The sequence below is a fragment of the Thalia democratica genome, chromosome 5 (genome assembly GCF_965202585.1).
Source record: "Thalia democratica chromosome 5, ktThaDemo2.hap1.1, whole genome shotgun sequence".
NCBI classification, from domain to species: Eukaryota; Metazoa; Chordata; class Thaliacea; order Salpida; family Salpidae; genus Thalia; species Thalia democratica.
This window is the reverse complement of record NC_139169.1, coordinates 76,843,129-76,915,217: the sequence shown is the minus strand read 5'-3', so window position 1 is coordinate 76,915,217 and position 72,089 is coordinate 76,843,129. Positions and strand designations below refer to the sequence as shown.

The following is a 72,089-nucleotide window of genomic DNA, read 5'->3' as shown; positions in this document are numbered from 1 at the left end:
TTTTTCACATGTTTCTGATAAGTTTTCAATTCTTTATTTTTATCAGTTCTTTATAAAGGTTTTGCATAAGTTGTACGAACTAATATGATAAAAACTATTTCGTCTATAATCATTTTAGTTACACACTTGTGCTATCTTTACAAATAAATTGTTCTGTTGGAGTTGCTCCTTTGATCTTTTATTTTTTAAGTACAATGACTAAAACTAATAAAAAAATAGCTACATGTTTTGTAGCATTGTTTGATAAATGACATTTTTTTAAACTTAACTTCACTTTGAGTTGATCGAAAATGTTTGAAACTTTGCGAGTTGAATTTAAATAAATAAGTGTTTTCATTAAATGTAGTAATTTTACGATAATCTTTCACGAGAAAAGTAAGTTAAAATAACGACTTTAAACTTAGAATCAAAAAGTGTAAAAATAAGCAATGCAGTTACAGCAAAAGTAAACTAGTGACTGTTAGTATAGTTTTTAGTCTAATAATTTCCAACTTAAAATAGTTACTATCCCTTTATATGAGTTTGAAAATAAATACTGTTCCAAATAATTTACAAAATTTTTTTTGGCCCAAAAACTTGTTTGCTTATTAGAAACTTTAGTAATTCCTGGTCAGTGAAAAAATGTGTCTTAGGAACTCTTTTTTTTAAACTTTACTTTAGTCTTTTATATTCGAAATAAAAAAACTAACAGTTAATAGTAATAGTTTTTGTCCATAAGTTATTTGTAAGTAAACGTTCGTTATTAATACTTACTTTTTCCGTTTTTAGAAGTCATATTATGATAGACCTAAAAAAGATAAAACTAAATAAGCGGTTTTTATAAATTTTAGAATTCTAAAACTTACTGAAGTGCAAAACAAAACAAACTTAAATTTCATGAGGTTTTAAGAAATCTAAAATGTACCTTTTGTTCAAAATAGTTAAATTTAAATTGTTTTGCAAAAATAAGTTTATAGTTAAACTATTTTGTTTAGAAACTAATAACTTTAGCTTTAAAGAGAGTTACTTTCTTGATTTAATTGGTAATAATAGCTAATTAAGTATTTTAATTTGTATTTAAACTTGATTTATAAACACAAAACTTTCTTAATTTTACAACCAAAAACTTTTAATAAAATTAGTTAAATTATGTTTTTATGAACACTTTTAAGTGTTTTAAAACATTTCAAACTACATAAATAGAAGAAAAACTTAGTTTTACTACTGCTTAAGTAAAATAGATGTTCACAATTTTTTTATTTTATTAACTAATTTCTTAGCAAAACATTTAAATTACGTATACAGTAATACTTCAAAGCGCCTATAAAAATTTTAACCAGCAAAAACAAAGAAACTTGCAAAATTTTTATTACTAAATTTAAGTGCCTCATCTTAAAATAAAATTACGTGTTCAGGAACACTTTAAAGCGCTTCGAGACGATTCAAGCGACAAAAATAACAAGTTGCTACTGCAACCACTAGATGACGCACGATCACAGGAGCATACCGAAAGTGGTCAGGCTGACGGGAGACCGGGGCACGTTCAAGGTGTACGTCAGAGAGAAGGACGTGGTCGACGTGGAGCGGCGCGCCCAGCTGTGGTTCCCCAAGCTCACCGGCAAGGACAGAAAGAGGAGCAACCCGTACAAGTTCATCTACCCGGAGAGGGTCGCGGACGCAGACGAACGAAAGGTTTTGGAGCACCTGCTGGGAAACGAGAGGTTTTGGGCGTTTAACAACAGGACCAGGTTGTGGTACAGCTGGGGTGTGAGCGACCTTAAAGGTGTTGAAAAACAGCTGAAGAGCAAAGGTTGGGCGGACGCGATCGGAAGCAAAAGTTCGAAGGGCGAGCTTTTTGAAAGAGAGGTTTACTTGGAGTGCTTGGAAAAAGTGAAACTGAACTGGCTGATGAAGTCTGTTAACGAGACGGATGACTATTATGACGTCAAATCTTGCGCTAAAGTGGACTTTTATGATTCCACGGACGAACTCACGGAAATTTGCGTCAAGGGTACGCAAGTTGCGGAAATGACGAAAAAAGCTTTTTAAAAATATTCGAAGACGAAAAGTGCAGTTACAAGTGAACTGTTTAAAAATATTCTAAGATCTCTCGACAACCATGACGTATCGTTTGTCAACTTTACGTTCGACTTGGAGAAAAACGAAATACAGATGAAGGTTTACTACAACAACAACCCCGACAAAAAGGAACTGAGAAAAAAGTTTTTTGAAGAAGACAGTTCGAACAAAAAACCTTCCAAAGGCATTTTGAAAGATCCCCAAAGAAGGGCGTCAGTGTTTTCCGCAGACAACAACTACACCTACGCCACGGACTTGATGGACCACTTGAACGAAAACGGTGAAGTTCTCGAACTTTTAGGTCTGGACGAGGACGGTCTGAGGAGGTTGTTGGGAAACCCGAAGCGTGTTGAGGAGCTGTTCGGAGTGATTGAGGAGTACGAAACGGAGAAGTACGACGCGGAGACGATAACGGATTTCATGGAGGAAACGATCAGGTTGTATGAAAGAGCAAGACCCTCTTGGGAGGACTGAGCTTCACGTCAGTTTTTGAAGCACTGTAAAAACTGATCAAAATTATGATTAATTGTTTTTAATTTGATTTATAACGTTAAAACTTGGTCCTGCTTTCAAACATAAACAATGTTTTTTTTCAAGACTTTAATGTAAAATTTGTTTCCAATTATGAAATAACTTTGCACAGTTAATGAGCGAAAACAAAAATATTGGTCACAAAAAACCATAATAAAAATTATATTTATTTATTCACAATTACTTTTCTATGCTTGACAAAAAACAAATAAGTTTTTATTTTAACTATTATTTAAAAGTTGCAATTCGTTTCTTAACAAAGACAAAAAATATAAACTTTAATATTGATTGAATTTATACCATTTTTTTTACCGCCTTAATTATTATTCTTTGTTTTTGTTATTTGTTTAACACAAGTAAATTCTGTAAATATATTAAAAAAGTTGTAAAAGTATTAAAATGTTCATGTATTAAAACTTACTTATGCCTTGAGTTATATTTGTAAATATTTTTAACACAATGAATCAAGCCCCCAAAGAAGGGCGTCAGTGTTTTCTGCAGACAACAACTACACCTACGCCACGGACTTAATGGACCACTTGAACGAAAACAGTGAAGTTCTCGAACTTTTAGGTCTGGACGAGGACCGGTCTGAGGAAGTTGTTAAGCAGAAGAAGGGCAGCTCCGAGAGGACCGTCACCATCAAGTTTGTTGTTTACTTAATATTTGTAGAAAATTTTTATTTACACAATTTTTGTCGAAAATAGCCAGTAAAAAGTTATATAAGTAGAATTAAGTGCTTTAACTCAAACAGAGGCACCCAGAAAGCGTGGGTAAATAAAAATAGCTATAAAAAATAGATAACTTTTTAATAAAGTTGTAATAAATAAATTCGTAAATTTCTCGCAGAGGCACCCCGGAAGCGCAAGCTTACGCGCAGCGCCTGGTCAGCAAGATAATCTCCATGGACGGCGTCAACATGGACCAGGACATCAACCAACTCATCGACTCAATGAAGAACGATTTGAGGACCTCAGTGACGTCACACAGGCCCGCCAGCAGCAGCGCTACGTCGCAGAACGGGGCGAGCGGCGCGGGAAGCAGCGGCAGGAGCTGGAAGGTGAAGGCGGCGCCACCGCCGTCCAAACCCGCCTGGAAGACCTTTCCCAAGCCCGCTGTTAGTAAACATTAGTATTTTTTTTTTATAAAACACATTTGTTATGTCATTTGCGCCAGGGAAAATAGATATTGTTCCCAAGCCGGTTAAAGTTAAATTTGTAGTAAAATTTTTGAATGTTATTCCCAACATTCTTAAAACAGTTACAAAAATAGTACAGACTTAAAAGTGTGTTAACGGTAAATTAATTCAGAAAATTTAATTAGTGTAAAACTTTTTGAAATTTATAATTTTTGTTAAAATTTGAATTAATAAAATTCTGGAACAAGCGCCCGCCTTTAACATTTTGTAGAAATACAACCTCAGAAAAACCTGTGGAGAAAAAGGTAATTTTTATTTCCCATTGCAGCCCATTCAGAACGCGCCGTGGGATAGATCTGTGGAAGTTCTGCCCGAAAACAGAACTTCGACTCAGCAGAAAGTGGAACGACCTCCGACAACGTCGGTGGTGTACACCAACAGCTCCATCAAGTACGACCTTCCCATCCGTGAGTTTGATTTGTGGTTATTTCACTAACTAAAAAGTAAACCAGAAATGTGAACTTTTAAAAACTTGGGAGGAAATTTTGAAAACCTGAAGAAAATTTGCCAAAAACATTTGCTTTATGCATACATCTTGTAAACGTCTTATCTTGTATAATAAACATTAGTTTTAAAAATGTCACAAATTCTCAGTAGCTGATATGAATTTTAATGTTTAGATTTATTCAAGCAAACTCAAACTTTTGCTGCAAATTATGTAATTTTACATTAAGATAAAAGTAAATATTTATGCACACACTTCAACAAATAGTTATTCAATACTAATTTTCGTCACAGCAAAAACTTCCCCTCTCCTGTCGGACGGCCCCGCGAGACCCAAGCCGACCGCCGTCAAAAGCAAGCCGGCATCCTCCTCGGCCGAACTGAAGAAGGATGTGAAAGCCGTGAACGAAACGGACAAGGCCATCGAAAACGAGATAGCCTCGGTCAAGGCCGTGGTTTCGTCGCTGCAGAAACTCGCTGTTGAGAGCCCACCTCGTTAGTAATTTACGTTTTAGTGTTAATGATTTAATTGTTATAAATATTCCAAGTTGAGGAAATGCGTTTGAATATGTTTAATACATGTTTTTAATTTTCTAATACTAGTTAAAGAGATTTATAAATTTGTATTTAATATAATTAATAAATAATTAAATCGGTAGTTTTAAGTATCTTTGTTATTTCAAGTATTTACTAATCTGTAACACACTTAAAGTTATTAATTATATTTTTTAAACAGCAGCAAAACCGGTTGAGGCACCGAAGCCAACTTCAATCTCCCCACCTTCCGCCTCCAAGCCCGCTGCGAAGGCGCAGAAACCCGCGGAGCAGCCGAAGAAGTCGCCCACCCTAGTCGCCAAGACGCCGGTGAAGGCGCAGCCAAAACTTCAAGCGGCGCAGAAGGAAGAGGAACCGAAGAAGGTCGAGGCGAAGAAGGAAGCTGAAAAGAAGAAGGCCGAAGCGAAGACCCCACAAGCTGGTAGCGTCAAGCAACCCGTTGCCATGACTCCAGCCAAGAAGGTCGAGCCCGTTCCTAAGCCTGAACCCGCGGCCCCTCTTGCGTTCAACCCTGCCGTGACCAGGCCCAGCGCGAAGCCCCAACAGTTGCCGGAAGCAGCCAGCAAGCTGCAGGGCCCCTTCGCCCTGTCGCCGGCCCCCGCCAACAAGCCCGCGGCGACCAGCGGCGTTGCCATGCCGATGAGCTTGCCCGCTGAAGGCAGGCAGCTTGAGTACAGCTCTGCGTTCAGCTCGCAAACCGACATCGGAATGGTGAACTCGGTGGCTCAGTAGCCCCAGGAGAGTCCGTTTGTATTACCCAAGAACCCCATGATGCCTGGCAACGATCTTTCCGAGATGCTGACCCCCAAACACTCTCAGTTTCCAGGTTTCTTCTTGGGAGCTGTAGGTGATTCCAAGCCGAAGAGCTCGATTCACGAGTCGAGTATGGCCAACGAAGCGAGCCAAGTGGCCGACTTGCAGCGCAAGAACCCCAAACCAATTGGAAGCGTTAGTTTGCATTAATCTTTCTTAAAAATCTACCTTATAATATTTCAGCACAATAATACTTGTAACTAAAAATAATAAAGTTCACATTAGTCAAAATAAATACAAAATTTCAGGGAAGGAAAGGCAAATCCACGTCTTCTTCAATAATGTCCTCCGCCGAGAGCGCCCCCTCCCAGCAGATCATCAGAAACCCCCAGAACATGCTGCAGGACTCCGCCCAACAACAGAGCACTGCCAAAATGTGGAGTTCCAGCAACTTGATGACCAACCTCAGCTCCAGGATGAGCGAAATCAACCGTTTCGTTAGTTGACTTTACAACTCGTTAAGTGATTAGCTGAAAGTGATGAGTAAAAAAGTTAAAAATTATCTAGATTTCAAATATAGTTGTTAAATTTTTTTTAAGTCAAAAATAAATCAATTTTATGTCGTTATCAATTAACCACTTCTTTATAATCACCTGACTCTTATAAATATTTAGTATGTAAGACGGCTGCTGATTTTTACCTGTCTAAGTCAAATAGGTGGTATAAAATATAAACAGAATAATCAATATATTTTTTATAATTTTTATTTTACACCCATAGTAAGTAAGTTTTAATACGAAATAAAGTTTTCTTGTCATTGCTTCCTAATTCATATTGCATCTGTTTTACACAGGGCTTCCCCCAGCAAGACCCGCCCCAGCGACCCGCCGCAACCTCCGTCGCCATGGACGACCCGCAGGCCCAGCCGCCCGTTGGCGACACCTCCCGCGGGGGCCAGTACAGCTTCCTCCAGCCCCACCGCAACCTTTCCGGAATGGACGCGATGAACCAGAACGGAACGGCGCTGTGGCAGAAGAACCTGATGCCCAGCAACGAGCAGCAGATGTTCGGCGGCGGGGACGGTAACATGAGGAGCTACAGTCATTCTATGGTGATTTTTTAATTATTAATTTATTACATTATTTGTTTTATTGTATCCAAATGTATATTTAATTACAAAGAAAAAATGAGAAGTTACAGTCATTCTATGGTGATTTTTTTTAGCTTTATTATTTTAAGATTTTTTTAGAAGAGTTCGTTAAATTAATAATACATAAATATAAAATTAAGTTATCAGTTATTTCATTTTTTAAAAGAAAAAAAAAAAGATTTTAGAAATATTTATTATTTATTTATAAAAAAGTACTTTAATATGTTTCTCCGAGTTTAAATCATGATGTATACTAAAGTTGGCATGATAATATTTTGTTCAAGTGTTTAAAAAATAAACTAACCTTAACCCTCATCAGGGCCGCCCACAGCAACCATCGGGTCGGGACATGACCGACTTCAACCGGCCGCCCAACAACCACGGTTTCTACGGCAACCAACCCTCTAACTTCCACGACAACCAGCCGCACGGTTACGACGACAACCACCCCATGGGAGGCTACTTCGGCGGGCAGCGGCAGGTCGCGAAGAGGTTCGCCGGGCCCCAGCAGAAGTTCATGGGGATCATGGACGAGCCGGACAACGGGACGAGCCACTGGATGAACTCGAGGTTCAACGGACAGGGTGCGGGAGCATGCAGTCCCTGGCAACATGGGTAGCAACGGTGGGTGTTTTTCTTTGTTTATTTTTAACAACAAGGGTTATTTACTTATTTATATATTACTTGGTGAGAATATGGAGTTTGCTGGAAATGGTATTTAAAGTAATTATTGTTTTAATTTCATTTTAACAAACAGGGAAATATGTAGAATTGTGTTATTAAATAAACAGTTTTATATTTTAACATTGGTTAAAGTATTTATTTTTGTTTTGATTTTTTGTTCAACATTTTTCTTAGCAAGACTCCTGTTTATTTTAATTTCATAAAATTTTGTGACGTATTACACTTGTTCCGGGTTTAAATATCAGCTGTGGTTTGATAAATCTCAAATAATCTTTTTTTTTTCAGACCCACCAATGAGCAACGGAGTACCGGCAAATTATTCTGGCGGGTTCAACAAGCCAGACGGCGATGTTATTTTTTAATGTTTATATTTTATATGCACAGAAGTCTCAGTTTTAGATAAAGTTGAGCTTTAAAATCCAAACGATATTTAGAAAAAAAATTTCAAGTAAAAAGTAAATAAAAAATGTAAATTCATTGTAAAAGTAAAATATATTTAAATATATTAATTTATTTAGATATAAAACTAAATTGTATCAACTAATCACAACTTTTTTTCATCACAGCACCGTCGGTATGTAAGTCGGTGTGTCTTCAGAAATTTTATTTGGTTAAAATTTAGAATTTTTTATTTACAAATATTTAATGTGTGCATATAGTTTGATAAACTTGTAACAACAAAGTTTGAAGTAAACTAAACAGAGCTTAAAAATACATTTTTAAGTAAATATAATTTTATGTTGCACGGATTACACAATAGAAAACAAGTTCCTTAGTAATGAACAAATATTTAAGAAAACTTTACAATTAGTTATAATTGTTTACATGTACTTCAATAAGAAAAAAAAGTGTCTTAAAAGTGTCCAAGGGTTATAATGCTTAAAAAATTTTAAGGTAGTTAATGACTATGTGTTTTACGGTGTTTCAAATTACAAAAAACAATGGAGCTAAAGTTTTCAAAAAATTTTAAACATCTGCTATTTTGATTTTGCGAATTTTATCTGTTAATACAGGTGACAATACAAACCATCTAAAAAGGGACACGTTCAAAATCCACCCAGTCAAATTCAAGAACCGCTTACCGATTGAGGGTTAGGGGTGATAGTGATAAATATAAGTAAAAAATGCAAGGAATATATATATAAAAAAATTTGGGTGGATTTTGATAGTATACCATTTAAATTAAGGGATCAAATCTAAAAAAAATAAATTGAGAAAAATGTAATGAAAATATAGTAAATAAGATCAAGGTGGTAGATAAAAATCAAAGAAATTAGCTTCTTAAAAAGATGGTTCTCATTTACTCAAAGTCATCACAACTTGAAATTTTAAGCATAAGTTAAATTACAATAATTGGATTCTAACGACGTAGTAGATTAAGATGCGATGTTTTTGGGTTTATTTTTACAGTTTTACTCGAATAAATTATGCAAATAGTTTGTTCTTAGATAATACCAGCATAAGGTTAGATAATACCACTTCGATCATCAGACCTTTGGTAAACTGAAAAAGGTTTCGTCCTAATTAGGTCTCGGTCCACCGAAGACTTGTGGTCTGATGACCGAATTGGTATAATCAAACTTGAGCTTGTCAAACGGCGTATGAAAGTCCAGGTTTCGGCTCTGTAGACCTTTGCTGATGTTTTCGTTGATCAGAATAAAGTAAACAACAAAAGCTGGTAAGTCACAACGCTTAGGCATATGCATTTGTGTAGAAATAACAGCCACTTGTTATTTTTGCAACAAATCACTAACATTATCGATAAAAGTAAACTGTCAATTTTATATGCCTGAATGGCCAGTTAGCCTGGTGTTTGATTGTTTTGAAAAATAAAATTCTGGAATTTTATTTTTACATGAGATTTGAAGAAATTTCAATAAGTTAAGAGACAATTGATATACGGAAAAAGTGTGTTTATTAATCAGAATTAATTTTTTTTAAGTAGATTTAAACTATGGATACAATTTAAAAAATTTACTAAAAACAGACGAAAAAAGTTATACTTCCAAGAAATTGGAAGAAAATTAGAATACCTTAAAAAATCTTTTAAAAGTCAAAGACTACCTTAAGTTGCTTACAATTTTTTGTTGAAAAAGATAAAAAAAAGTTTAGTGAAAAATAATTAAGACAATACGATGAAAATTTTTCGTTTATTTTAAAATCCGATATAGTTTGAACTTTTTCATCAGGGTTCTACTATTAGAGAAGCAATAGTAATACTACTGGCTTGTATTTAAATAAAACAAAAACTAGTAAATTACAATACAAAAAAAAAGTATTTGACTAAATTTTTACGGTTTTTGCCCTCATTTAAAACTAGAAAAAAAAATTGAACGAAAAACAGTCACCTGAAAATTAAGGTAATAAAATGATGGACAGTAGAAATCTAAAACTTACTTATTAGATGTTGAAACTAGATAAAGCCTCAAAATTTTGTATCCCCGAATGCATTTAAGTGTAAAGAATATAAAAGTAATTGTTGGTAATGAACACTGCAAAAAGATTATAGTGCTGTTGTTTATTAAACGACAAAAAAAAAACGCTCAAAATGTTCAGTCCTAAGACCTGGTGCAAGAAAAAACCTTTCGGTTATTGAGTCGCAACCACGAATACCTTTTAAAGTCTTGTCTAGCACATACTATAAAACGCCAAGCACATGCTTGTTAGTCCTAACTGTGTAAATATTGTGAAAATGTACTAAGTTTGAAGTAAACAACAACTTCAAATACATTTATTCAGATAAAAGGTAGCCATATAGATTCACTTTTGTAGGCAATTCGACATAATAAAAAAACTTTGTACATCATATTAGAATATCATAATAAATAATATTATAAATTAGTACTGTTACTTTTGTTAATTTTTAGTGTATACTAAGAATTAAATTCGTTTAACTTGGTACTAATTTAGTTACTAACTACCAGGGGCGTCGCGTGGGGTGTTGCACTGCCGCAACTGCACCACTTTGAAATTTTCTAAGAAAAAAATAAATATCTATAACGTTTTCGTTATTTTTTTAAACGAAATCTCTTTTAAAACTTCAATTTTGAAAACGACCATTTTGCCCACTTCACTGCCGCAAACTCTTAGCTGACTGCCGCAAATGAACTCAAAAAAGCAAAATTTCTTCAAGAATTACCGCAAAATCAATATCTTGCGGTAAGTAAGCTAAGTTGAAAATTCTCTAAAACAGGACTTGCTTAAGTATCATCTACAAGCTATTGTAAACATAAAATAAAAACAAAGCAAGCTACTGCAAAGGATTAAACTTGAGTTTATGTACCCACATGATTTTTTAAATTTAACAGATCACTTCTATTAAAAGATTTGTCATAAATTGCGTATTTTGAAAAAAAAGATAAAAACCCTAAATCACCAAAGTCTTAAAAATTTGATTTTTTATTTTAATCTGCATACATAAACTTAACTATAACTGATTATTGTTATCATAAAGTTAATAAAATAAATAATAAAACTCAAGTTCTTAAAAAAAGAATTAAGAAGTTTATTATAAACTTCTAGTTCACTCTTACAGAAAAATATTTTAGATTTATATTAAATAAAAAATAGTATTATTGAAACAACACATATTTAAATAAAGTATTTAGCCTTAATTTAGAAACTTTGATTACTTAGAGTAGTTTAACATTTTAGGAAAATTTAGTCTACCTCTACTTTATATAACTTTTGGTTTAATTTTTTCATAAACAAAGCAAAAGTTTTAGATAAAATTGTTGAAACATGGTTGCCTTGCCTCATAATCAGGATAACTTAGAAATGTTAAAAACTCAGATTAACCCAAGATAAATTAAAACAGACCAAATTAGAAAAATATTCAGACTGACTAAAGCAGTTTTAATTTTTACTCTGAAAAAAACAAGGTTATTTAAAATTAAAAAATAAGTGTTTTACCCCTATGGCCACATGAAAACTAACTAACCAAACTTTTATTTCTATAATGGTTACACATTTATAAATTATCTTTAAAATTCTTGAAAAGTTCAACAGCCTCACAACTAAACTTAAAAAAGTTGAGCTCCTGAGAAAAATACTGTCATCAAAATGAAAAACAAATAAATATTAAATAAAGAAAAGATACCCTTAAAAAACTATTGAATTTTAAACCTCCAACAAAAAACATTAAAATTAGAAAAAAAAATAATAAAAATGTTAATGTTTGTAAAAAAAAATGTGCAATTAGTGAGGAGTAAGGGGGGAGGGTGTATAGGCACTTTTTTACATGTTGTTCTTATTTTAACTTTTTCAGAAAGCTAATAGTTACACTTTAATAAACTTGAAATTTCCAATTAAACATTTAGTTACAACCAGTCAAAGCCAGAGAGTACAATGGTTTATTATACAAGGAGCAAACCAAAACAGCAAAAAGTACAATTTTACTGAAAACCTATATTCTCCATCATTTTTAAAACAATTTTTTATTAAATTTTTTCATCCTAATTTTTTAAAACTTTATACTTTTGTTGAAGAGAAGTTTTCAATTTTTAAGTATCAATATATATTTTTATATATACAAAAAAAAAACGTTTGTTATAACTTTTTTTTTCTTGGTGTTTTAAATATCTAATTTAGCAATTTTTTTTTGTTTTATAAAAGAAACATCTAAAGATTTTGAGGCCAACTTATAAAAAAAAGATATGATTTTAGTGATTTGATTTATTTTTTGTTTGGGTTTATATTATAAAAATAAGGATTCATTTGTACCTCTGACTGTGAATTACCATATCTCAAAAATTTTAAGAACTTTTTATATTGATAAAAGATGACTTGTAGTTAAATTAAAACTGTATAAAGTAATTTCAGTTAAAAAATTCTAAAGTAGATGTTAAGGGCATAAAGGGGGGGGTAAAACATTTTTTTATACGCTGTTTTAGTTTGTGCCTCCCATTATGAACCTTTTGTTGCCTTTGACTTTGACCGGCTATGTCTTAAAACATATACTGAATTTTTAAAATCTGTAAAAAGCATCTTGTAGCTTAGTAAAAACTACATATAATAAGATCAAATTGTTTCATCCCCCATATGCCCTTTAAAGCAAAGCTTATCTTCAGGTGTAGCAAAAGTTCAGTTGTTTTCAAACTTGACAGTAAAAACATATTTTTATTAAAATAATTGATATTTTTTTAAATTCTGCACCACCTAAAAAAAATACCACGCGACGCCACTGCTAACTACCATTTGAAGCAAATAACTTTTTAGTTTATGTTTTGTATACAAAAACCCGGAAAAAATGCGAAGTTCGCAATAGCAACATATAGTTTTCGGGTTTTGCTTCAACTTATTTTAAAATTCTACATACTTTTGGATAAGGCTTACAACATATGGTTTACAATATAAAAACTAACAATTTTTTTGATGAAACTTCTATTTAATTTTTTTCTTACTCCAAACCGGTAAATTGGTACATTGTTATCGTAAAACTGATGAGTTTTATTCATGAATATTTAAAAAAATGTTAATCAGCGAAGTTTTATACACATAATACGAGTAAAAGTATTGCTTCTTTGTTCGATGTCTCCTTTATACAATATATTTATCTACAAAATACTACTTTATAAATTTAATTATAGAAAACCACACTACTGGATAAATTAAGTTTTTGGTAATAATAACTAAGTTTGTTAAACTTTTTAAACCAATATTTTAACTGCTATTATTTATATTCATAAATTTTAAGAAGTTTCTGCACAATAAAAACGTTTGTGAACAAAACCGAAAAATTAAGTTCTGTTTTTGGTATAAAGTTTATTGTCAATTTCTTCCCTTATCCTTTTAAGTTAAACCAGAATTTTTCAAAATTTGGCGACTTTTAGGCGGTTTCAACAGCTCAGTGTCTTTTTTTTACCAAAATATAAACTGAACAAATGAAGTATAGATAAATTACAATGATTATTACGCTTGTTTTAGGGTTATAACGATAATTACTGCTCGGGATAGCTTTTTAATAGAATTAATTTAATAGCTAGGAATAAACGGTGCTTTCAATTACATATCTTCAACACAAAAGTTTGTAAACAATATACCATTATCTTTTAACGATTAATAATACTTTTTTTGAAATAGTTAAAATAACGTTTAACTAAACACTGCCAAGCACTGTTAAATACAAATGTCTAAAGGGGAAGTCCAACATTTTTTTAACAAAAATAATATTAGTCCTTATTTGAAAGTCTGGAATGTATTATTATAAAATACTTTTTATAAAAAAAAATTCAATTAATTATTTATGTACACTCAGATTTAAAAAAAAGTGTACTTTAACTTTTTATAATCAAAGGCCGTAGGGGAATTAACTTTTGTTTTTACTTAAATTATTCACTTTATATTAAACTATATTTATGTTATTCTTTTGAGATATTGTAAGTTTTTAAGAAATATTAAACCAAACGTTGTTATCTATAGTAGTATTTGATAATACAAGTGCTTGTGTTCAAAAATTGTTTTAAATAGAAAATAAGTTATAAAAACTGCAAGCAGCCTGATTTATACTGATATTTACCTATCTAACTAAAAATCTACAGCAACCTTAGTTAAATATTAATTCAAATAAAACTTTAGTACTAAATATATTTGCTTTTTTATGATTTAAAGTTTTTTGAGCTTCAACTCCATCGAAAGTATTAAACTTATTGAAAAAACTAAAAATAAAATGTTAATTTAGTAAACTGTATGTCGTAAATATGTGCAAGCGTTTATTCAAATTAAAAACAGTATCATACAAAAATAAATTCAAAAAAAATAAATACCATCGTCAAAAAAAAGAAACTTGTGTTAAAAATGTAAAGTAATTATAAAACTTAATTACCTTAATAATCTTAAATAAAACAGTCATAAAATAACATTTTTTCTAAATAAAACAAGAAAAAGTGTCGAAATCAGCAGTTAAAATGTGAGACTTATAAGCACTTCATTAACACAAGCCACTGTTTATAATGTTACTATTTCTAACTAAATATGTTATTTTATTGCAAAAAAAATATTATAAAAAAAAGTGAAGTAATTATACAACTTAATTACCTTAATGAGCTTTAAGTTAAAACAGTCATAAAATAATATTTTTTCAAAATAAAACAAGAAAATGTGTCAAAATCAGCATTTAAAATGTGAGACTTATAAGCACTTCATTAACACAAGCCACTGTTTCTAATTAAATATGTTGTTTTATTGCAAAAAAGATATTATGAAAAAGTTATAATATAAACGTAAAAAAGACATTAAAGAATAAATATTTACATTTAAACACATTTTAACTAAAGCTTTAATAAAATTTAAAACATTATCAATAACGTAATTTTTAAAGATTTTTATTCTATTCATAGTCTTCAAAATGTAACTGCTGTAAAAAACTGTAACTGTAAAAATAAACAATGTTATCATTATATTTTTCTAGAAAGAATTCAAATTAAAAAAACCCAGTGAACACTTTCAATTACATGCAAAACAAAGTTTAAAAAAAAAAATTAACTAAAAAAGTAATTCACTTATTTTTAATGTAATTGAACTGGTTCTTTTAAGTACAAAACAGTTAATTGTACATTTTAAGTGGTAAAAGTTTTGAAAAAAGAATTATTAATTTTTATTAAACTTTTATCGCGTTTTAGAATAAAAGAAAATTGTTTCTAAGTAACTACAACGCTTTCAGAGCTTAAAGTATTTGGTTTTTATTCTAAGAAGTTTTGAACTTTTGTTATTTGATTTATATACGTAAACATTTCTGATTTGTTTTGATTCAATTGTAAAATACTTAACAAAAAACTTTAAGCAAATGCATAAACTAATGTTAAACTTTTTAAAACATTGAAAAATGTGTATAGTGGGTTGAGTTGACCGTAAAATCAAATGGTTTAGTTATATCTATTTTTATTCTAGTTAAATAAACATTGTTAATTTTTTTCCTATAAATTTCAATTAATATTTAGTTAAAATACTGCTTTTAAAACCTATCAAAATAAAATCAAAATAACTAAACATTGCCAAACGCTCTTCAAAACATATGTCTAAAGGAGAGGTCCAACATTTTTTTTACAAAAATGATATTGATCCTTATTTGGAAGTTATTATTATAAGGTACTTTTTATAGAACAAAAAAAAGTTTAATTAATAGTATTTTATTGCAAACTTTAGTTCAAGAATTTTCATCGCTAAGCAAAAAGTATAGCAGTTTAAAAATCATATGTTTTAAATTAACTTAAAGGTTTTTACAACTTTAAAAATATTTTTTTGTTAAGTTTTTTCTAAAAAGTGTTTGTATTTTGTTATTTGTTTTATATAAAAAGTAATACTACTGATTCGTTCATGTTGGATCGTAAAACTATTAGCTTATAATTTCAAAACAACGCATAAACTTTTGTTATTTTTTGTTAATAATAGCTTAAAACAATAGTTTACGTTTAATAAAAATGGCAAATGTTAGAACAGTTTCACGTTTAAGTAATATAAATAGTTTATTTAATACTTAACCATAGTATCATGTATTTTTGCAATTACTTATATGCTTTAGTAAGCTTATGTTGTTGTGATATTTTAATATTTTTAAAAGTTAAACTAGAATATATTTTCATATATAGTTCTTTTTATGTTGTTTTTAATGACAATTTTTAGCATTGCGATAAATAAAAGCTTCGCTTAATTTTATATGATTTTTTTACGACTTAAAGTATTTTGAGCTTTTAATTAAAGTATTAAACTTATTGAAAAAACTAAAAATTAAATGTTTATTTAGTAAACTGAATGTCATAAATATGTGCAAGCTTTTAGTTAAATTAAAAACAGTATCATACAAAAAGAAATACAAAAGAAAGAAATATCAGACGTCAAAAAAAAACTTGTGTAAAAAAAAGTAAAGTAATTATAAAACTTAATTACCTTAATGAGCTTATAGTTAAAACAGTCATAAAATAACATTTTTTCAAAATAAAACAAGAAAATGTGTCAAAATCAGCATTTAAAATGTGAGGCTTATAAGCACTTCATTAACACAAGCCACTGTTTATAATGTTACTATTTCTAACTAAATATGTTGTTTTATTGCAAAAAAAAATATTATAAAAAAAAGTGAAGTAATTATACAACTTAATTACCTTAATGAGCTTTAAGTTAAAACAGCATTAAATAACATTTTTTCAAAATAAAACGAGAAAATATGTCGAAATCAGAAGTTAAAATGTGAGACTAATAAGCACTTCATTAACACAAGCCACTGCTTATAATGTTACTGTTTCTAATTAAATATGTTGTTTTATTGCAAAAAAAAATATTATAAAAAAGTTGTAATATAAACGTAAAAAAGCCACTAGAAAACAAATATTTACATTTAAATACATTTTAACTAAAGCATTAATAAAGTTAAAAAATATTTTCAATAAAGTAATTTTGAAAAATATTATTTCCTAAATATTCATCAAAATACAACTAGCAGCATAACAAATCTTTAAAATGTTATCATTGCACTTTTCTAGAAAGAATTAAAAATAAAAAAACTCCAGTGAATAGTTTCAATTACATAAAAAATAAAGTACAAGTTTAAAGAAAAAGTTAACTCAAAAAAAAATTCACTTATTTTTTTTAATTTTGTTGAACTTTTTCTTTAAAGTACAAAACAGTTAATTGAGCTGTTTAAGTGATAAAAGTTTTGAAAAAGAAATTATTAGTTTCTAGTAAACTTTTATCACTTTTTAGCATATAATACTTTAAAAAATCGAAATTAAAAAAAAACCCTTGGTTAAATGTTTAAAGAGTTTTCATAAACTAGTATACAACTATGAATTAATTATAAACTATTTATTTTTTGCAACACTTAATCCAGTACAGATACGACTAGTGTTGATATGAAAATAAAAAATATCTATTTCTTAAAGTTCATGATGTAATCTAACTTGATAGCAAAAATTTTATTTTTAAAATATTATTTACTTTTTATTTTTTATTGTTTCACATTGAATTACAACATTTTCATATGTGGGTTCAAAGTTTGAATTATTATGTAATTTTATGTATCTCAAAAGTTCATAGAATTTTTAAACATGTTTAACATCTTATAGTATGTATTTTTAGGTTGAATTTAATGGAATTAATATTTTTTAATGAAATGTTACGTAAACTTGTTTATAAAGTCTAAACTAATAGTAGAATTTCTGTTTTAATAAATAAAATCTCACTTTAAATAAATATGTCTATTTCATAATATACTTTTTAGTTTTAAGAAAAAGTTCACTTTCAATTATAAAAATTCAACACAAAAGTTTTTAAACAATTTACCATTATGTTTTAACACTTGATAATAGTTTTTTGAAATAGTTAAAATAACGTTTAACTAAACACTGTCAAGCACTGTTAAATACAAATGTCTAAAGGAAAAGTCCAACATTTTTTTAAAAAAATGATATTAGCCCTTATTTGAAAGTTTGGAGTGTATTATTATAAAATACTTTTTATAGAACATAAAAAAGTTCAACTAGTTTTTTATGTACACTCAAATTTGTAAAAAAAATGTACTTTCATTTTTTTATAATCAAAGGCCATAGGGGAGTTAACTTTTGTTTTTACAAAAACTAACAATTCTATAAATATAATCATGTTATACTTCTAAGATATTGTCACTTTTAGATGAAAAGTTCTTTTTACAGTTGTTGTTGATAAAACAGAATGCTTGTGTTCAAACGTTGTTTTAGATAAAAAACAAAGTTATAAAACTACAAGCAGCCTGAGTTATCCTGATATTTACCTATCTAATCAAAAATTTACAACAACCTGAGTTAAATATTAATTCAAATTAAGTTTTACCTGAGCTAAGTATTTTAAAGAGCTGAACTGTTATTTCACCCATCAAACTGAAGATCATAATATTTATTTACTTGTTTTAAAATATATCTAAAAAATTTAAAACTTTGAACATAAAAAAGCACCTGTAGATAAACATTAGATTTAAAACCTTATATCATATATAAAGTATTATATTTTATATAAACTATACGTAAACCTGTGCAAGTGTTTATTAAAAGTTAAAACAGTATCATGCAAATAGAAATACACACGTGAAAAAAAACTTGTGTAAAAAAGGAAAAGTAATCTAAATAATTACCTTAATGAGCTTTAAATGTAAAACTGTGAGAAAAGAATCTTGCTCCAAACAAAAAGAGAAAGAGTTAAAAATATTTTACAGCTACTTGCAAAATCTACAAAAAAAAAAATTAAAACGTTTTAGTCTACAAATTTTTAAAAAATAATTTTAGTAAACAGAAAAACCAGCTAAAAATTTGTTTATTTATAAATGTTAATATAATTACTTTCCTTTAAATAATAAAATAAATTGAAAGCGAGCAACGTTGAAAAACACGTTGCCATAAAATTTTTGATTTATTTTAAAACCTAAATTTTGGTAAATATGAAACGCCGCTGCGTTGTAACTCGTCGTCGACAAACAATACATAAAATTATTTTTATTTACAAAAATGTCGATTTCGTTAAATATCTTCTTAAAAATATTTCGTCCTCTATGTTCTTGCTTGACGAAGACGCGCTAAAACAATTTTATCAATTTTTACTGACAATTTTTGGGTTTAATATAAAAGTAAAGGATAATTATGAAAACCCTATAAACAAAAGTATAAGGTTTTCAATTAAGTTTGCAACTGCAAGTTATAAATAAAACTGTTATTTAGTAAAGCATAAACAAGAACTTACTGTTAGTTCAACTATGTTTTCTTTGTTTGTGTTCGTGTTCAGTTTTTTCAGTGTAAATGCGGTAGGTTTCCGGACTGCAGCGCAGCCAACGACTTTTCCGTCGCAGATTGCCACATACATCTTTCCATGTTTTCCCCCGTAAACTCTGGTAAGCTTCTTCCATGATTGAATGTCTTCAGAGTACTTTTTCTTCTCCGTTTGCTCCATTATAAGCCTCACTTTGAAGTTTTTGTTTAAATCACTACAAGTTCCAAACTTTGCGATGTTTTTGCTTGAATTTTTGACTTAAGCAAACGTAAATAACTTTGAAATACTACTTTTTTAAATAAATAATTACTTACAAATGTAATGTTGATAAAAATTATACTTTTACTTAAATAACTTAAAAAAAAGGAGAACTAACATATATAATATACAGCTATGTTGGCTGTAATATTAACTAGCAAGCCAGTTAACCACTCTGTTGTAATCAAACTACAACTGATTAATTGTATCGTCAGAATTACTACCTGCGTTATTATATTTAAAAGCTAGTAGAAACTTTTCTTATTTTAGAGGAAAAATTTAAAAACTGATCGGTATACATAACTTAAAACAGGTTTTAACTTACAAAAAATTAAATTCTATGTTTTGGTGAATATTTTATACTTTTTCAATATAAACCTTCAATAGTTATTAAACTTTCTTTTTAATTTAATTAAACGTACTATAAAAAAAAGTAAATGATCACTGACTTGTACTTTAATGGACAATTGATCTATGTAAAAATCTCTGTAGTAAGTCATCTTGGCGTTTAAACTCATGCGGTAGACATCAGAAAAGTCTTCTTTTCTGATACTACGCACACTAACTGAAGAGGTACTCATTTTTCTGTAATTAGAGTATAGAATTTTAATTTGGCTGTACTTAAAATTTTTTGAAAGAATCTTTTAAAGATCCTTTTTAAAGATACGATAGAACACCTGTTACTAAGAAACTAGAATTTTTCGTATTAAAAAAAATTTTTTAAACCAAAATTTCTTTAACATTTTGCTTTATCGTTTCTATTTAATTTTTTTAGATTGTAGTCATTTTTTATTAGTTCTCTTTTTTCTGTAATATTTCGATGAAACTGTTCGCTTTTTTGGTATTTATGTCCAAGTTTTTGCTAAAATTATAGCTTAGATCCCCGAAGCTAAAATTTTTAAAAACCTTGGTAAGGTTGTTTCACAAGCTTGGTAAGAAGATAGAAAACAAAATTTTATTCTATCAAATAAAACAATCGAAACTGAATTAGTTTTTTTTTCATGTTTTACATCTTTTAGAATCTTTAGACGTAAAACTTATCTACATTACTGACAAAATCAACTCGAAAATTCGTATATTTTGCTGGATAAAGTATATTGTTTCTAAGAAGTTTAAAAACTTTGCAAATATCTAGCTAATTTGTTTTTATTTATATTTTACTTTTTTTTTATTTATTACGAGATCACAAAAACATAAAAACAAAATAAAATTTTGTTAGTAACAATAACAGTTATCAGACAAAATTAAAATAAAATGCTAAAATTTCGATAAACCTTTTTTTACAGTTTAGTCTTAGGCTTCGTATTGTAGTATGATTTTTTTGTGGAGTATACTGTGATAGAGTTTAAATTTTTAAAGTAACTATTGAATATTTACATAAAGAAAATATCTAGTAACTTTAATAACTTCAAAAATTTAGGTTTCTAATATTAAAGCATAATTTATAAAAACTTGATTTAAAACGTTTAGTATCACATAACTTAGTCTTGTATATTTAAAGCTACGTATTAAATTTATTTCGTCTAAAATACTCTAAAAAAAATTTTATAACCTATAAACTACCGTATTTTAATAATTTTAACTACACAACATAGTAAATTTAGTTGTTTACAAGACTGGTTGAAAAGAGTAAACCGAAAAATTTCTCAGTTAATAAAAATAGATATGCAACAATTTTTTTTTTTACTTTTTTTTTAATTTGTACCTAAAATTTTTATTTGATTGTTTTACGCATTGACCTTAATTTTAGGCAAAATATTTTTAATATTTATGAATTGCACTTTGTTTTTGAATTTTATTTTTAACGCCTTTTTACTTTTAGGCTAAGCTCTTTTTCAAACTACTGTTACAAAGTTGTTAAAAATATGATGACTTATCAAAATTTTTACTGTAGCTTTGAAAATATTTTGTATTTTTTTGTAATTTTCCCCTCTCTCATATTGCACATAAAACTATTGCATTACACAAAAACACGTCAAAAAAAATTTAACACTTATAAAATTATTATAATTTTGATTTGTCTCTGATATACAAGTTGTAGTAAGTGTTTTTTTTTATTTTTTCTAGTTTAAGATCAGCTACAAATATATAGTTAAAAAGATTTATTTTAATACGAAAAATTCTAGTTTCTTAGTAACAGGTGTTCTATCGTATCTTTAAAAAGGATCTTTAAAAGATTCTTTCAAAAAATTTTAAGTACAGCCAAATTAAAATTCTATACTCTAATTACAGAAAAATGAGTGCCTCTTCAGTTAGTGTGCGTAGTATCAGAAAAGAAGACTTTTCTGATGTCTACCGCATGAGTTTAAACGCCAGGATGACTTACTACAGAGATTTTTACATAGATCAATTGTTCATTAAAGTACAAGTCAGTGATCATTTACTTTTTTTTTATAGTACGTTTAATTAAATTAAAAAGAAAGTTTAATAACTATTGAAAGTTTATATTGAAAAAGTATAAAATATTCACCAAAACATAGAATTTAAGTTTTTGTAAGTTAAAACCTGTTTTAAGTTATGTATAGCGATCAGTTTCTAAATTTTTTCTTTAAAATAAGAAAAGTTTCTACTAGCTTTTAAAATCATATAACAATACAGGTGGTAATACTGATGATACAACTAATCAGTTGTAGTTTGATTACAACAGAATGGTTAACTGGCTTGCTAGTTAATATTACAGCCAACATAGCTGTATATTATATATGTTAGTTCTCCTTTTTTTTAAGTTATTTAAGTGAGAGCATAATTTTTACCAACATTACATTTGTAAGTAATTATTTATTTAAAAAAGTAGTATTTCAAAGTTATTTACGTTTGCTTAAGTCAAAAATTCAAGCAAAAACATCGCAAAGTTTGGAACTTGTAGTGATTTAAACAAAAACTTCAAAGTGAGGCTTATAATGGAGCAAACGGAGAAGAAAAAGTATTCTGAAGACATTCAATCATGGAAGAAGCTTACCAGAGTTTACGGGGGAAAACATGGAAAGATGTATGTGGCAATCTGCGACGGAAAAGTCGTGGGCTGCGCTGCAGTCCGGAAACCTACCGCATTTACACTGAAAAAACTGAACACGAACACAAACAAAGAAAACATAGTTGAACTAACAGTAAGTTCTTGTTTATGCTTTACTAAATAACAGTTTTATTTATAACTTGCAGTTGCAAACTTAATTGAAAACCTTATACTTTTGTTTATAGGGTTTTCATAATTATCCTTTACTTTTATATTAAACCCAAAAATTGTCAGTAAAAATTGATAAAATTGTTTTAGCGCGTCTTCGTCAAGCAAGAACATAGAGGACGAAATATTTTTAAGAAGATATTTAACGAAATCGACATTTTTGTAAATAAAAATAATTTTATGTATTGTTTGTCGACGACGAGTTACAACGCAGCGGCGTTACACATTTACCAAAAATTAGGTTTTAAAATAAATCAAAAATTTTATGGCAACGTGTTTTTTAACGTTGCTCGCTTTCAATTTATTTTATTATTTAAAGGAAAGTAATTATATTAACATTTATAAATAAACAAATTTTTAGCTGGTTTTTCTGTTTACTAAAATTATTTTTTTAAAATTTGTAGACTAAAACGTTTTAATTTGTTTTTTTTGTAGATTTTGCAAGTAGCTGTAAAATATTTTTAACTCTTTCTCTTTTTGTTTGGAGCAAGATTCTTTTCTCACAGTTTTACATTTAAAGCTCATTAAGGTAATTATTTAGATTACTTTACTTTTTTTACACAAGTTTTTTTTTCACGTGTGTATTTCTTTTTGCATGATACTGTTTTAACTTTTAATAAACACTTGCACAGGTTTACGTATAGTTTATATAAAATATAATACTTTATATATTATATAAGGTTTTAAATCTAATGTTTATCTACAGGTGCTTTTTTATGTTCAAAGTATTAAATTTTTTTAGATATAGTTAAAACAAGTAAATAAATATTATGATCATCAGTTTGATGGGTGAAATAACAGTTCAGCTCTTTAAAATACTTAGCTCAGGTAAAATTTAATTTGAATTAATATTTAACTCAGGTTGTTGTAAATTTTTGGTTAGATAGGTAAATGTCAGGATAACTCAGGCTGCTTGTAGTTTTATAACTTGGTTTTTTATCTTAAACAACGTTTGAACACAAGCATTCTGTTTTATCAACAACAAGATCAAAATGAACTTTTCATCTAATATTTCTTGAAAAATGACAATATCTTAGAAGTATAACATGATTATACTTTCAGAATTGTTAGTTTTTGTAAAAACAAAAGTTAATCCCCCTATGGCCTTTGATTATAAAAAAATGAAAGTACATTTTTTAACAAATCTGAGTGTGCATAGAAAATTAATTCAACTTTTTTATGTTCTATAAAAAGTATTTTATAATAACACACTCCAAACTTTCAAATAAGGGCTAATATCATTTTTTTAAAAAAATGTTGGACTTTTCCTTTAGACATTTGTATTTAACAGTGCTTAACAGTGTTTAGTTAAACATTTTTTTAAACTATTTCAAAAAACTATTATCAAATGTTAAAACATAATGGTAAATTGTTTAAAAACTTTTGTGTTGAATTTTTATAATTGAAAGTTAACTTTTTCTTAATACTAAAAAGTATATTATGAGTAGACATATTTATTTAAAGTAAAATTTTATTTTTAAAAACAGAAATTCTACTATTAGTTTAGACTTTATAAACAAGTTTACGTAACATTTCATTAAAAAATATTAATTCCATTAAATTCAACCTAAAAATACATACTATAAGATGTTTATACATGTTTAAAAAATCTATCAACTTTTGAGATATACCAAATTACATAATAGTTTAAACTTTGAACCCACATAAGAAAATGTTGTAATCCAATGTGAAACAATAAAAAATAAAAAGTAAATAATATTTTAAGAATAAAATTTTTGCTATCAAGTTAGATTACATCATGAACTTTAAGAAATAGATATTTTTTATTTTTATATCAACACTAGTCGTATCTGTACTGGATTAAGTGTTGCAAAAAATAAATAGTTTATAATTAATTCATAGTTGTATACTAGTTTATGAAAACTCTTTAAACATTTAACCAAGGGTTTTTTTTTAATTTCGATTTTTTAAAGTATTGTATGCTAAAAAGTGATAAAAGTTTACTAGAAACTAATAATTTCTTTTTCAAAACTTTTATCACTTAAACAGCTCAATTAGTTGTTTTTTACTGTAAAGAAAAAGTTCAACAAAATTAAAAAAAATAAGTGAATTTTTTTTTGAGTTAACTTTTTCTTTAAACTTGTACTTTATTTTTTATATAATTGAAAATATTCACTGGAGTTTTTTTAATTTGAATTCATTCTAGAAAAGTGCAAAGATAAAATTTTAAAGATTAGTTATGCTGCCTGTTATATTTTGATGAATATGTAGGAAATAATATTTTTTAAAATTACTTTATTGAAAATATTTCTTTAACTTTATTAATGCTTTAGTTAAAATGTATTTAAATGTAAATATTTGTTCTCTAGTGTCTTTTTTACGTTTATATAATAACTTTTTTATAATATTTTTTTTTGCAATAAAACAACATATTTAATAAAAAAAAAACCATTATAAACAGTGGCTTGTGTTAATGAAGTGCTTATAAGTCTCACATTTTAGCTGCTAATTTCGACACATTTTTTTGTTTTATTTTGAAAAAATGTTATTTATGACTGTTTTAACTATAAGCTCATTAAGGTAATTAAGCTGTATAATTACTTTACTTTTTTTTACACAAGTTTTTTTTTGACGTCTGATATTTCTTTCTTTTGTATTTCTTTTTGTATGATACTGTTTTTAATTTAACTAAAAGCTTGCACATATTTATGACATTCAGTTTACTAAATAAACATTTTATTTTTAATTTTTTCAATATCTTTAATACTTTACATTAATTAAAAGCTCAAAATACTTTAAGTCGTAAAAAAATCATATAAAATTAAGCAAAGCTTTTATTTATCGCAATGCTAAAAACTGTCATTAAAAACAACATAAAAAGAACTATATATGAAAATATATTCTAGTTTAACTTTTAAAAAATATTAAAATATCACAACAACATAAGCTTACTAAAGCATATAAGTAATTGCAAAAATACATGATAATATTGTTAAGTATTAAATAAACTATTTATATTACTTAAACGTGAAACTGTTCTTACATTTGCCATTTTTATAAAACGTAAACTATTGTTTTAAGCTATTATTAACAAAAAATAACAAAAGTTTATGCGTTGTTTTGAAATTATAAGCTAATAGTTTTACGATCCAACATGAACGAATCAGTAGTATTACTTTTTATATAAAACAAATAACAAAATACAAACACTTTTTAGAAAAAACTTAACAAAAAAATATTTTTAAAGTTGTAAAAACCTTTAAGTTAATTAAAAACATATGATTTTTAAACTGCTATACTTTTTGCTTAGCGATGAAAATTCTTGAACTAAAGTTTGCAATAAAATACTATTAATTAAACTTTTTTTTGTTGTATAAAAAGTACCTTATAATAATAACTTCCAAATAAGGATCAATATCATTTTTGTAAAAAAAAATGTTGGACCTCTCCTTTAGACATATGTTTTGAAGAGCGTTTGGAAATGTTTAGTTATTTTGGTTTTACTTTGATAGGTTTTAAAAGCAGTATTTTAACTAAATATTAATTGAAATTTATAGGAAAAAAATTAACACTTATTTAACTAGAATAAAAATAGATATAACTAAACCATTTGATTTTACGGTCAACTCAACCCACTATACACATTTTTCAATGTTTTAAAAATTTTAACATTAGTTTATGCATTTGCTTAAAGTTTTTTGTTAAGTATTTTACAATTGAATCAAAACAAATCAGAAATGTTTACGTATATAAATCAAATAATAAAAGTTCAAAACTTCTTAGAATAAAAACCAAATACTTTAAGCTCTGAAAGCGTTGTAGTTACTTAGAAACAATTTTTTTTTATTCTAAAACGCGATAAAAGTTTAATAAAAATTAATAATTCTTTTTTCAAAACTTTTATCACTTAAAATGTACAATTAACTGTTTTGTACTTAAAAGAACCAGTTCAATTACATTAAAAATAAGTGAATTACTTTTTTGAGTTAATTTTTTTTTTTAAACTTTGTTTTGCATGTAATTGAAAGTGTTCACTGGGTTTTTTTAATTTGAATTCTTTCTAGAAAAATATAATGATAACATTGTTTATTTTTACAGTTACAGTTTTTTACAGCAGTTACATTTTCAAGACTATGAATAGAATAAAAATCTTTAAAAATTACGGTATTGATAATGTTTTTAATTATATTAAAGCTTTAGTTAAAGTGTGTTTAAATGTAAATATTTATGCTTTAATATCTTTTTTACGTTTATATTATAACTTTTTCATAATATCTTTTTTGCAATAACATAACATATTTAATTAGAAACAGTAACATTATAAGCAGTGGCTTGTGTTAATGAAGTGCTTATAAGTCTCACATTTTAACTGCTGATTTCGACACATTTTCTTGTTTTATTTTGAAAAAATGTTATTTTATGACTGTTTTAAGCTAAAGCTCATTAAGGTAATTAAGTTGTATAATTACTACACTTTTTTTTTATAATACTTTTTTTTTGCAATAACATAACATATTTAATTAGAAACAGTAACATTATAAACAGTGGCTTGTGTTAATGAAGTGCTTATAAGTCTCACATTTTAACTGCTGATTTCGACACATTTTCTTGTTTTATTTTGAAAAAATGTTATTTTATCACTGTTTCACTTTAAGATCATTAAGGTAATTAAGTTTTATAATTACTTTACACTTTCAATACAAGTTTCTTCTTTTTTTGACGTTTGGTATTTATTTCTTTTGAAGTTATTTTTGTATGATACTGTTTTTAATTTGAATAAACGCTTGCACATATTTGCGACATACAGTTTACTAAGTAAACATTTTATTTTTAGTTTTTTCAATAAGTTCAATACTTTCCATTGAGTTGAAGCTCAAAAAACTTTAAATCATAAAAAAGCAAATACATTTAGTACTAAAGTTTTATTTGAATTAATATTTATCTAAGGTTGCTGTAGATTTTTAGTTAGATAGGTAAATATCAGTATAAATCAAGCTGCCTGCAGTTTTTATAACTTTGTTTTCTATTTAAAACAATTTTTGAACACAAGCACTTGTATTATCACATACTACTATAGATAACAACGTTTGGTTTAATACTTCTTAAAAACTTACAATAACTCAAAAGAATAACATAAATATAGTTTTTTAAAAAGTGAATTTAAGTAAAAACAAAAGTTAATTCCCCTGGACTACTGGGGTCTCTATTTTCATGGGAAACCGCCTCGGCAGTTTCGACAGGAGCCAGATTAGCAGTAGCTTCGGGCCATCTTTATCTTTAGTTGCTACTTCGGTCTGCGACCGAGTGCAAGAGTGTGTAAGAGCTAATACCCTACTCATTTTACTTATAGTTTAAGTTTAAATATAGACTAACAAGTATCTATATGCTTTATTATACAATACAATCAAAGAACGATAATAAAAGTTATTATATAAGAAGGCTTCTGCAGTTCACAATTCTAGTTGAGCTGTAACAAATGGTTGCTCGTACAGTTTACTGGTTCAGAAAGTAGGGACTTATACTTCCTCGTTGACACTGGATGTAGAGCGCGCGAGATAAGAAGATACAATATTTAAATAAAGAAAAAGGAAGATAAGAGTAATAAGTGTATGCCACCGAATGCGTTAACTTATGGGTCGAGTTCAATGTTCAAAATGATCCAAACTGGAAGTTGTTGCTGCTTGTCTGCTGCAGTATGCGAAGGCTTATGAGTATGGCACGTTAACAACTTAAATCAAGTTGTACGCCCCGTCGACGTTGATAAAGTAGGTATACAAAATGTATATATAACAAGATATAAAAACTACGAAGTTATGAAATAAAATACAAAGTAAATGTTTCAGACAAACAAACAAATACTTGAATAAGAATGTTTCACCGGAGTTCATCTAGTTTTTCTAAGATGGCGACTTACACTCAAAGCGCCAAGAGAAGGTTTTCCGAGAGTTCGGCTAGCTTTCCAAAGATGGCGGCTTACGCTTCGGACTGGAAACTGGCGTAGTGATGCTTCTTGTTAACGTCGAAATCCAAATGATCTGCTTTCTCGTTTGCTCTGCTGTTTATATACGTCTTTCTTACATAACAATCGCCTGGTCAAGACATGGTTGCATGATGTAATATGCTGATTAAAGCATAAAACCCGGCGTGATCGGTAGTTAATTCTACATGGCAAAAATGCGTCAACTAGCGGTTGTTATTATTTTTCAAAAAAATGTTTTTAAAAACCAAAGTGTTTTTATCATTTAAAGAATTATTAGTAAAAGAAAAGGATTTAAATATGAAATTACTTATAAACTCGACTTTTGGACTATCGAAGCGAAAATAATAAAACTTTCACATCGATGTCCAACACCCCTACGGCCTTTGATTATAAAAAGTTAAAGTACTTTTTTTTTTAATTTTGGCATACATATATAATTAATTGAATTTTTTTTTATAAAAAGTATCTTATAATAATACACTCCAAACTTTCAAATAAGGACTAATATTATTTTTGTTAAAAAAATGTTGGACTTTCCCTTTAGACATTTGTATTTAACAGTGCTTGACAGTGTTTAGTTAAACGTTATTTTAACTATTTCAAAAAATATATTATTAATCGTTAAAACATAATGGTATATTGTTTACAAACTTTTGTGTTGAAGTTATGTAATTGAAAGCACTGTCTATTCCTAGCTATTTAATTAATTCTATTAAAAAGCTATTCCTAGCAGTAATTATCGTTATAATCCTAAAACAATTGTAATAATCATTGTAATTTATCCATACTTCGTTTGTTCAGTTTTTTTTGGTAAAAAAAGACACTGAGCTGTTGAAACCGCCTAAAAGTCGCCAAATTTTGAGAAATTCTGGTTTAACTCAATAGAACAAAAGGAAGAAATTGACAATAAATTTTATAACAAAAACAGAACATGATGTTTTGGTTTTTTTAACAAACGTTTTTCTTGTGCGGAAACTTCTTTAAATTTTTGAATATAGATAATAGCAGTTACAACTACTGGTTTAAAAAGTTTAACAAACTTAGTTATTTTTATTCGAAACTTAATTTATCCAGTAGTGTGGTTTTTGAAAATAAGTTTCTAAAGTATTATTTTGTAGATAAATATGATGTGTAAAGGAGACATCGAACAGAGTAGCAATATTTTTACTCGTATTTGTATATAAAACTCTGTTGATTAATCCTTTAATTACTTATGAATAAAACTGATCAGTTTTACGATAACAATGTACCAATTTACCGGTTTGGAGTAAGCAAAAAATTAAGTAGAAGTTTAATCAAACAATTTGTTAGTTTTTATATTGTAACCCATATGTTGTAAGCCTTATCCAAAAGTATGTAGAATTTTAAAAAAAGTGGAAGCAAAACCCGAAAACCATATGTTGCTATTGCGAACTTCGCATATTTATTTCGGGTTTTTGTATACAAAACATAAACTAAAAAGTTATTTGCTTCAAATGGTAGTTAGTAAATAAATTAGTACCAAGTTAAACGAATTTAATTCTTAGTATAAACTAAAGACTAAAAAAATTAACAATACTAAGTTATCAATGCCCATAACTATTTATTATGATGTTCTAAGTTTTTTCTTATGTTGCTTTTGCCTTTTGGCTAAGGATCTATGTGGCTACCTTTTATCTGAATAAATGTATTGAAGTTGTTGTAAAAACTTCTAAATTAGTAAATTTTCACTATTTGTTAGGACTAACAAGTATGTGCTTGGCACTTTATAGTATATGCTAGACAAGACTCTAAAAGATATCCGTGGTGTGCGACTCGATAACCGAAAGAGTTTTTCGTGCACCAGGTCCTAGGACCAAATATTTTAAGCGTTTTATATTGTTTAATGTACAATAGCATTATAATCTTTTGCAGTGTTCATTACCTTTTATTGCTTTTATATTCTTTACACTTAAGTTCATTCGGAGAAACAAGATTTTGAGACTGTATCTAGTTTAAAATCTAATAATAATTTTTAGATTTCTACTGTCCATCTCTTTAATACCTTGGTTTTTCACGTGACTACATGTCGTTCAATTTTGTTTCTTTTTCTTATTTTCAAATGAGCGCAAAAACCGTAAAAATTTAGTCAAATACTTTTTTTATTGTAGTGTATTTTACTAGTTTTTTTGTTATTTAAATACAAGCTTGTAGTAATACTGTAGCTTCTCTAGTAGTAAAACTCTAATGAAAAAGTTAAAAACTATATCGGATTTTGTAACAAACGAAAAATTTTCAACGTCTTGTCTTTTGATTATTTTCCATTTATTTTTTTTTATCTTTTCTAACAAAAAAATTGTAAGCATTTTTTTACACATTTCCTTTTTAAATACAAGGTTTAAAGAATTTTTCACATTTAGCATATCTTTAAATATAAATTCGTCAATAATTTTTCCACTATGATATAAAGTTTATTTTGTGTAAAATGAACAACTAAGCATAAAATGTTCCAAAGTATTTCTTTTTTTAATTATTAATTTTCTTAAGATCTCTTCTCAATCGTTTTTGCATATAACCTATCTGGTGAAACCGATTTTTCAACCGATTATATTCGACATACGCACGGAAAAATCTAATCAACTTTCATTCTATCACAACACCGTTTGTTAGATTTTTAAAGTTTTGTTTTAGCTGGACCGTTTAGTATTAGAATAACCAACAGTTTTTTTTTGTGTTACTGCAAGGAACTAAACTATTTGGTTTTTACTCATAAGACTAGTATAAACTGCTTACACTGTAAGTGGTTGGTTTCAATGTTTACTTCTACCTTAATTAAATAAACCTGATTTTGGTCTTATCTTCTTAAAATAAATTTATCATTTAAAGTGGCCTTTGACTTTTAAACTTTTTTACGGTATTCTAATTTTCTTCCAAGTTTTTAAATATACAACTTTTTTTTGTATTTTTTTAGTAAAATTTCAAAATTGTATCTATAGCTTAAAGCTACTTAAACACAAATAATTCTGACTAATAAATACACTTTTCCGTATACAACTTTTCCAATTGTCTCTTATCTTATTGAAATTTCATGAATAACATGTAAAAACAAAATTCTAGATTTTTTTTTCAAAACAATTAAATACCAGGTTAATTGGCCACCCTAGCATTTTTATCAATATTCAAAATTGACAGTTTACTATTATCGATTATGTTTACGTGATTTGTTGCAAAAATAACAAGTGGCTTATATTTCTACAAAAATGCATATGCCTAAGCGTTGTGACTTACCAGCTTTTGTAGTTTACTTAATTCTTATCAACGAAAACATCAGCTAAGGTCCGAAACCGAGACTTTCATACGCCGTTTGACAAGCTCAAGTTTGATTATATCCTCATCAGACCACAAGTCTTCGGTGGACCGAGACCTAATTAGGACGAAACCTTTTTCAGTCTACCAAAGGTCTTATGATCGAAGTGGTATTATCTAACCTTATGCTGACTTAACTTTAAGAACAAACTATTTGCATAATTTATTCGAGTAAAACTATAAAAATAAACTCAAAAACATCGTATCTTAATCTCTACGTCGTTAGAAACTAATGCTTAAAATTTCAAGTTGTGATGACCCAGAGTAAATGAGAACCATCTTTTTAAGAAGCTAATTTCTTCGATTCTTATCTACCACCTTGATCTTATTAACTATATTATCATAACATTTTTCTCAAATTAATTTTTTTTTAGATTTGATTCCTTAATATCTTTTAAATGGTATACTATCAAAATCCACCCAAATTTTTTTATATATATTCCTTGCATTTTTTTACTTATATTTATCACTATCACCCCTAACCCTCGATCGGTAAGCGGTTCTTGAATTTGACTGGGTGGATTTTGAACGTGTCCCTTTTTAGATGGTTTGTATTGTCACCTGTATTAACAGATAAAATTCGCAAAACCAAAATAGCAGATGTTAAAAATTTTTTGAAAACTTTAGCTCCATTGTTTTTTGTAATTTGAAACACCGTAAAACACGTAGTCATTAACCACCTTAACATTTTTTAAGCATTATAACCCTTGGACACTTTTAAGACACATTTTTTTCTTATTGAAGTACATGTAAACAATTATAACTAATTGTAAAATTTTCTTAAATATTTGTTCATTATTAAGGAACTTATTTTCTATGTGTGTTCTCCGTGCAACATAAAATTATATTTACTTAAAAATTTATTTTTAAGCTCTGTTTAGTTTACTTCAAACTTTGTTGTTACAAATTTATCAAAACTATATGCACACATTAAATATTTGTAAATAAAAAATTCTAAATTTTAACCAAATAAAATTTCTCAAGACACACCGACTGCAGACTATATATGCTATAACTAATGTATGCAACTAGTTATAACTTAAAACAAATTCGAGAAAACAAGTATTTAAAAATCAAAACAAAATAGAGAAACAAGTATTTATTAATACAAAACAAAATAGAAGCAATGTGAAAACGTTATCAGCAGCACCAAAGTAATAAGGTGTTGGTTCATAAAAACAACCATGCTATAAAAAAAAAGTATATATATATATAATCTTAAAGCTAAATTATATATTTATTTAAATTGCTTCTATGCAGCACGTCAGCTGTAGTATGTACAAAAAGGACCATTTTTCCTTATTCACCGTTTGTTTTAGTGGCCCCAGGTCCTACCGTAGTCCGTGGCCCAGTGCTTCTGCTGTGATGAAAAAATGTGATCAATTGATATAATTTAGTCTTATATCTAAACAACTTAATTCATTTAAATATTTTTTACTTTTGCAATGAATTTACATTTGCTATTTACTTTTAACTTGCAATCATTTTCAAATATTGTTTAGATTTAAAAGCTCAACTTTATTTTAGATCAAAACTTCTGTGCATATAAAATACAAACATAAAAAACTAACATCGCCATCCGGCTTGTTGAATCCACCAGAATAATTTCCCGGTCCTCCGTTGCTCATTGGTGGGTCTGAAAAATAAAAACTTGATTATATGAGATTCAGCCAATCATAGCTCATATTTATACTCTACCCAAACAAGTGTTTTTACAAAATTTCATGAAAATACTTGTTCCAGTATTCGTGCTGGGAAAAATGTTGATTCATAAAAAATCTAAAATAGAAATAAAATACTTCAATTAATGTTAAAATATAAAACTGTTTATTTAATAAACACGCATATTTGCAGCAAACTGCATATTCCCCTGTTTGTTGAAATAAAATTAAAACAATTATTAATTTAAATACCCACCATTTCAAGCAAACTCCATATTCTCACCAAGTAATATATAAATAAGTAAAAAACCTGGTTGTTAAAAATAAACAAAGAAAAACCCACCGTTGCTACCCATGTTGCCAGGGAACTGCATGCTCCCGCCCCCCTGACCGTTGAACCTCGAGTTCATCCAGTGGCTCGTCCCGTTGTCCGGCTCGTCCATGAACTTCTGCTGGGGCCCGGCGAACCTCTCCGCGACCTGCCGCTGCCCGCCGAAGTAGCCTCCCATGGGGTGGTTGTCGTCGTAACCGTGCGGCTGGTTGTCGTGGAAGTTGGAGGGTTGGTTTCCATAGAAACCGTGGTTGTTGGGCGGCCGGTTGAAGTCGGTCATGTCCCGACCCGATGGTTGCTGAGGGCGGTCCTGATGAGGGTTTAAGGTAAGTTTATTTTTTAAACACTTGACCAAAATATTATCATGCCAACTTTAGTACACATCATGATTTAAACTCGGACAAACATACTAAAGTACTTTTTTATAAATAAAATAATAAATATTTTTAAACTCTTTTTTTTCTTTTAAAAACTGATAACTTAATTTTGTATTTATGTATTATTAATTTAATGAACTCTTCTAAAAAAAGATCTTAAAATAATAAAGCTAAAAAACAATCACCATAGAATGACTGTAACTTCTCATGTTTCCGTCGCCGCCGCCGAACATCTGCTGCTCGTTGCTGGGCATCAGGTTCTTCTGCCACAGCGCCGTTCCGTTCTGGTTCATCGCGTCCACCCCCTGACCGCCCTGGTTGCCGTGACCGCCCCAGTTGCCGGGCTGGCCGACCGGTTGCTGCGGGAACGAGGGGCTGGAGGAGGGGATGGGCTGGTGGAAGCGCTGCTGCTGCTGCTGCTGCTGCTGGGGGAACTGCATGAAGTTGGAGCCCTTGCTGCCCATCATGGAGCTCATCCCCCCCTGCTGCTGCTGCTGCGCGTTCATCTTGCTCTTAATGTCTGTCATCAGCTCGCTCGTCTGTTTGCGAAAAAAATAAATTAGAAGATTTTTGGTTTTAAAACAGAAACAGCAAAAAAAGGAAGCAATTGTCAGTACGCTTGTCTGTTTAAAATGATTGATAAAAATATTACCGAGACGGTCTCGAATATTTTGTAATACAGTGCCAGATTGCAAAACAAGCTTTCAAGTCACAATTTAACAACGTAATTTTTTAATTCAGTTTTATTAGTTTTTAGATTTTCTAATGAAAATCAAAAGTTACCTGGTTCATGTACGAAGGCATCATGCCGGATATGAACGAGTTCATCCGCGGACCGACCGCCGAGCTGTCCATGGACTTCATGGAGGTCGAGCCCATGCTGCTCACCGACGGCTGGCCGAAACCCAGCCCGCTGAACCCGGCGTTGATGCCCTGGAAGGACGAGGTGTTGGTGTTGTTTTGGGGCCAGTCCCTCAACTGAGAGGGCTTGCTCTGCATGAAGCTGGAGTTGAAGCCGATGTCCTGGTTGCGGTGGGGCTGGAGGAAGCTGTACTGGCCCCCGCGGGAAATGTCGCCCACCGGCGGCTGCGCCTGCGGGTCGTCCATGGCGACGGAGGTGGCGGCGGGTCGCTGGGGCGGGTCTTGCTGGGGGAATCCCTGTGTAAAACAGATGCAATATGAATTAGGAAGCAATGGCAAAAAAACTTCATTTCGTATTAAAAATTACTTACTGTGGGTAAAAAATAATATTTAAAAATATATATTAATTAATCTTTTTATTCCACCTATTTGACTTAGACAGGTAACAATCAGCAGCCATCTTACATACTAAATATTTATAAGAGTCAGGTGACTATAAAGAAGTGGTTAATTGATAACACCACAAAAATGATTTATTTTTGACCTGAAAAATTTAAACAACCATACTTGAAATAAAGATTTTTTTAAATTTTTTGCTCATTATTTTGAACCGATCATCATTAAATGAGTGTAAAGCCAACTAACGAAACGGTTGATTTCGCTCATCCTGGAGCTGAGGTTGGTCATCAAGTTGCTGGAACTCCACATTTTGGCAGTGCTCTGTTGTTGGGCGGAGTCCTGCAGCATGTTCTGGGGGTTTCTGATGATCTGCTGGGAGGGGGCGTTCTCGGCGGAGGACATTATGGAGGATGACGTGGATTTGCCTTTCCTTCCCTGGAATTTTTTTAATTGTTGAAATATAACCAAAATATACTTGAAATTTTGCATAACCAAATTCAGTTGGAGTAGGAAAACTTTAAATCAAGTAAAACATTTTGAATATTGTGAATTTTATTATTTTTAGTTACAAGTTTAGTGTACTGAAATATTATAAAAATTTTAAGTAGATTTATAATAAAGTTTAATTCAAACTAACGCTTCCAATCGGCTTGGGGTTCTTGCGCTGCAAGTCGGCCACTTGGCTCGCTTCGTTGGCCATACTCGACTCGTGAATCGAGCTCTTCGGCTTGGAATCACCTACAGCTCCAAGGTAGAACCCGGGAAACTGCGAGTGTTTAGGGGTCAGCATCTCGGGAAGATCGTTGCCAGGCATCATGGGGTTCTTGGGTAGTACAAACGGGCTCTCTTTGGGTTGCTGAGCCACCGAGTTCACCATTCCGCTGCCGGTTTGCGAGCTGAACGCCGAGCTGTACTCAAGCTGCCTGCCTTCCGCGGGCAAGCTCATCGGCATGGCAACGCCGCTGGTCGCCGCGGGCTTGTTGGCGGGGGCCGGCGACAGAGCGAAGGGGCCCTGCAGCTTGCTGGCTGCTTCCGGTAACTGTTGGGGCTTCGCGCTGGGCCTGGTCACGGCGGGGTTGAATGCAAGAGGGGCCGCGGGTTCAGGTTTGGGCGCCTCATTGGCAACGGGCTCGACCTTCTTGGCGGGAGTCATGGCAACGGGTTGCTTGACGCTACCAGCTTGTGGGGTCTTCGCTTCGACCTTCTTTTTTTCAGCTTCCTTCTTCACGTCGGCCTTCTTCGGCTCCTCTTCCTTCTGCGCCGCTTGAGGTTTGGGCTGCGCCTTCACCGGCGTCTTGGCGACTTGGGTGGGCGACTTCTTCGGCTGCTCCGCGGATTTCAGCGCCTTCGCAGCGGGCTTGGAAGCGGAAGGTGGTGAGATTGAAGTTGGCTGCTTCGGTGCTTCGACCGGTTTTGCTGCTGTTTGAAAAAATATAATTAATAACTTTATTTGTATTACAGATTAGTAAACATTTGAAATAACGAAAATACTTAAAACTACCGATTTAATTATTTTATAACTGTATAAACCATTAATTAATGAATCTCTTTAACTAATATTAGAAAACTTAAAACCTGTATTAAACATAAACAAACGCATTTTACTAAACTTGGAATATTTATAATAAACATTTAAATCATTAACACTAAAAAACACAACTTATTACTAACGGGGAGGGCTCACAACAGCTAACTATTTATTAATTATATTAACTATTAATTTAGGAATATCTATAAATCCAAAAACACACTCATCATATTCCAACGTGTGCCTTATTTTGAAATGTTTATAATAATTATTTAAATCATTAACACTAAAAAACACAACTTATTACTAACGAGGAGGGCTCTCAACTGCGAGTTTCTGCAGCGACGAAACCACGGCCTTGACCGAGGCAATCTCGTTTTCGATGGCCTTGTCCGTTTCGTTCACCGTTTTCACATCAGCAACCTTCTTCAGCTCGGCCGAGGAGGATGCCGGCTTGCTCTTGACGGCGGTCGACTTGGGTCTCGCGGGGCCGTCCGACAGGAGAGGGGAAGTTTTTGCTGCGACGAAAATGATATTTAATAACCATTTGATGAAGTGTGCATAAATATTTACTTTTATCTTTATATATTTTACAGTAACAGTTTGAGTTTGCTTAAACAAATCCAAACATTAACATTCAGCTACTGAGAATTTAAACAATGTGATATTTTTATAACTAATGTTTATTATACAACATAAGACGTTTACAAGATGTATGCATAAAGCAAGTGCTTTTGGCAAACTTTCTTCAGGTTTTCAAAATTTCCTCCCAAGTTTTTCAAAGTACACATTTCTGGGTCTTTATTTTAGTTAGTGAAATAGTTACAAATCAAACTCACGGATGGGAAGGTCGTATTTGATGGAGCTGTTGGTGTACACCACCGAAGTCGTTGGAGGTCTTTCAACTTTCTGCTGAGCCGAAGTTCTGTTTTCGGGCACTTCCACCGTTCTTTCCCACGGCGCGTTCTGGATGGGCTGCAATGGAAATTTGTTTAAAATAATAATTATTGAGTTGTTTTCTCTGCAGATTTTTTTGAGGTTGTATTTTTAACAAAAATTTAAAATTTTTTAAAGTTGTATACTATCCAAATTATCTTAATTACTTCACCGTCAACACACTTTTACAACTGATAAGATAAAACTGTTTTGGGAACGATTCAATAATACTCAAAAATTTAACTACAAATTCAACTTCAACTAACAGCAGGCTTCCAGGTGCAAACGACATAACAAACATGTGCTACAATAATATTATACTAATAAATAATAACTAATATTGCTAATATTTACTAACGGCGCGACAAACAAATAGAAAAACAAATAAAACAAGTGATTTTATGAGAAAATATTTCATACTAACATACATATAACTGTACTATTTTTGTAACTGTTTTAAGAATGTTGGGAATAACATTCAAAAATTTTACTACAAATTTAACTAACAGCGGGCTTGGGAACAATATCTATTTTTCCTGGCGCAAATGATATAACAAATGTGTTTTACAAAAAAATTACTAATGTTTACTAACAGCGGGCTTGGGAAAAGTCTTCCAGGCGGGTTTGGACGGCGGTGGCGCCGCCTTCACCTTCCAGCTCCTGCCGCTGCTTCCCGCGCCGCTCGCCCCGTTCTGTGACGTCACGCTGCTGCTGGCGGGCCTGTGTGACGTCACTGAGGTCCTCAAATCGTTCTTCATGGAGTCGATGAGCTGGTTTATGTCCTGGTCCATGTTGACGCCGTCCATGGAGATTATCTTGCTGACCAGGCGCTGCGCGTAAGCTTGGGCTTCCGGGGTGCCTCTGCGAGAAATTTACGAATTTATTTATTACAACTTTATTGTAATTGATTGTAGAAATGTATGTTTTGTTTTTTTTTTTCTTTATTAAACAATTTAATATATTTTTTTTTTACTATTTTTATTTATCTAAGCTTCCTGGGTGCCTCAGTTTGGAGTTAATGCACTTAAATTTACTTATATAACTTTTTACCGACTATTTTCTACAAATATTGTGTAAATAAAAATGTTTTACGAAAATTGTGTGCAAGCAACAAACTTGATGGTGACGGTCCTCTCGGAGCTTCCCTTCTTCTGCTTGTCGATGTCGATGTGCGCGCCCGTCGCCTCCCGGATCCTGTTGATGTTGCACCCGGCCCTGCCGATCAGCCGCGAGCAGAACCTCGACTGCACCGTGATCTTGATGGACTTGTCGCTCGACCGCGCCGGCCTGCTGTTCGACACCGACTTCCACTCCTCCTGCCGATCCGACCTCTTCACGGGGCTCTTCGTCGGCCTGCGTGAGTATTTTGTTGATTGTTTATTTTGTTGATTACTTATTTTGTTAATTATTTATTTTGTTGATTGTTTATTTTGTATATATTGTTTATCAAATAAAGGTTAATTTTTTTAATATTTGTTTATTATCTATTGAAGTAATTAGCTTAAATGTGGTGCAAATCTTTTCTTCAGATATTTTAAAAGAAATATACGATACACAACATCAAGTAATTGTAATCATTTTATTTTATTCCTTTAAAAGGGGGCGTTTTGAAAAAATTTTGGAAACCCTGGGATACATCTTGTACACAGCAAAAATTTTACTTAAAAACTCATGACCACCGCTATAAATAACTCGGCAAATTAACATGTTTTTTATTCATTCAATACTATTTATAACTGTTAAATTCTACGTATAAAAAGTGCTTCCAATTCAAATAATTAAATTTTCTAAACTTTTTTTGAAGTTAAAGAAGATCAAAAAAAATTCGACACTATGTAACAGATTAATTTTCGAATCCAAAAAGATGTCGTTTTTTATTTGAAACACTGAAACTTTCAAAATTTTTTAATTCTTTAAAAACTTACATATGGTCAGCATATGCTTTTACATTAAATAAGTAATATTTTGACTCAATTAATTAAATTCTGAAGCATCGTATTGAATTTTAGTTATTTTTAAACTGCAAGAACAAAAATTAAATTGATTTTAAACTGAGCTATTGAGGCTTAAAAAGCATATTAAATAAATACACACCTAAATTGTACTATTTTGACATGTGATGTTGACTTAGTTGAGAGGAAAATTTCTAAACCGCAGTTTAAAATAACAAAACATCTTTTTTATAACTAAGCAAACTTTTTGTGTTTGTTTTTATTACTAACACATATTTTAAAAAACGTGTTAGCATATCTAATTTACATTAACAATTTTTTACTGAAAGCTTCACTTAAATAAACTCAATTCAAACAACAAATACTTTTTTTTTAAGATGTCAAATGTTCTATCAAGTTAAATTTTAATTAGGTCAAATTTGCTTGAGCAGATATTATGTTATACTTGGATTTAGTGGTACATGGTATAAGATTTTTGTATAAAAGTTACAAGGCGTCAAGCTACAATCACAACCTTACAAATAATTTTTTTCATTACTAAATATAAATTAAGCTTTGTCCAGTTTATGAATTTCTTTTTACTACTATTTCAACATGAAATACTAACTTTACAGTTATGAGCTGAATATACATTCACATTTAGATTTTTTTATCAGATACTTGAACATAAAAGCGTGGTAATTCATTTGAATATATTCACTCGAATGTACTAACTAACTTTAATCAGGCCACTTCAAAAATGATTATTTTTCAAAATTCAAAGCTTCACACTCAGGAATTTATTACCTGCTAAACTTGGTCGGAACGATGACTTTCGTTTTTACGGAACTTTTAGGTCTGGCAGCTTGAGCGGCGTCGTTACCAGATCCGTTGCCGGCGGGTTTTTCATCTGCTGGCCGTGTCCTGTTTAATAAACGTGTTAATATTATGTTATCCTACGTCCTGTTTATTAATTTTTGTCAATAAAAAGTGTGATAATAAAATTTCATTACAATCTTGTAGTTAAAAATGTTTGTACTGATCAAGTACACTTGTCTAACGACCTGTAGTGACAATTAGAATCATTTCTATTACACTTAAAAATCTTTATTATTTATCAAGCACACTTTTTTTCGACCTATACATTATATTTTTCGTCATGAATGTTTTTTTTTTTACTAATCAACAAACTCACTCGGAATATTTCGGATTTTTAGGCATAAATTTGCTTCCGACGTCCACGACGATTTCCTCCTTCGCTTTCGGCTGCTGCTTCACCTTCTGCATCGCCTTCTTGAACGCTTCTTTGGCGGGCTTCCTCTCCTCCTTGGCGGCCTCGCCCTTCTTCTTGGAAGAGCTCTGGTCCGAACCCTCGCTCTTGGCGGGAACGACCGGCTTTTCGGCGGGAGCTTTCTCCTCCTTCTTCTCCGAAGCGGGGGTTTTTTCGGGGGCCTTCTTCTCCGGCTCGCTCCTCTTCTCCTCCCGCTTCAGCTTCTGCTCCTCTTCCTCTTTCTGCGCCTGCTGTGCGGCCTCCTGGTTCTGCTTCTGCAGCAGCTTCTTCTGCTTCTTCTTCTCGCGCTTCCTCTGCTGCCGCGCCTTCTTGTTCTCCTCCTTCGCCTGGATTTTTTACATCAAATAAAAGTTGTGTTTTTATGCAGAGAAAAAAATTAATTTATTTTTTGCTTCAATTTCATTTTTGCTTTTATACACTTGTTATCATAAAAATTATCCAGAATACGTAATAAACTAAAAAATTAACAAAACTTTATTTCAACTGTTTTCTTATGAGCATGTTAAATAAAAATAATTTAAATAAAAAAACAATAAAATATTTAATTCACAAAAAAACTAATATTTGAAATTTTCAAACGCAAACTTCACCTTGTCAGCGTCCATTTCCCTTATGAGCATGTTGGCCTGCGCCAGCGCTTCCCTTTCCTTCTTGTCCTTGGACTCCTTGATGTACGACTTGCACTGGTTCATCCGCGCAAGCAGGTCCGCGTCGGTGAGGCCCTTGATGACGCGGTCGCACTCGGGTTCCGAGGGGAACTGAGTCACCTTCTTGACGAGCAGTTGGACCACCTGGAAGAATAGTACGTTTATTAACTTCAGCTTTGTAGCACAGTTGTGTTAATATTTATTTTATACTTTGTTCTAATTAGAACTGGACTAACTGCATGGGTAACTAAAGTTGTAACTTGCAAGTACTTGTGTCAAGTTTAAACTTGTGTTATGAGATTTATTAATTTTTTGATCCTTTTAATTAGACACTTTTGACATCAAGAGCTATGCTACTTGGCGGTTTAAATAAAATCATTGGTCTTATTTTTTGTCAACCAAAAAAGTTTAATGAAAGCAAGCTTTCACGCTTTTTATACTTGAAGCAGGGACTATCTTTACATTTTGACGACTTATATCATGGCTAATAAAATTAACTTATTGGTGTAATTGTACAAACTATTTTTGATTTTCAGTCTTGCCTTTTGTACAGCTTAAATGTATAAACCTTTATATGTTGAAACTTTACGGAAACTATTAACTTCAAAAAAGAATTATTCAAAAACTGTAACAATTTATAAGAATATATTGGTCGGAAATTTTTGATATGAACAATCATAGCGAAATGGTAAGCAGAATACAAGTGATTTCAAGACAGATATGAAAATGTTCAAGTGTTCGAAAGTTCCAAGTGTTTGCACTCGGCTGGCCGTTTAACAAGTCACGTGATCAAAACTGGCTTTAAAAGTCACGTGACAACACTCGAGTGCTCGCTTCAATACACAAAAGCGTTTACACGAGTTTTTTTTCTTTTGTGTTTGTTATTTTTGAAATTTTTTTTTTAAATTCAACTTGGCCTTACTTCAAAAAACGAAATTCAACTGTTAAAGAGCCAACAGCGCAAATTATACACATTTTGATTTTTTGTTTACAGGTTTAACATTGGGCACAGTTTTTTCATTCAATTCTTATTTATAGTCACACATCTATACTAGAAAAAAACAGGTTTTGTTTACTGCTTATGTTGTTTAAATTTGAATGCAAACTTAACCAGAGCGAATATCGATTGTCTGCCTTGAGTATTTCTTGTTTTGAACCGACGCGTTTTGAAACGTGTTCACACAAATCAATAAATGCTTACAAACACTCGCACTTATACGTCAAATATAAATTCATAATGGCATCAACTATAAAAATATACAGCGTTGGTGTTCACGAAATTTTTCGGCATTGATTACCAACACATGTTAAGAAGCTTTTTGAAAGTTAGTTTAATTCAAATTTAAAGAAACAACAATGTTTTAAAATTAGATATTTATTACGTTTATTTAACTCTTAAGTATGTATATTTTTACTTTTTTAAATAAATTTTAACAAATGTCCCTTCTTGGATGTAGCCATAAAACAGGTTGACACAATTATTTTGAAATTCTTTATTAGCAAACTTGAACATGTTTTTTTAATCAAACATTAAAAAAGTTTATATTTTTTTAAACAAAATCAAACAAATTTAAACGTGTCCTTTCTTGAATGCGACCATCAGATGTATTAGTAAAACAAAATTAAATAAATAATTAATCATATAAAAGTTCTAATCGTTATTTTGTCACAATTAATTTTATCTTACTTGAACGTGTCCCTTCTTGAAGGCGGCCATCAGCGGCGTGACGTTCCTGTTGTCGGCGGCGTTGCAGTCGGCCTTCTGCTCCATCAGCAGCTTCACCACCTCGTGGTGGCCCCCGTTGCACGCCAGCCACAGCGACGTGTTCCCCTTCTTGTTCTTCACTTCCACCGACGCCCCTCTGACGTTTTTGACGTTTTTTAAACTACATACGCGCATACGTACAAAGGTGTATTTGTTATTATACTTATTCAATTATTTTTTGAAAAATACCTTCAACTGTTAGTATTGAAAAAAAAAAAGAGTTATATTTTGCTTGTAAATTTTAGCATAGGCTTTGTTATTTCTACAATTTTTTTTAAATATAAACATGCATTTTATAACTACATTATAATTCTAGTATTTCAAAAAAGCAATAAAACAAAATTGTGACAACAAAAACATTTAATTTCCACCAACCGGTTGAGTATGAGCTCGCAGAACCTCAGGTGTCCCTTGTCGGCGGCTATGGTCAGCGCGGTGTCGCGCGACGAAGGTACCGGGCTCGCGTTGGGGTCCGCCCCCTTGTCGAGAAGGACCTTTCCAACCTCGGCGTACCCTCCGCTCGCCGCCTCCATCAGCGGAGTGAGACCCGTCTTGGCTCTGTGTTCAACATTGGCCCTCCTGTCCACCAAAAGGCTCACCACTTCGTGGCGCCCTTGGAAGCAGGCCAAAGTGAGGGCAGTATTCCTGTTGGTCTCGATCTGCGCGTTGATGTCGGCGCCGCTGTTCAGAAGGAGCTCGACGGCCTGCGTGTGGCCGTTCATGGCGGCCAGCATCAGCGGGGAGATGCCCAGCTTGCTGCCCGTCCTGTGCAGGGAGAAACAGTTTCAATAGATGTTATATATTTAGTTGGAAGCTAAATTAAATTGATTGAGTTTATAATGTACAAGTATAAATAAGTCATAGTTTAAATGAATTCCATTTAAAATGTTTTTAGGAAAAACTAAGAACCAATTATGCATTAAGTAAATATTTAATTACTAATATCTAGTAAACTGCATTAAATTATATTAGGTCAAAATTCTATTATTATGCACTATTCAGTCAAGTAAAATATTTGTTAATAATACAAACCTGGAGTTGATTTCAGCGCCTCCTTGCAACAGCATGCTGATGATGTTAGTGTATCCGCCAGAGGCAGCCAATGAGAGCGGAGTGTAATCTGAAACGTTCCTGTGCTCCTTGTTGGCTCCGTTCTTCAACAACGTTTGTACCACGTCCTGTGACAATTTGTTTATGGAATTAAAATTATTTCACTTTTGTTGTTACCCATAATGGGTTTTTATGACTATTTTTTCTAAGTGTGAAATTAAATACCAAAAATCTAGATTGTTCTTAAATGACATAGCTAAGACCAACTTTGTAACTTAAAATTTAAATGTTTTTAATTTCTTTTAAAATCTATTATACAGTATTGAAAAAATCAAACATACCACACGGCCACCGGAACAGGCCAGGGACAAAGGTGTGTCCTTGGTCCGGTCGCTCTGAGCCTCCAAATCGGCCTTTTTCTCGGCCAAGACTTTCACAACTCCGGCGTGGCCCGCAGTCGAGGCCAGAATGAGTGGGGTGAAGCCTGTTGAATGATTGAAGTTTAATAAAATTAATTAGATTTCAAGAAAAGAAGCAAGTTGTGTTAATATATAAAACTTTTGAAGTTTACATTCAAATAATACTATATGAGAGTCATTTATTTGTTTTATAATATACTGCAAAGTTCTTATAACTTAAATAATAAGTAATAAAGGTATTTTATAGTAATAATAAATTTTAGAGTATACTGTAATATACTTTTTCACTTTTTTATCAACTAATTAAGTACTTGAAAATAAAAAACAACAATTCACCTTTCTTGTCCCTGTGTTCGATGTTGGCACCCTTGCTGATCAACAACTTGACAAGTTCTTCGTGACCTCCCGCGCATGCCAGCGTCAACGGCGTGTCCTGATTGGCCTCAGTGCATGCTTCCAAATCTGGCAACCTGTACATAAAATGTAATATTATAAAACAATGTTTCACTCAATAATTTCAGTTATTATCAATTTATCATTACCAGATTTAAATTCGTTTATTAATTCTTTAAAAACTAATATAAATGTGTTTATTATAACTATTATTGCTATCAGACATTTTGATTTATTTATCAGTTCTTAATATCGATATGTACAAATACACTAATTACAAATAAACATAATAAAACGAGCGACCCGTACTAAAAATTTTACTTACAATTCGTTACGAAACAATATTTAACTTATATTTTAAATTTTCATTTGTTAGCAAATTTTAATTAAATTGAATAAATTACCTGTACCCCTGCACGGATCTCTGATCTGATTGGCTCATCTGGTTGTCCTGGCCTTGATCCGCATCACTGCTGCTCACTTCGGCTGTTAATAATTTTATTTGTTTTATAAAATTATATGAATAGTATTGTTAATTTAACTATTAATTCTATTATTATAAAATTCCATAACTTGTTTTTGTGTACTTTTGGAAAAATTGGTGGTAACATATTATGATTGTTAAAACTTGAAAAATTTTGAAGGTACTTAAATTTTGTTTAAGTAAAATGACTAATTGGTTAAGTATTAAAAAAAGTTGAGTACTAAAACAAAATACCATATTTATAAGCAGACTGTAGTGTGGAAATTTTTAAGATTTAAAATTATAAATTAAATTGGCAAAAATGCAGCTTTAGAATGGATAAGGCGAGTTCAAAAATAGTTAAAAACTGTTAGGTTGAAAAACAATGCTTTTTGTTTTATCAAACAACTAAGTGCTTTACTTAGTCTTTATTCTTCATTGTGTCTAACAATTAATCATGAACAAATAAAATATTTCTCGCGGTTTTATAAAACTGCAGCTTTTGTTTTATTAACACAAAAGGTCTTAACACTTCTTGTTGAAAATAGTTCAACCTATGATATAACTATTTTCTATAATTTAACTTTTCTGGATTATTTAACTGCTAACATTTTTTCAACAAATTTTTCTTTTTTACATCTTCGCAACACTGACAGTAATCTTTTATTTTATCTGAACTTTTCTTGTTCTTTTCTTTTAACTCGGCTATCTGGGAAAGGCAACCCGAAGCTCCTATATAAAACGAATATATTTTTATGAAAACTATTCCTTATACTTTAAGCTGTCAATTATGACTTAATAATCTTGTTGACTTAAAACTAACTACTGTAGCTTGAGTTCGGGGTTTAAAAATGTATTCTAGCTAACAATAACTCATTATACTTAGTTCTTTCAAACTACAAGTAAGCAGTAAAATAAATAATACAAAATGATTTATCAAGTAAATACAAACCATTCTGCAGAACTTGGGCAGCAACTTGCAGGGTTCCTTGATTCGAATCAACTCCGTCAGGTCTGCCTTTCAAGGAAAAGCCTGCACAATTAAATAAAATTATAAAAATACTGCCTTGTTAGTTACTAAAATTTCACATTTTATTCAATAATAAAAACAAAAATATTGTTTGTTAAAAAAGTTTTGAAAAATTACCTTTTTCTTCAAATTCCTTCTTGTCCTGGAGAATTCGTTCCATCAACTCCTAAAAAATAACAAATATTATTATCTAATTATAAATAACAATACTTTTTATTAATCAAGTGTTTAAAATCAACGACAAAAATAACTTCAACTGATACTAACCTTGCAGCGGTCAACATCACCGTTAAAGTGCAGGAGAAATTGTTTTTCAACAGCTTTCTGCACTTTTTCCTCCAACTTCTTGCAATTGCACTCAACCAGTGTGAGACCTATTAAAACAAATGTTTTCTGAAACTATTACAATCATTTCATCATATTACTTTTTAGCTACACTTATTCTAGCATAATTAGAAAGAATATTGTATATCAATGATATAACATAATTAGTACTATATTTTCAGCACTCAAGTATGGAAACAAAATAAAGCATTAAAACATATAAAGACAAACTAGGGTAACTCTAACCCTATATAAGCCTTATTAAAAACTAAAATTACAGTTATTTGGGTTGTGATAGTACATAATAACACTTATTATCATACAGTTAGTATAAAAAATTGCATACAATTGAAAAAACAGAACAAAAACAAACCGTTGGGGTCGGTGGCCATGGACCTGAGGAAGTTCTCGATCTGCGAGGTGACGTCCTTCTCCACCTGTTCCTTGGCCTCCTTGGGCAGGTGGCTCTCCACCGCCTGCGTGAGCCAGCTCCCGTGCTGTATCAGCCTGGTGACCACCGCGGCAGCTGTGTCGACAAATTCGTCGTCTTGGTGCCAGTACTCAAAGCCGCACGTGAGGAAATAGCGCGCGATCCGACGGTTATGGCTTTCTACGGAAAATTCCGCGCTCTCTGCGCTTTCTGCGCCGCTAGAGAGCGCTTTACATACAAAATGCTTTGGTTATTTAAATTGTTTTTTTTTTTGTAGAAAAAAATCAAATTGGACACTTTTTGCAAAACGTGCGAACTTTAAGCGCATGTACTTAATATGAAAATTTACTTGTTCAAACTTGAATTTGTTTATCTAATTTTAATCATATAACTAAAAAAATAAAAAAGAAAAAATGTTGTTATAACTGATATATAATTTAAAATTTATGTATTTTTAACTTTTTAAATATATATGATAATCGGTTACCCATTAAAACTCAAGACTTAAATTTACCTCTAAACAAAGTGAGGGAAAATTCTTGAACACAAATATTAAATATCAAACCTTGCTCGGACATGTTCTCGTCGAAGCTCTCGTTGGAGTTGTCGCTCGCCCCATCGCAGTCCGGTTGCTGGTTGCCGGGCGACGCGGTTTCGCGCAGGTGCTGCTGGATGATGGGGACCACGGATGCCTGCAGGGACGTGTTGTTCGCCTTGAGGGTCGTCACCTGGTCCTCGTACTCGTAAACCGGTTGCAGCATGCGCGCCTCTTGCTATATTGATTTTTATTATTTGTATATTTATTTTTATTTTTACTATCTATATATTTATTTTTTATTTTAATTTTTTATTTATTTTAATTATTTAATTATCTTCATACTCGTTTGAAGATCTTAATGCTCGTACACCGGTTGAAGCATGCGCGCCTTTTGCTGTTTTTTAATTAGATATTTTAATATTTGTTCTGAATAATTACAATTCTAAGTCGCATATAGCGCATTTTCGAATAATTATTTGTTCATATATATGTTTTTATTCATTTGATATTACTTATGATTTTAATTTATGTTGCAGCATGCGCGCCTCTTGGTGTTTTTTTAATTATAAAATAAATATTATTAAATGTTTAAACATTACCATCCTGACCCCTTGCAGTTTGATTATGTTATGGAGTAAGTTGTATACAAATTTGATTAAAAATAACAAAAATAGTTTAAATTTAGAGATCACTGTTGTTGTCCAATATGTTCACATACATTTTAAAAATACTTAATAATCAATGTGTTTGGTATTTTTAGTACTAATATGTATGCAAGTTTATAATTTCTATATTAATTTTGTATTATTTGCTATCGTTAATTTATTACTTATACCAACTATCAAAATGTTACAAAGTTTGTGGTAACATTTATTGTATTACTAATTACTTTTGCTCTAGTCGTGAGACAATTTAAAACGTCAGGCGCTAATTGAGTGCAATTCCGGTCGTTTGAACAAAAAACAACAACTGAAAATACATGGCATTTCTCTGCTTAAACTCACACAATAAATTGATATATTTTCATAAAAATCAACATTATTTTTCCTTCGAAATTATTTCAAAAGAATTTAAGTTCACGAAATACATGAAATCTCGGGTTTTAAATTATAATAAATATCAAACCACCTACTTTTTTTTTTAATTAAATCCACGAAGTACATAAAATTAATAATTAATAACAAACCTCCTGCATGGCTTGAGTGTTGGGAGGGAAGGGAATGGTCGGAAAGTTGTGTGGAAAATCCAACAACAGTTTCACGACGTCCAGGTGACCGTTTCTGCTCGCTTCAACCAACATGTTCGAACTGTCCTTCAACTGTTTATAAAAATTATTTGAACTGTTTTTTCTTCAAGTGGGAGAAAAGAACAATTTCTAAATTGGTTGAAACTATGCTAAAGCTTAAGGAATACATAATTGTTAGATTTCAACAGAATGTTTGAACTGTTTTTCAACTGTTAAAAATAAATTAACTGGATTATTTGTTTTTAATTTTTCCTTAGTGTGAGAAAAAACTATTTTCAGTGGTTAAATTAAGGTTATGCTACGCACATTAAGTTTTATACTTCAACCTACATGCTCAACTGTCCTTTAATTATTTATATAAGTTATTACTTTGAATTTATTTATTGCAAAATTATTAATGGAAAAATTAATATAAATTGCAAATTTAAGTTGAATAAAGTTTAATGACTTTAGTGATTAATTTGAGAAAATAGTTTAAGGGTTTAGGTTTTGTGGTAAAAATATGCTTAACATGTTTAACACCTTTGCATAAAATTTAATCTGGGAAAAAAGGGAATAGAGTAAAATAATTTTGTTTGTTTTACGAAACATTTTAACTTTTTTATTAATTTTAAGTGTTATTAACTTGATAACACCTCGATGTTTTTTTTACTTAACTTGCACGACAGTCTGTTTTTTTTACATAAATTAATTCCAGACACGTTTCTTTCAATTTTAATATTTTAAATATAGATTCAAGCTTTTAGTACGTGACAAGGCTTAACCAGACAATTATAATATATTTAATTCAATTGGTTGTAATTATATTACATCAGACAATGCACATAATTTCAAAACACTAATCAGCAAATTAGTACAAGCTTTTTTACGTATTGCTAAATCTTTTATCTATAATTTTTAAAAACATTTTTTTAAAACTTTTATTTCTAAATTGCAAAAAAAAATTCTTTCCAGTCTTTCTTACGTTTGTAATAAGTTATTTTGTTTAAGGAAATTAAATTTTTAACCTTATTACTCCTCAGTATTTAATGTTTCCTATTTTTGACCAAATTTATAAATCTACATTTAAACAATTGCAGCAACCAAGCGTGTGGTAATGCAGTTCGAAATAAACTCAGACAAGTATTAATAAATATATACTACAGCACTAATTAGTTATATTCCCTTGAGACGTTTTGTGTACTACTTAACTAGTTGACAGTATCAAGCTGTAATATACAAAAAAAATGATAAAAAACTGATTGTTTTAATACCCTAAAACAATTTTCCACGTGTATTACCTAATAACTTTAGTTTTTTAAAGCAATTAATTTGAGTTTAATTAACTGAAGTTCTCTAGAATATTGGCTTACACTTTAAGTACAAAAATGGTTTAACAGTTTATATGTTATATGTTATTTTTTGTATCATCTAATCTTTGGCTATTTCTTCAAGTTATGCAATTTTTTTCCAGTTTACTTGATGTATAACTTGTATAATTAAATAATAATTTGTTGAATTTAGGGCAATTTCTTTAATTGGAATCATTATATTCAATAAACTTTATGTACAAAAACATATATGTAAGTACAAAAATGATAATTTGTTATATGTGTATTCATGTATCATCTAATTTTAGGGCAATTTTTTAATTGAAGCATTGATTTCAATCAACCTTATGTATGGAACATATAAGTAAAAAAATAATTATTTGTTATATGCTTATTCATGTATCATCTAATTTTAGGGCAATTTTTTCAAGCATTCATTTCAATAAACTTTATATACAAACCTTATAGTTGGGGTCGGCACCTTGCAACAGCAAAAGTTCCACGATCGACACATGGCCGAATGCGCAAGCGAGCGAGAGCACAGAGTGGTCGTTGTTGGTGGTCACGCTGTTCACGCACGCACCTGTTTTCAGTCAATTGTTTATAGAGCTAAATTTTGTAGTTGTTTAAAGATTTTACTCAATCATAACACAGCATTTTACTACTCAAACATTTTTCATTATTAAACTTTTCCTTAAATACTTTTCAAAACAATTGTTATACATTACATCATACGTTTTGCACTATCAACTAATGTAATACAATTTATAAGTAACGAAAACACACAACAAAATTTAAAATTTTGATATTCCACACAAAAAAACAACAAAATTAAACCTTCTTCGACGAGCATTTTGACTGTTTCGAGATGGCCCGCCCTGGCGGCCTTCATCAGCGGCGTCCTCCCGCACTCCGTCTTGTACTCCAGCTCGGCGCCGTGGCTCAGCAGCAACGCCGCGATCTCGTTGTGGCCCTGCTCGCACGCGAAGTGCAGCGCCGTGTCGTCGCTCTTGGTGGTCGCTTGCACGTTGGCACCTGCTTGAATTAGGTTATTTATTATATTTGAGATATTCGGGTTTATTTTGAAGCTTCCTGGTGTGCTCGAATGAAAATAGGGTATTGACAGTAAGTTATTCTAGTTAGTTATATCATTTAGTTCGTTAAGAAAAAAATTTTAGTTAGACATGACAACTCCATTTTTTGCTAAAAAATGTACTAAATTTTTATCTTCGTAAATATATAGAATAATTTTAAGTTAATATAAATATATTTATACCCCTGATATCAACACTTTAGTACATACAAAACCATACATTATCTTAAACCTTTTTCAATCAGGTACTTGACAACGTCGATCTGCCCTTCCTGGCAGGCTTCCATGAGCGGGGTGCTGCTCCCGACCTCGATGTCGGCCCCGCCTTCCACCAGGTACTGCACCACTTCCAGGAAACCGCCGCACGACGCTAAAGTGAGGGCAGTCTCGCAAGTCTCGTCGGTCTTGGCGTTGACGTTGGAACCTGTGAGGTTGAACTCTTCGTCTAACACACCTATTTATGTGCGTACAAAATATGCTTGTTAGAATTTGTAACTCAATTTTGATGTTTATTGAAAACAAAAATAATTATGTGCGTACAAAACATGCTTGTTAGAATTTGTATCTCAATTTTAATGTTTATCAAAAACAAAAATATTTATGTGCGTACAAAACATGCTTGTTAGAGTTTGTATCTCAATTTTAATGTTTATTAAAAAAAATATTTATGTGCGTACAAAATATGCTTGTTAGAATTTGTAACTCGATTTTAATGTTTTTTTAAAAAAATATTTATGTGCGTACAAAACATGCTTGTTAGAACTTTTATCTCTCAATTTTAATGTTTATAAAATAAATAATTATGTGCAGAAATATACTTGTTAGAGTGTTTCAAGTTCCAAAGTATTGATAACAAATTAAAGTAAATATAACTACTTGTCGGAATTTGAATTTGAAGTCTTACACATTTAATACTACAACTACCTATTTGGGTACAAATGTATGCTTGTTAGACTCTGTTTTTAAAGTTTTATGTTTAAACATTAAAGAGAAATTGATAACTAGTAAGACAGACTGGATCAAAAGTTTTTTTGACCAATATTACAAATTAAATGGTTATTTTTAAGTAATACTGCATTAAACAAGATTTTTATTACCCATAATATGAACTTTTCGGCTATTTTACAACCATTTATACAAGATGAAGGGTTTTTTTTCACATTTCAGAACGAAAAGAGATTTTTGACAAACCCAACTTAATTAGAATATATTTTGACAAATGCTGTCAAAATATAATTTCTACAGGGTTGCCACTCGTTTTTTCCAAATTTTTTCCAGGTTTTCCGAATTTCTTCCAGGTTTTTAAAAGTACACATTTTTGGGTCTATTTTTAGTTTTAAGTAAATTCTATATAAAAAACTGTGTTAAATAGTATAAAAACATTGAAAAGATACTGTAAAGTTACTTTAAATGTGTTTTTTAATAAAAAATTTTTTGATAATGACAAAAAAATCTTATTTATAAGATAGATTTTTTGTGTCAAATCGAAATTTTACTACTCCAAATGTTAAAATTATTAAAAATTCCAGGTTTTTCCAGGTTTTTTGATTAAAATTCCAGGATTTTCCAGGTTATTTTTGCCTAAATTGTCTTGTTCCAGGTTTTTCAAGGTTTTTCCAGGTTTCCAGTGACAACCCTGTTTCTAACTGTAAATTCTTGCATATCTTTGTGACTTATTTAAACTATATTGAAACTTCAACTTATAAAAAAAAACTTGATGGCCCTTTCATATCTTTGAGGAATTTCATAAGATTGCCTTGATTTAATGGTTACAACAGATAAAAATTTAACTTCAAGTGCAACTTTTTAAAAAAGCAAAATACATTTTGGTAAGCGATGAAATTTAAAATGGGTAGAGGATGAGCTTGGCCTCAGTTTAAAAGCAAAACGGCCAAATTTTGGGTGTGCAACAGTTTTTGAAAATTAAAAGAGCTAAGGTTTTTAACACTTACATCAACGTTTAAATGGTTGCTATTGAAGAAGGGGATAAATCATATTTTAAATGTCTTATTACAGTAATTAGTAGTACAGTGATTTATAAACCTTACCTGGGTTTTCAAAACATTTCAAAACATTTGATGTGACTAGAACAGAGTTTGAAAAGATATTAAAAAGAATTGAGGTAATTTTATAAATTTTCAAATGTTTCCATTTTTTTCAAATATTATCACAAGAATCAAACTAAAAATATACAAAACTATTCTTTTTCAATTTTTTAATGAAAAATTGAATCATATTGCTGTATAACATAATTTTATGTTATTAAAGATAATGTTGAACATACAATAGCCTATAGATTCTTGTAACATTAACTACAGTTGTAGGTAGGCAATTTAGCATTAATAGGTAGGCTATTTAGCCATAACTTTACTTTTTTTTCAATTTAAACTTTCAATAAGCAGACAGAGAACTTTACTTACTGCTTGAATTGTAAATATATTTTAGATTAAGGAACAAATATAGCTCTATTGTTAAGAAAACACTAAGAAAATGACAACTTTCTTTGATGTAAAACTTCCTTTTATATTCTTAACCCGTTGACATTTAGTTTTAAACATATATTTAGATTGCTAAAAACAAGCTTTGTAGAGTATCTGAAAATTAACAATAAAACTCCTCAGCCATTTTTTCATTTAATTTTATTTGTTAGCTTCCAGAATTTAAAGACTTGTTTTTACAATGTACTAAATATAATAATAAAACTGGCATTGTCATGGATTAAAGACAAATATAGGTAAGTATATAGTTAAATTTCCTTTGTCAATCTATTGATTATACATGGACTTTGTGCAAAATATTCTATATATCTTCTATGCAAGTATACTATAAAAACAGCCCATTATTAACCTTACAAAATAAGCAACTTGTGAAATTTATAGAAGACATGTAAATTCAACTTATATGTGCTTATTAGTCATAAACTTGATCCCTATCATTCATTTTACTTATAGAGTTATATGAGAGAAGTTATAAGGCCAATATTTGAAACTAAACTTATCATTTTGGGTATATATGTAACTGGATGTATAGCTTTAACAAAGAAGAATACAAGCATTGGAATCATTAAAAAGCTTATTGTATTTGGCTTGTTACATAAACAATCAGCACAAACTTAGCTGCAAACTTTTTTATTACTGCTATTGTTCTTTTGTATCATAATATTGTAATTATTTGCATATTTAGATGCTGTGGTCAGATATTAGACTTTCAATGTCAATTATTCTTAGAGTGACATGGTTTTGTATCCTTAGCCTACTAAAAAATTTTGATAGAAACATTTTGCTTGATGTATTTTAATATTTATAGCCGCGTGTTGTGAACTTAATGCCGATAATTTTTAATTAAGAGTTAAATATGACAACATTGTATACTAATTTTGTTTTATTTTCATTATTTTTATGTTATGTTTTATTGTTTATTGTTGAGATGACCATCCTTCCACTGTCACTACTGCTCATTCATAGTTATTTAAATGTTTTTTTTAACTTATTATTTTTTAGTTTTTAATTTTTTGTAAATATTCAACTCAGCTTACAGGTTTCATCATTCTTGGCGTTGACGTTGGCTCCTGAAAAAAAATAACAAGTATTAAAACCAAATTGAATTAAAATAGTTAATTAGCAACAAATGATTTAATTAGGGTAGCACTAAAACCAAAGCCATTAGATTCAGAAAATAGCTATATGATTATTAAATAAATTTATGTTAAAACATTTTTAATCTGAATTTTTTATGACTTGATTCTAAATTAATTTTAAAACTCAGGTGAAGGCTTGCTGACCTTAATAGTGAATAGAGTAAATATTTATTGTATTTTTATAAAACTGTTACAACTTAAAAACTAAATACCTAACACAATAAACTAAATATCAACTACAAACAAGTACCCACCCTAAAAGCATAATAAAATTTTTCAATGAATTATAAATTAGATTAATTACAAGTATACTACTATATATCTAGTTTTGAAACTCAGGTGAAGGCTTTCTTGTAAAGAGAGTAAATATTTATGATATATTCATATAACTGTTACAACCTAAAAATTAAATATCAACTACAAACAAATACCCACCCTTGTTGATGAGCAGCTCCACCATGTCCTCGTGTCCTTCCCTGCTCGCCTCCATGATGGCCGTGTACCCCTCGTCGTTCACCTCTTCCAGGATGGCTCCCCTGTTGATCAGCAGGTCGGCCAGCTCGACGTGACCGCCGCAAGCCGCCAGGGTCAGCGGGGACTCGAACGAGTCCTGGGGCATGTTCACTTGGGCTCCCGAGTCGAGGAGAAGGCGGGCAACATCGACGTGGCCGTCCTGTGAATATTTGACAATTTTTAGTAGTATTTTACACTAAGTAATTTTAGGGTATATATGTAGATTTGTATGTTGCTAAAAATTTCATCTATGGGCTTCAAAAGTTTTCTTGTGAATTATATCAAAATTTTATGTTAGCATAAACATTGTGTTGAACTTTTTTAATTTAGTCTAAAACCTTAATCTTTGCTTGTTTACATATGTTATGAACTAGTAACAAAATTTTTAAGTAATTTTTATACTTATATCATTCCGTATCACCTATTGCATATATATTTATTGAATTTAGAAAAGATTAATTAATATCTCACCATAGAGGCTTCCATGAGGGCGGTGTGCATTTCGTCAGTTTTGTGCTCGCGATCCGCCCCGCGGTTCAACAGAAACTGAACCATTTCAAGGTGGCCTGCAAAAAAATCAATGTAAAAATTTCAAACAGTACACCAAAATTTATAGGTGACCAAGAAAATTTTAAATGACTTGCATTTAAATTGACACGCCTAAATTTCAAGCTGACCAAAATGTTTTAGGTGACTAAGAAAATTTAAATGTAAACACTTGCAGCTTGCAAGTTGACCGAATAGTTTAAAAAGCTTAAAATTACCAAAAAGCTTCAAAAAATTAAAACTGAAATCAGATTGAAATCAACCTTGTAATCTATCTAATTTTTTAAATATTAACTAAACCCACCCTTGTAGCAAGCCAGGGTCAGCGCCGACTCCTTGAACTCGTGGGAGGAGGTGTTGATGCCGGCGCCGCTGTCCAGCAACAGCTTGGCCACTTCCACGTGACCGCCGCTGGCCGCCTCCATCAGCGGCGTGTGCCCGTTCTCGTTGTGGCTCTCCAGGTGCGCGCCCGAGTCCAACAAAACCCTGCACACGTCGACGAAGCCTCCGCACGCGGCATACGTCAGGGCGGTGTTGCCGCTGCACTCCTCTACGCATATATTTGATTTCAAGAGGGGTCCTTTAGTGGGGTTACGCATACAAAAGTTTGTTGTTAGTAATTGTTGAATTTGTTTGCCTATGGCGTGTCTTATCAGGAGTGTACGATTAGCTTTTTTAATAAAACAAAAAAATTTACTGAATTTTATACTATTGAAGTTATTTTAATCTATTTACATTTACTTTAAAAATTATTTCCTGTTGTACCTTATGAATAGTTTACAGTAAATACAAGGTTGTCACTTGTTTTTAAAAATTTTTCCAGGTTTTTAAAAGTACGCATTGTTGGGTCTATTTTTAGTTTAAAGTTAATTTCTATATAAGAAACTGTGTTAAATAGTATGAAAACATTGAAAAGAAATAGCAAAGTTACTTTAAATGTGCTTTTTAATAAAAAAATTTTTAGATGATGACAAAAAAATCATATTTATATGATAGATTTTTTGTGTCAAATTTAAATTTTACTACCGAAAATTTTAAAACTATTAAAAATTCCAGGTTTTTTGATCAAAATTCCAGGTTTTTTGATCAGAATTCCAGGTTTTTTTCAAAATTTCTCAATTTCCAGGTTTTTCCAGGTTTCCAGCTAAAGTGGCAACCCTATAAATATTAATTTACAGCTACATATTTCCTTTTTATCTTAATCTAAGCGCAAAACAAATGAAGGAATATGGCAAACCGTTACCATTGGATGACGCAGCGTTGACGTCCGCCCCGTGGCTCAGCAGCAGCATGCACAGTTGGGCGTACCCCCCGCTCGCCGCCTCCATCAGGGGCGTGCACTCCCCTTTGGCGCCGCAATCGTCAACGTTGGCGCTGTGCTGGAGCAGCACCTGCGGGAATAATTTTTTAGTTTTTTTCCAAGGTGGAAATGTTATAATTAAGGACAGTGCTTATATGTGAAAATATTTTTAGCCACTTATTACCAGGTCAAAGCTGAAATTGCAAACACACAAAAGTAAACAGGAAAAGTAAAACTTTAAAAAGTGAGCAAAAAAAGTGAGAGGATTAAACAAGTATAGATCAAAATTTTAGAAAAATTCAAGTAACTTCAAACAAGAGGTGAGTGAAACAAAAAAGAAAGTGTAAACTCAAAACTGTGAGCATACACAAAGTTATGAAAATATTTGCCTGCGTGAGTATAGATCAAAATTTAAAAAAAATTCAATAACTTCAAACAAAAAGTGAGTGAAACACGAAAAGAAAGTGTAAACTCAAAACTGTGAGCACGCGCAAAAATATTTGCCTGCGTGAGCTGCGCTTTCAGCAGCTCCAAGTGCTCCGGAGTGAGCTTCTTCCTGAGGTCCCTGCCCGCGCTTGACGTCAGGTACTTGGACTCGTCCGCGAAAGGCGGTATGCAAAGCAACACCTGGAGGTTAAAATATGAAATAAAAAGAGAGAAAAGACATCGGTGGAAAGAGAGATGGTAGATTTTTGTGCTGGCTAGAAGTGTATAAAAGGAAAAGAGTAATGCAATCGAAATATAAGGGAATATTACAATAGTTTATTAGAAAACATAATGTGGAAAGCTTTAAATGCTAAAATGTTTTACTTTTAAGAGAAAAACTTTTCAACTACATTCTGTAATGTAGATAGAAATAAGTATATTAGACATAAAACTTATCAACTTGTTTTATTAAAAAATATTCACAAAAGTTTCCACATAATTAATGGATTTTTTGTATTGGTGCCTATGTAATTTACATGCTTAATAATAAAAAAAGTTACAAGTTTTAACAATTATGCTCAGCAATTGTAAAATATATATATATATATATATATTTTACAATTGCTGAGCATAATTGTTAAAACTTGTAACTTATATATATATATATAGTATTCAAAACGAAAATGTATCAATCCACCTCAACAAGTTCGTATTGTCAAGATAATATAATAATGTCAAGTAAAAAAAAATTCGACTACACTTAAACTAAAATAATCACAACTTTCCATAGTAAATTATCATAAATTCGTCACCTTATTTTTACTATCAAGTATTTAAAATAGAAAATTTAAAATCTCACCTCAACCAGCTCGTACTGGCCCTGGGAGCAGGCGAGGCTCAGCAGGGTCTCCCCCTCGTCCGTGGTCGCGTCGTTGGGGCTCCACCCGTCCGACAAGATCTTCTGGACGGCGTCCACGTCCCCCTTGCTGCACGCCTCCACCAGGTCCCTGAAAAGTCTATACATAACACATTAGTTGAAAACTGCTCTGCGGAAGTTTAAATTACTGTGAATATTATTATTTCCACCAGGTCCCTGAAAAGTCTATACATAACACATTAGTTGAAAACTGTTCTGCGGAAGTTTGAATTACTGTGAATATTGTTATTTATACCAGGTCCCTGAAAAGTCTATACATAACACATTAGTTGAAAACTGTTCTAAGGAAATTTGAAGCAATTACTATGAATATTTTTGGTAATAAAAATAGTCAGTCATTGATTAAGAAAAAAAGTTTTCATCTTCCTCACACTTTTGTTATGCTAGGACGGCAAATTGATCATCAAGTTGTCTTCCTCTTAAAAGATTCTAAAATACCAATCAGGGAGTACAAAATTAAAATTTTAGAGTTAGTTTAAATTTTTAAATGAATTTTCAAACACAATTATTAATTTTTAAACTTTATTCAATCAACTCTAAATGCACAACTCTTGTTTATGCTTTTTTTTATGCACACAGGAAATTGATCGTCAGGTTGTCTTCCTCTAAAAAGATTCTAAAATATCGAACAGAGAGTACAAAATTAAAATTTTAAAAATACTATTAACTTATCAGACTTTCTAACAAAGTTTACAAAGAATATTGCTAAATTTCAACTAACAGGTCATCTCCGGGTTTACTTATCCAACAAAATTATTGTTATAAACATTATATTGTAGACACCAGCAAAAAAAAAGACATTTAAACTAACTGGTCATCACCGGGAACCATGTGTCCGTCCTCGTTGAGGTCCTGACCCGATTCGGACGGGTTGTTGAAGGACAGAGACGACGGGGCGTCTTCCAGACCAGAGGACGCGTTGTCGTAGAGACGGTCACCGTAGCCGGGGTTACCAATGTCCTGGGGGTCGAATCCGTGACAGCCTGATTGTGGAATGTAAAATATTTTATTTAATTGATGTAGATAAAGGTAACACTTGAAAATTGAATAAGAAATAAATTTAGCAAGTTAACTGTAAAGCTTTAACATATTTTACAACACTTAAAAAATTTATTACTTATGTAAAATATTAATCTCAATTTAAAATATTTGTTTATAAAAAGCAATTTTTTTTTAAAACAGCTTGAAAATGAACATAAAATATTTAAGTTTAGAAAAAAAATCAAACAAAAACATTAAATTTTATTTAACTTAAGAAATATTGAAACACAAAGCAGCCTGATAGTGGAATGAAAGATTTACAAACTTGATGTACAAACTTGAAATATTTTCTTAAAATTAGTTTATTATTTTTTAAATACCTGAAGCGTGGATGAGGGCCTGGACCTCACACTGGCGCTCGAAGCTGTTGAGGTTCTGGTGGCAGGACAAGCCGGGCAGTTGGAACGGCTCGTGAAGGTGGGACAGGCGGTTGCTGATGGAGCGGTTGACGTTGTTGTGACAGTTGGCCCGAAGCCTCTCCAACGCCTGAATTAATTATGAATATTTATGAACATTTGATGAACTAAAGTTGAATGCAATATTAAAAAAATCATAAGAAGGTTACTTTAACTTTGCTATAATTTTTTGTCATTGCTTTTTGCTATTGCCTGAATATTTATAATTTTAACAAAATTCATAAAAAAGTTGACAAGTTTTTCTACAAGACTTCTTGGTATTTTTTATTATACTAGTTAACCATATCTATGGTACTTTTTGTTTAAATATTTTTGTCAGTTTTTCAGAAATAAAGTTTAAGACTGTTCTTACAAGTTAGCCACTTGAAGAAGGAAAACTATTAAATAAACAAAGAGTTTAGTTATAAAAAACTTCATTTCAAATAAAAATCAAGCTACCTCCATAGAGAAATCCTCATTCACTTGGTGGTTTTCTTTCACTGCAATACTCATTATGACTTTTTAACCAAGGATATTTAATATAAGCCTTAAAAAGTTGTATGTTTCACAATTCATACATATCTAATACATAATACTTACATTTAGTATATTTTAATACATTTAACTTAAAGCTGATTCTTTTAAAGTTTTTGTTCAAATAAAAACAACATAATCAACAACTTTTTTAAAGCTTTATACTTGACTTAGTTAAATACTTGTAAAAAATTGGTAAACATAAAAATTTGGCAAGCAATTTCTTGGTTCATTAATTGGTTGATAATAGGAAAAAATATTTAAGGCTTATATTTGAAAACTTTAAACTTTGTAGAGTTAGATTATAACTTTTAACATCAAAAAATCAGAAGGATAAATTGATTACATAATTTATTTTATTTTTAAGTTTGTAATTGTTTCAACAACTAACTTGGATAAAATTAATTCAATATGATGAATTTATGATTGACAAAAATTAATCATATACTTACAACAACAAAAAAAAATTCAATACAGTCATAATAACATTATATTAAAATAAAAAAAATTTCTTATATGCTAGAAAAAAAATCACTTTATGTACCTATAAATCCTATTGACCTTGTGATTCATACTAAAAGCTTGCATACAAAAGCCCATGTTACATTTATATAAAAAAAACATATCAACTCAACATATTCTCAACTAGGAGAAGCAATTGGGTCAAATCTTTTTTTTTTTTGAAACATGATTATCTTTTTTATGCCTAATTTTATAACTTTAATCAACCAAGTGTAGTATTTACTTTTTTAATAGTCAGTTTTTTCAAAAACAAATTTACAAAGGGCTTAAAAAGCTGTTGTGTGATTGAAAGTGGAATTTTTCGAAATGGCAGAATTTTTTTTTGTGTAAATTAAATTAATATAATTACAATTAGTTTATACATGCTGCTTTATTTCAGTTCTTTTTTATTAGAACTTAATTAACTAAAATGAATTAAATTTTTATAGTAAAAAACCGTAATAAATAGTATAAAGACTTTGAAAAGATATGTTAAAAGCTTGAGTTAATATTTTTTTCTTAAAAAAATTTTTGATGATGACAAAAACATTTTATCTTTATAATAGATTTTTCGTGTCAAATCAAAATTTTACAGCTGAACATGTTAAAATTGTAAAAATTCCAGGATTTTTTCAGGATATTACAGATTTTCAAGTTTTTTGGCAACCCTGTTATTATTACTTCATTTATATAATTAATATACTTAATTAATGTTATTAATTAATTTAATTCAATTTATATAATTAATATACATAATTAATTTTATTAATTAATTTAATTCAATTAACAAAATTAATTTAATTAAAATAAATTCAAGGTAAATTAAATTAATTTTAATTAACTAAACTAATTTATATCTTTTAAATTGATGAAATATTTATTTAAGGTATAGTGAAAATAAACTTTCATTTATTTATATAAATAATTTTTTAATTTATTGCACATTTCCCTAAAACTACTGAAAGTATTCTTAATGTCCATTCAAAAGTTAATTCACTTATGAGATAAATAAATTAAAAGAGTTGAATCAATCAATTCCAACACCTAAATACTTGCAGATCATATTCCTTTTTTGGAAATTAAATGTAAAACTTAGTTGTAACTTTAGATCATTGATTTGACTATTTAGAAAGGTTTTTCAATTAATAAAATTCCATTAATACTTTTTAATGAAGGGACAGACTCATTTTTTTAACAACTGTTTTAAACAAAAATCTTATTAAATTAATTGACCAAAAGAAATTTAACTGGCAAAAAATATATCATTATATGAAACATTTAAAAATACTTAAACTAATTAAAGAAATTTCAATCAACTAAAATAATTTGATAACTTTGGCTGATAAAAATATAAAATTAAATTACTATTAAATCAATTATTTATTCATAATCAAAATTGGAAATAGATAAAATCAAAATTGTATTATTAATTTGTTAAGATTTTAATCTTACCCATGTAAAATAATTAATTGAAATAAACAAAAGTTTATTTAATTAATTGGAATCACTACAATGAATAAAGAATTTGGATACAATAAGCAAAATTTTAATTTCATTTTTAATTTTACAGAAAGAAATTATTTTGAAAAATAAGTTAACAAAGTTTTGAAATTGCACTGATTCAACTAATTCATTAATTTTATTAAAAATCATACACATAATTAAATGGGTATTAAAATTAATTTAACAAACACTTTAAGGAAATCCTATATGAATTCTATGAAAACTACCTGGCACAAGATTTAATGTAATTCATTTCTATTTAATGAAAATTGGAATTTATTAATAGCAACACTGTTTTCATAATGTGAAAAATATACTGACAGTTTTAAAATTATTTTGAGTAAGGAAAACAAGTTAAGCTTTCATAGGGTTTTCCAAAACTTTTTCCAGGTTTTATGAATTTCTTCCAGGTTTTTAAAAGGACAAGCTTTTGAGTCTTCTTTTGTAAAAAACTAAATTTAAGATAAAAACTATCTTACATAGTATAACAACAATGAAAATATAAGTTGTTGTTAAGCTTCTGTACTGTGTTTTTTGATAAAAACAAATTTTGATAATAACAAAAAATATTTTGATAAACTTTTGGTGTCAAACCAAAATTTCTTTACTTTGCATGTAAAATTGTTTAAAATTCCAGAATTTTCCAGTTTTTTTTTTGTCTCAAATTCAGGATTTTTTCTGGTTTTTTCTGGATTTTTGGCAAACCTGTTTTTAAGTGATACAGGATACCATATTGAATATACTAGTAAACATCTGGGTAAGCAATTTAAAGGAATGAAAGTCATATTTACTAAAATTTTAATTGCTCAACTTTTAGTAATACTTAAGTTCTTAAAAATGTTATAAGTAATTATAACATGCAATAACATGAACTCAATTATTAGTTATACTACAAAGGCTTATAATTTTTAAATGGAATTATGTAATTCATTAATACGAAACTTTTTAACCAATTGATGAATAAAAGTAGACCTAAAATATATTTTTTAATAAAATTCATTACCCTTGGCAACCTCACTAAAAAGATTATTCTGCATAAAACAAACTAAAATGTCTCTAAATAAGATATTTACTGGTACTTAATGTTAATAGATAACACCACAAAAATAACTCAATGTCAAGTTACTCTTATCAGACACAAAGTCAAATAAGAACTAACAGTAACTTCCAAAACAAAAAAACAAAAAATAAACTTATAATATACTTTTGGCATAATAAACCTGGTGGCATATTGAATCCTAACAGTCCATGTGCACAATTATGTGTGTAATTAATTATGAAGAATTTAATATAATTTCATTAATTGAGATTATTACCATATAAATATATAATATTTTATAATATGGAAACTCACCTAATGCATTTAATTTAATAATTATTAAACTAAATTTTACTAAATGATTATTGTTTGTTATAAATTCTTTTTAATCTAAATGATTTAAAAAGAATATATAACAACTAAATATTTATCATAGTCAATTAATAATTAATTAATAATTTAATATATAACTAACTAAAACTAATTAATTTATTTTAATTTATTTATTTTATTCCTTTTTTTTCGATTGTTTTTTGCCTTTATTGTCAAATTCCACGTTATTTAAAAATTCCAGGTTTTTTGGCAACCCTGAATATGAAATGCTTATATATTTAAACATTTAAATCAACTTTTATTAAAATACAAAATAAAGAGAATGCAAAGGCTGTATTGTTAAAATGTACAGTGGCAAAATTCATTATTGATAGAACCTATTAAATCATTTTCATAAATTTGCAAACACTGAATATTTTATACAACCAACCATGATGAATTTTACTATTTACAGAACAAAACATGAACAAATGCAGGGTAACAATATGCAACTAGAATTAAATTTAAACCAAACAGTGTCGCTGTATAAAACCACTAGATTTTATAATTTACATTAAGGGCATAGGGGGGGTAAACACCCTTTTTTGGTTTTTGATCTTATTTTATATAGTTTTTACTAAGTTACAAGATGCTTTTTACAGATTTGAAAAATTCAAAATAATTTTTGAGATATAGCCGGTCAAAGTCGGAGGCAACAATAGGTTTCTTATGGGAGGCGCAAACTAAAACAGCAAAAATAAACTATTTCACTAAAAATCTATCTTCTCCTACGTTTTTTGAGATAACTACCTCAAACTTTCAGGAAACGTTCCTTGATATATTTAGAAAATTCTGTCGGAAGGAATTTTTAAAAAATTGAAAAATAAAAATTTTATAAAAAAAATAAACAAAAAAAACAGTTTTTTTTTAGTTTTATTATTATAAAATTTTTATTTTTTAATTTTTTAAAAATTCCTTCCGACAGAATTTTCTAAATATTGCAAGGAACATTTCCTGAAAATTTGAGGTAGTTAGCTCAAAAAATGTAGGAGGAGATAGATTTTTAGTGATTTCTAGTTATTTGCCGTTTTAGTTTGCGCCTCCCATAAGGATCCTATTGTAGCCTCCGACTTTGACCGGCTATATCTAAAAAATTATTTTGAATTTTTAAAATCTGTAAAAAGCATCTTGTAGCTTAGTAAAAACTATATAAAATAAGATCAAAAACCAAAAAAGGGTGTTTACCCCCCCCTATGCCCTTAATATAAATTTTTAAAAACCTATTATAGTGTATGGTTGCAATATAGTATTGATAGAATCTTTGAAATCATTTTGATACACTTGCAAATACTGGATATTTTATACATTACAACCATGATGAATCTTACTATTTGTAGAAAAAAACATAAACAAACACAGGTTAAAAAATGCAACTGGAATCCAACTTGAACTTAACAATGTTGCTGTATAAAATCACTAGATTTTATAATTTAAAGCAGGTCTATGCTAAAATGTTAACATAGACAATATCAAATTATATTTTGCTAATAAGGTATTGAAAACATCAAAAACCACAAAAACTGGAATTAAAATTTTGAAAGCCCCCAACCAACAGAGAGCACAATAAGCAGCTCCCACCTTCATAACATTCAATTGCATATTTTTATAATTAAATAATTATATTTTACAAAAACTCTACCATTCAGGTTTATCAACTAGCTAGATGACAAGCGCAAAACCTTCCTGGAAAGCTTTAAGTATAGATATAAATAAAATTATAACTGATAGTTAAAACGGCTAGTTAATTTGATGTATAAAATTGCAAGACCTATTTAATTTCTGGAAAATTCTACAAATTCTAAGATTTGTAGATAATGGAAATACTACATATTCCCAAAAATTTTAGGCTATACACTGTCCTGGACATGTCATTATACTGTCCTAGACATGTCATTATACTGTCATGGACATGTCATTATACTGTCCTAGACATGACATTAAACTGTACCCTGGTGTATGACTAGGTAACCAAAAGGTTTTTTTTGTTTACCAGGTCCTAGTACCAAATTTTTGAGCTCTTTTTTTGTTTAATAAACAACAAAATATACAAATCCAAGTTTCAGGAATATCATACAATAGCAATACATAATAACATAATAACTAAACTGATATGAAAAAGAAGGTTAGCAAAGAACCACCAATACGGTATTCTAAATAATTTTTAATAACTTCAAATATGGGAAGTTATAACATAGCTAATATATAATGTTGACCAAAGTTATTTTACAAACTACAAAAATATTATATATCTTTAGTAAATATAACATAATTTTATACATACATACAATATATACAAATATTACACTATCTTAACTTTTACATTATACCATTATACAATTAATTAATAATATAATTAATATTAAATTAATTATAATAAATAATAATATTAATAAATAATATTAATTATATTATAATTACATTACATAATCATCACTCACGGCCTCCTTGGACAAAATATTGCGTCAGAATATAATGAATATCATAAAAGTTCATGACTCGAACTGGCATACTTGTGAATTTTCAACATGGACTTAACACAAATGAAATTAGCCATTTTGTCTAACTTTAACTGTGACTTTTTGTTAGCGGGGCCAAAATTTAGTGGTATTGTGTTAACAGTCATTGATGTACTAAATCAAACAAAAATTAAGAATAAGAAAACGCTTTTTGAAGTAAATAATATTTATAAAAAAATAAAATGGTTACACTTAGATTTACTTTACTTTTTATTTTATTTAAAACGTTGAGCTATATCTTCAAAATACAGAAATTTTTTAATATTTAATACATAGTAAATCAAATATCTAGCATTTTGAATAACTTTTTTTAACTAAATCGATAAGAGTACATAAATGTTATAATTTTTTATTACCTAAATTATTTAAATCATTTAAATTTAATAACAGTATTTTTAAAATGCTTCTTAAAAATGTTGACTTTAGTTAATGCATTTTAGAAAGTTTAAATCAATTTTTTCTTAATATTAAAACTTGATCAATAGTTTTGTAAATTTTTTTAAAATTGATTGTATAATAATGAATGCACCGTAACAAATAGTTTTAACAAATTTAGTAAGAATGCAACTTTTTTTTTGAAAATTGTTTACTAAAATCAGTCTTTAAAAACATTAAAACTTTATGCATTAATTTTAAATATCACACAACTTGTTTTTATACTTGTTCACATTTATACCAAAATCATTTCTAACATTTTTCACTTTATTTTCAGTTCACAGCATAAGTTTACTTATTGAACAGGAATTAGTTTTTATGTTCCTAAAATTAAAAAATATATTTATTTTGATCAGTCTTGATTATGTTATTATAAATAAAAAATAATTTTCACAACTCAATAGAAATTTTTATTTAATTTTCACTCAAAATTTTAAAAAGAATAAAATATTAAAAAAATACAAAACAATTAACAATAACAATGATAGACAGCTTAAGTAACTTGCAGTTGAGATAAAGATAGTCAATAAAGTTTGCAAAGGCATATTTGAAAAACCACAGGATGAAAAAACAAGTAAAACTAATTGTGAATTTATAATCTAATAGACTGTACCACTAAAAATTAAAAAAAACATCAATAAAATACAACTTAATTTGAAACACCTAAACTTAAAAAATGTTTAAAAGTTAAAAAATAAACACAGGCTCAACAAACAACGTTTTTAAATGTATAAAAAGTTATTATAAAAATGATATTTGCAGTAAGATTTTAAAAAGGTACACAATACTGATTAGTTTGAACAAAAAAGCGTCAACTTATACAAACATAGATTCTAAAACTTTAAAAAATTACTAAAGTTACTATTTATTTTAGTTATAAATATTTTTTATTAAAAAAAGGTTTGCTTTAGGTTTCTTAAATCAAGATATTTGTTAACATTGGTTTTAAATCTTTTTATAAATTTAATACTTAAAAGCTATTTTCAAATCGAAAACATGATCTTTTAGGTTATGATAAAACTTTTTAATTATAAACGATTTTTGTTTTATGTAAACTACAATGAAACTATTTACACACTTATTGAAATCTAATTCACAAAAAAAAATCACAGCTAAAATTGTATATAAAAACAAAACCTGAATAACTCTTTTAAGTACGTTTAACAATACTAAGTTATTAATGATTTCTAATAATAAATTTTAATTAGAACATCTTTAAATAACCTTGTTAATATCACCAAAAAAAAATCATGAAACACAAGAACAAATTAGATCGTTAAATTGTCATGAATATTGTTTATTGAATAATAAAAAAGCGATCAAAAGTTTGGTCTAAGGACCTGGTGTACAAAGTAACATTTCGGTTATCGAGTCGTACACCACATGCTTATAAAATTTCTTACTTCAAGATAGATCGATAAATTGTCATGAGTAGAAAAAACAATATACTATCTAACACGATTAAAGCTCTTAATTCATTTTATTTTAAGTTTTATCAACCAATACGATTTAAACACACCTGAAGTAGACCAGTTATTTTGAACTTATACATCGTACAAATGTCAATAGAAGATTTAATACCGTGTATTCAATAATCAGCACCTTGAGAAATTTTTATCCCCATTAAAAGTAGTTGAGTTCATCATTCCTCTCGTTTAAAGTTCTTTTTCTGTAAATGTAAATTATATGAGTATATTTTTCGATTAATTTTTATGGTTTTTTCTAACAAGTTTTTATAGCTCTATTAATTTCTATGGTTTTTTGAGAATTTTTAAATCAATTTTTTCTTAATATTAGAACTTGATCAATAATTTTGTATCACTTTTTTAAATTGGTTGTATTTTAATGAAAATATCATTACAAATAGTTTTGAAAATTTAGTTAACTGTAGTTTTTTTTAATAAAACTGTTTACTTAAACTAAATTGTAAACACACTTTTATGCCTTAATTTAAAATATCACACAACTTAATTTTATTCCTGTTCACATTTCTTCCAAAAACATCTTTATCTTTATGAATTTATTACTCTATATTGAAACTTTACTTTTATTTTACAGTATTAGTTTATTTTTCGAACAAGAATTAGTTTATATCTTCCTAAACTTTAAAACAATATTTGCTTTGGTCGATATTGGTCATGTTATAATAAATAAAAACTAACTTTTACATTTTACTACAACTTATTATTTAATTTTTACTCGTCGCAAGTAAAATATATAATTTTTACTCAAAAATTTAAAAAGAATAAAAGTTAAAAAGAATAAAATGATCAGCTTAAGTCATCGAATTTAAAGAATAATAAACTTAAGTCATGGAGTTCAAAGACGTATTTGAAAAAGCACAAGATAAATAGATAAGTTAAACTAAATGTAAATTTAAAATTTAATAAAACACACCGCTAAAGAAAATAAAGAAAATATTTATATAAATACAACTAATTTGAAACACCTAAAGTTAAAAGATATTAAAACATAAAAAATAAATACAATGTCAACAACCAACGCTTCAAAATATATGAAATTAATGATAACAATTTTCAGTAGAAGAGCTGCAATAATATTTAAAAAAGGTACAGAGTACTGACTAGAAACGTAAATTTATAAAACATCAAAGTATTAATTTTAAAACTTTAAAGTGGCTCAAAGCTTTAAAAAATTACTACAATAACGATTAAATTATTCTATTTATAAATAATTGTATAAAAGACGTTTTCCTTTAAACTTCGTAAATATAAAAAAGTTGTTAAAATTGACTTTAAATCTTTTTATAAATTTAATTTTTATGAGCTATTTTTCAAATCAAAAGCAATGATGTTCAGTTAACTTTTGATAAATATTTTTTGTATAATTTCAAATGATTAATGTTCCGTGTAAACTACAATAAAACTATATACACACTCATTGAAATCTAATTCACATAAAAATTCACAGGTAACATTATAAAAAAAAAATAAACCTAGAAAAATCTATAAAATATTTTATCACAATACTAAGGTAGTAATGATTTCTAATGATTAATTTTAATTAAAAAATCTTTAAAGTAAGCTCGTCAATATCTTCAAATAAAATTTCATGAAACACAAGAACAAAATAGATTATGTCATGAATATTATATTGATTATTGAACGATAGAAAAAAGCGATCAAAAATTTTGGTCTAAGGTCCTGGTGTACAAAGTAACATTTCGGTTATCGAGTCGTACACCACATGCTTATAAAATTTCTTACTTCAAGATAGATCGATAAATTGTCATGAGTAGAAAAACCAATATACTATCTAACACGATTAAAGCTCTTTATTCATTTTATTCGAAGTTTTATAAACCAATACGATTTAAACACACCTGAAGTAGACATTTTGAACTTATATCTCGTTCAGATGCCAATAGAAGATTTAAGTATCCAATAATCAGCACCTTGAAAATTTGGCGATCCTCTCATTTAAAGTTCTTCTTCTGTATGTAAAACTTGTATGAGAATATTTTTTAATTTTATTTTAAACAAGTAGTTTTAAACCTAAACACAAAAGCTATTTGCATCTATCTCTATTTCAGCTGCATAAAGAATCGACTGTTACCGTAAACAGTACAAATTCACAATTATTTCAAAAGAAGATAGTTTGTATTTTGAAAATGTATTTCACAACACAGAAAAATTAGTTGCAAAAATAAAACGAAATTTTATAAGTTTAAGCCAACATTGTTACTATAAATCTTGTATTTGAAACTTATCAGGTCTCATAAAGCTTTTAAAATCTACTTTATTTTGTTGTATTTTATTTAAGATCTTATCTCTATTTATAGAAACAGACTTTCAATAATCCCAGTCCTTAATCAAACTGCAAATAAAGTCTAACATGATAAAAATTATATATATAGTTTGATAAGATTTTTTTACTCATTTTTTCAGAAAAAAAAATGAAAAAATAATCTTTGAAACTATTTAAAAACATTTTAATTAGCGGTGGAATTCGCTAATTTTTAGAATTCGGAAAACAAAAACACTAAAAATATTAATTTTAATGTAAATAAAATCTTCGGTATACTGATAAAAACATATGCAATTGCTTTATATGTTCTTAAAACTATAAAACTTATGTATACTGTCTTCTATGTAGTTATTAACTAAAAAAGATAGCTCGATTTACTAAAACGTAAAAAGCTTATTAAAATAATAATGTGCAAATTTTGGAGCCGAACATTTCTACTCCGATCATTTCTAACCCGATCATTTTAAACCCCGATAATTTCTTACCCGATCGTTTCTAACTATTCAGTAATAATTTATTAATTATTAGACTTTTTTTATCACGTTTTACAAAGTTGAACTTTATTGAAAGTATTTAGTTCTACTTAAAATGTACTTTTTGTATGAACTTTATTCAAGTCGTTATACTTTCAAATTTTTTTCTTTATGTTGAATTATCTAATATATCTATCTGCTTAAGTTGAATTTGTTTTTGGTTTTTTACGATTTACTAAACTAAAATCATTCTAAATTAAGAGGAAACTTAAGACAATTTTTTTGACTTAAAAAATCAACACACAACAATTTCTTTGTTTTAAAGC

The 72,089-nt window shown here is 29.5% G+C and overlaps 1 protein-coding gene across 7 annotated transcripts; it reads right to left on the bottom strand.

The window, feature by feature from the left end:
- Positions 1–32,888: 32,888 nt before the first annotated feature.
- On the bottom strand, positions 32,889–61,173 carry LOC145835495 (ankyrin repeat domain-containing protein 17-like). 7 transcript variants are annotated; one of them, XM_082943120.1, is made up of 39 exons: positions 61,082–61,173; positions 60,548–60,713; positions 59,998–60,169; positions 59,109–59,265; positions 58,328–58,450; positions 57,761–57,914; positions 56,828–57,073; positions 56,449–56,543; positions 55,900–56,137; positions 55,363–55,395; positions 52,060–52,251; positions 51,572–51,772; positions 51,196–51,317; positions 49,365–49,496; positions 48,206–48,413; positions 47,584–47,736; positions 47,154–47,260; positions 47,004–47,052; positions 46,809–46,889; positions 45,798–45,879; positions 45,337–45,470; positions 44,923–45,065; positions 44,564–44,709; positions 43,907–44,296; positions 43,454–43,628; positions 41,710–41,910; positions 41,024–41,445; positions 40,636–40,752; positions 39,014–39,250; positions 38,491–38,758; positions 37,801–37,936; positions 37,273–37,479; positions 36,071–36,852; positions 35,680–35,868; positions 34,957–35,331; positions 34,359–34,712; positions 33,809–34,106; positions 33,376–33,440; positions 32,889–33,164 (listed from the first exon to the last, which is right to left on the bottom strand). In XM_082943120.1, the coding sequence occupies exons 1-39, from the start codon at positions 61,133–61,135 to the stop codon at positions 33,120–33,122; spliced, it is 7,449 nt and encodes a 2,482-aa protein (XP_082799246.1). In that variant the 5' UTR covers positions 61,136–61,173; the 3' UTR covers positions 32,889–33,119. The 7 variants fall into 7 exon arrangements, with proteins under 7 accessions (XP_082799246.1, XP_082799249.1, XP_082799248.1 ...); XM_082943123.1 differs by having other exon boundaries at positions 32,889–33,161; XM_082943122.1 differs by having other exon boundaries at positions 51,572–51,769.
- Between the last annotated feature and the right edge of the window lie 10,916 nt (positions 61,174–72,089).

Coding starts and splice junctions, on each gene's coding strand:
- LOC145835495 (XM_082943120.1), bottom strand. CDS start 61,135: ATGAGTATTGCAGTGAAAGAAAACCACCAAGTGAATGAGGATTTCTCT. Junction 56,544..56,827: donor GACCCTGGCTTGCTACAAGG/GTGGGTTTAGTT, acceptor ATTTTTTTGCAG/GCCACCTTGAAATGGTTCAG. Junction 39,251..40,635: donor GTTCCGACCAAGTTTAGCAG/GTAATAAATTCC, acceptor ATACTCACGCAG/GCCGACGAAGAGCCCCGTGA.